General features: G+C 46.5%; 2 protein-coding genes across 2 annotated transcripts; both read left to right on the top strand.

The window, feature by feature from the left end:
• The first annotated feature begins 16,685 nt into the window (after positions 1-16,685).
• Positions 16,686-27,530, top strand: LOC146342950 (vomeronasal type-2 receptor 26-like). Its single transcript, XM_084808095.1, has 4 exons — positions 16,686-17,060; positions 17,538-17,768; positions 18,830-18,956; positions 26,357-27,530. The coding sequence occupies exons 1-4, from the start codon at positions 16,686-16,688 to the stop codon at positions 27,256-27,258; spliced, it is 1,635 nt and encodes a 544-aa protein (XP_084664221.1). The 3' UTR covers positions 27,259-27,530.
• A 17,573-nt stretch (positions 27,531-45,103) lies between these two features.
• On the top strand, positions 45,104-54,762 carry LOC146342949 (vomeronasal type-2 receptor 26-like). The gene is made up of 4 exons (XM_084808665.1): positions 45,104-45,904; positions 46,383-46,610; positions 49,735-49,861; positions 53,861-54,762. The coding sequence occupies exons 1-4, from the start codon at positions 45,104-45,106 to the stop codon at positions 54,760-54,762; spliced, it is 2,058 nt and encodes a 685-aa protein (XP_084664791.1).
• The last annotated feature ends 17,036 nt before the right edge of the window (positions 54,763-71,798 follow it).

Here is a 71,798-nt window from a genome sequence, read left to right as displayed (position 1 = left end):
CCGGCCGAAATTCAGGCCGGGGTGGAGGCTTCCCGCCTCGCCCGGCCGCGAACTCGAAAGTAAAAAAAAAACAAAAAACACGTCCCCTGATAGGCTACGTGACGATTCACGTAGCCTATCACGGCTAGATCTGGAAAGTCAGCCGTGATAGGCTACGTGAATCGTCACGTAGCCTATCACGGGTGACTTTAAAAAAAAAAAAAAAAGCACGTACGCGAATGGCGGCCCCCATAGGGAGCCGCCATTCGCGTTCCTTATTTAGTTGCTGTAGTCTACGTCAATGTTTACGTAGACTACGGTGAAAATAAGGGCAACGCAAATAGCGTTGCCCTTATTTTCGCCGTAGTCTATGTAAACATTGACGTAGACTACAGCGACCAAATAAGGAAGGGGAATGGCGGCTCCCTATGGGGGCCGCCATTATCCGTACACACTTTTTTTTTTTTTTTTAAGTCACCCGTGATAGGCTACGTGACGATTCACGTAGCCTATCACGGCTGACTTTGCAAATCTTGCCGTGATAGGCTACGTGAATCGTCACGTAGCCTATCAGGGGACGTGGTTTTTTTTTTTCTTTCATTGCAATGGCAGGGGCGGCAGCCGGTCGAAAGACCGGCTGCCGCTCCCGCCCCGCTCGAACACCAGACGAACCGCCGGCCGGACCCGCCGCCGGGAGGGACATTCAGGGAAGGTAAGTCCCGTCCCGGGGGGGGGGCGGGGGGCGGGGGGGCGGAGGATTTCTCCCCGAAACTTGTTCGGGGGGCCGAACACGTTGGCGCTCGGCCCCCCGAAGTTTCGGGGAGAAATTCTCCGCCATCCCTAGTAACATGAGAGTCAGGAGAGGTTGTGCACATTCTGAACCAGTGCATGGATGCAGTCATGTGCTGAATGAAGGGCAATACATTTAAACTGAATCCTGAAAAGACAGAGCCCCTTTGGGTGGGTGGTACCTAGGTATGGGAATTGGTTGCTTACCTCTTCTGGATAGAGTTGCAATCCATCTGAAGGAACAAGCCAATAATTTGGGGGCATTCCTAGATCCATCACTGTCACTGGAGGCCCAAATGATCTCAGTGGCTCAGGGTGCCTGTTACCAGATGCTGCTGCTGCACCAACAACACCTGCCTGTTCCTGGATAAAGATAGCCTAGGCACTGTGGTCCATGCACTGGTCTCTTCACAATTAGATTACTGTATTGCACTCTGTGTGGGGCGGCCCTTATACCTGGTTCGGAAGATGCAGCTAGTGCAGAATGCAGCTCAGTGGGGCACCCAGCCATGTTCACATCACACCTGTGCTGAAATAACTGCTCCGGATGCCTTGAGCCACATTCAAGGTTATGTTGTTGGCCTACAAGTCAGGATCAGGATGCCTAGCAGAATATATGCCCAGCTGTCCTTTAAGATCTTCAGAGGCATCTTTGCTGGCCATTCCATGAGCAATGGAACGTTGCCACATAACATCTAGGAAGTACATCTTCTCATTAGGGATGTACGAAAGTCACTTACCTTTCCACAGCTTGGATTCGCAGTGTGGGGGGGGGAGCTCCATCCCTCCCCCTGGAATCCTCCCTGGGCCGGGTCCACGGAGCCGCCAGCCAAGTATTTACATAGCCTATCACAGCAGGCCAACCCCCTCCCCAAAAAACCCCATGTACACAAATGGCGACTACGGCGGCCACCATTTGCGTTCCCTATTTTTCACCGTTTTAGCCTACATAAATATTTCCGTAGGCTATTATGGTGAAAAAAACGGGAACGCAAATACCGTAGTGGGGGCTATTTGCATTCCTTTCCCCCCCGCTGCCGTAATAGCTTATGTAGGGATGTATGAAAGTCACTTACCTTTTGCAAAATTTGATTCACGGTGGGGGGGAGGCGCTCTGTCCCTCCCCCTGAAATTCTGGCTGGGGGGGAGGTGCCCCATCCCTCCCACCGCGAATCCTGGAGGGCCGGGTCTGCAAATGGCGGCGACTATAGCCGCCGCCGTTTGGGTCCCTGCAGTCAGCTGTGATATGCTATGTAAATGTTTACGTAGCCTATCATGGCTGAGTAAAACAAAAAACAAAAAGAAGCGTGTATGCAAATGGCAGCGCCCATGGGCACCGCCATTTGTGTACGCGCGGTTTTTGGTTTTTTGTTTTACTCAGCCGTGATAGGCTACGTAAACATTTACATAGCCTATCACAGCTATGTAATACGTAAACATTTACATAGCCTATCACGGTATTTTTTTAAAATCTAGCCGTGATAGGCTATGTAAATCTTTACGTAGCCTATCATGTTTTTTTGGTTTTTTGTGTTTTTTTTACTGGAAATGGCGGCGGTGGCAGCCGGTCTGAAGACCAGCCGCCGCTGCCACCGCCGCCACCAGGGAGATTCACCCAAGGTAAGTCCCATCCCGGGGGGGGGCGGGGGGGCAGACCGTTTTGCCACCGATTTCGGGGGGCCGAATGCACTGGCATTCGGCCTCCCCGAGATTCATGGCAAAATTCTCTGACATCCCGAAGCTTACGCAAATATTTATGTAGGCTAATACGGCGGGGAAAAAAAGAAATGCAAATGGCTCCCACTACGCTATTTGCATTCCCCTTTTTTTCACCGTAATAGCCATTTTCGACGTAAAATGCTGAAAAATAGGGAACGCAAATGGCGGCTGCTGTAGCTGCCGCCATTTGCATACATGGGGTTTTTTTTTGGCTTCCCGTGATAGGCTACGTAAATACTTATGTAGCCTATCATGGCTATGATGAAGAAGTGAATGGCAGCTGCAGGGCGGCCGCCATTCGCAAGTCAGCATGGACGGCAGCAGGTAAGTGCTCCATTTCTTGCACCTTTTGCAGGGTTGCAGGGGCTTCGTTCCGCCACGGATTTTGGGGGGCCAAATGCACTGGCATTCAGCCTCACCAAGATCCATGGCAGAATTCCCTGACATCCCTACTTCTCAGTAGTGGTGCCCATCATCTAGAACACCCTCCCCTGTGCAGTTTGGGAGGCAGAAATTGTAGTATTTTTAAAACACCTCCTATCCTAAAACTGCACATATTTAGGGGTGTACGGATTACTTACCCAATTCCACTTGGGCCGTCCGCTGGGGGGGGACACGATCTGTCCCTCCCCCCCGAAATCCTCCCCGGGGAGCCTGCAGAGCTGCCGGCCAGGGCCACCCACAGCCATACTTCCATATGCTGCTGGGCTGTGGCCGCAAATGGCAGCTGCCAAAGCAGCCACCATTTGCGTCCCTGCGGTAGCCAAGATAGGCTATGTATATATTTATGTAGCCTATAACGGCAAAAGGCAGGAACGCAAATGGCGGCTGCTACGCCATTTGCGTCCCTGACTTTTGTCATGATAGGCTACGTAAATATATATGTAGCCTATCACGGCTACCGCAGGGACGCAAATGGTGGCCTCTACACCATTTGCATCCCTGCAGTAGCCGTGATGGGCTACGTAAATCCTTATGTAGCCTATCACGGCTAAAGTAGAGATGAAATGGTGGCCACAGACTGGGGCAGCCAATGGTGGGGCAGTGGACGGCCGACAAAGGTAGGCTCCATCCTAGGTAAATTTTGCGGGATGGCGGGTGGGATTGCTCCGTTCCGCCACGGACCCTGGGGGGGGGGCGGATTCTAAAGAATCCGGCCTCACTGGAGTCCGTGGTGGAATGCTCTAACATCCCTACTCATGTTCCAGCAGGCTTTCTCTGGCTTGTAATTAATCATAATTCATCGAGCTGCTGCTCCATTTTTTGTATTGCTTGTATTGTTTTTGCAGCTGAAACTGTGTATTTTACACTGAGATTTTAATAGTATATTTTAATGCTGTGATTTTAATACTTTTATATACAAACCACATATGGATTATATTATATTAAGCAGTACATAACCATCAATAATAAATAAATACATACATCTCATTAAACTTCTCAAATGCATCCAGAAGGCTGTTTCTAGAGAACTATATCCTGTGTGAAATAACGACCTGTGCAATCCCCTATTGTCATTTTGTCCAATGAGTGGGATGAGGAGATATGTGTCTTCTCCATAAGCTTGAGCCTTAACTTTGTTGCTTGAGTTGATATACACTTCTCAAAAGACCAAAGTGAGAGGCTGGATTCTATTGTTCCAATCTATTGTTTCTGTTGTTTACCTGTTATGGATGGAGTTCCTCTGAAGGAACAGGTCCATAATATGGGGGGACTCCTGGATCCATTACTGTTGCTCAAGACCCAGGTGACCTCCCATTCTATTCTATAATTCCCAGGTAGGGATATGGGAAAGGGGCAATTTTAATGCAAAATGTTAGTGCAAACTTACCTAATTTTGAACTTTCAAACCATTATGCAAATGGAAACTCACTTTTCTTTAGAAATTTGCACTGTTCTGAATTTTGTGATGAAGTCCTCTAATAATAAAAAAGCATGTGTACATTCCAAAAATGCATACATTTCAAATTGAGTACATTTCAAAACTGATTTGCACAATTGTGCTTTAATCATGGGAGAAGAATGTGTGCATTTCAAAAATGTTCACACTTGATGTGTATATTTGGAAAAAAATATGCAGGGAAATATGCATGGAAATCATAGAATCATAGAATAATAGGGTTGTAAGGGGCCTATATGACAACCAAGGCCAACCCCCTGCTCAATGCAGGAACCCATGTCAGAGCATCCCTGACAGATGGCTATCCAGCCTCATCTTGAATGTCTCCAGTGTGGGAGAGCCCACTACCTCCCTAGGTCATTGGTAGGGATGGTGGAGAATTTCTCCATGAATCTCCAGGAGGCTGAATGCCGAAATTGGTGGTGAAATTCTCCCCCCCCCCTCCCTGGGATGGGACTTACTTCTGTCGAATGTATCTCTTGGCGGCGTGTCCCGGCGGCATTTCGGCGGCGTTTCGGTGGGGGCAGGGGCGGCAGCCGGTCTTCCGACTGGCTGCCGCCGCCGCCATTTCTACATAAGGGTTTTTTTTTAAAAAAAAAAAACATGTGATAGGCTACGTAACGATTTACGTAGCCTGTCATGGCTAGATTTTCAAAGTCAGCTGTATAGGCTACGTAAATCGTTACGTAGCCTATCACGGGTGACTTTGGAAAAAAAAAAAAGCACGTACGCAAATGGCGGTGCCCATGGGCGCCGCCATTTGTGTTCCTTATTTGGGCACGGGTGATTGAGAATCTCTGGGGTGATTGAGAAGAGATCCTGGCCTTCTTCTCTGTGACAACCGTTCAAGTACTTGAAGAGTGCTATCATATCTCCCCCCAGTCTTCACTTCTCAAGGCTAAACATGCCCAGTTCTTTCAGTCTCTCATCACAGGGCATTGTTTCCAGTCCCCTGATCATCTTTGTTGCCCTCCTCTGAACCCTTTCCAGTTTGCCTGCATCCTTCTTCGAGTGTGGTGCCCAGAATTGGACACTGTCAGGAGCGCCCCTGTTGCCTTCTGAAATCCTCAAGTAGCCAGAAACAACACGCAGACACAAGGGCTCTTTTCCAAGGTTTTATTTCCATTCAACCTAATGACACTTACAGATGCTAATTGCCTGAGACTAAGTGGAAAACTCAAAGAAGCAGCCTACCAGGGGATTCTAAGCTTTAGGAAGTCAGAAGGTCTCCATTTGGTGAAAAGTGTGACAACTCTCTGAACTTAAAGAGTAGGAGGGGAGAGTCCCCCCCTCTCCCGTGGGGCATCGGGGCACAACTGTTGCTGCCGCACCAAGTGGGCTGAGTGCCTCCTCTCAGCGCCCGCAACGTCTCACTTGTATCTGTGCCTGCGCCTTGTGTCTAGAAGCTCAAGTTGTCCCTTCCTCTCCATGCCAGGGTCACTGTCGTGCCCAGGAAAGTGAGCAGGGGGGGCTCCCCCTCCAGCTGCGCCTTTGAAGTCTGAAAAATGAGTGGGTTCCTCTCCCATAGATTGTATCTCTTCCTCAGAATTAAAGCTGCTTTGGGACTCTATGGGCTCAGATCCAGCAGTACTCCAGATGAGGCCTAACCAATGCAGGGTAGAGAGGAACTAGTACTTCATGTGATTTGGAAGCTATACTACTATTAATGCAGCCCAAAAGAGCATTTGCCTTTTTGAAGCCACATCACATTGTTGGCTCATATTCAGCTTGTGATTGACAACAGTTCCAAGATACTTCTCGCTTGTAGTCCTGTTGAGCCATGTATCCCCCATCTTGTAACTGTGCATTTGGTTTCTTTTTCCTAGATGCAGAACTTGGCATTTATCCCTATTAAATGTCATTCTGTTGTTTTCTGCCCAGAGCTCCAGTTATTATATATTTATTTGCAGTATTTATACGCTGCCCTACAGGACTTGGAAACAGAGGAAGGCACTGTGGTTCTGCAACACCCAAAGACATGGCAGGGGCCAATGGTAGGGGCAATTACTGGCTAGCAGCTACCTTCATGAATACATGGTGGTGGGTTTAACAAAGACAACTTAAAATGCATACGTGAAGGGGTTCTGGAATTTAACAGACATTTACTCCGCATGACTCTATTCCTTTACTAACCACCATGCAGAAGGACTGCTCAATATTAGTTAAGCTCACTTTAAAGCCTCACAGCCTCAGTTTCCCCTTTTGGTGCAGTAACTTCCACCAGGAGCAGATAACCGGATTCAAGGGAGTTCTTTCGGTCAGAGACAACACCTCCGAACCTTTACTTTGCATCACAATATTTAAGTTCACTTGCATACTTCAGGTTTTTCCTCCCTTTTGCAGTGGATTCCTGAAGTGACACAGACCCCTTGGCTCCATTAAACATTACCTGCTCTGCCTTGTGCCCTACTAATCGCAGTGGGCACCAGCTGATAGTGGACACTCCCATACCTCTTACATTCTTCACCAGATTGCATAGAAAAGATTGTATAAGAATCAGGGAGAATTTGTGCAGAAAATATGACATGCCCTTCCTGTCAATGGGAGAGCAAAAAATACTTGAGTAATCCGAAAAGGAAAGGAAGTTCTGTTCAGGGCTCCTTTCCATTAAATGGTTTCTATCATCAAGTCATAGAGTTGCAAGGGACCTTGAGGTTCAACTCAAGATGAGCCATATTAGATTGTATTGAGCTAAACTGGGCATATTTCCAGTCGAATTCCTGGCTGGTTACTGATGGGAGAAGAATGCTTCAGTTAGGTTTCACCCCCTCCTGGGATGCAAAGCTCCTGGGTGAGTGAGGTGAATCAGTCTCATAGGCAATCCTTATCACCCCGCCAAGTGAAAAACCCCATTTGGGAGGTCTCAAGCATCACCTGTCACCATAACAGTGCCTCTGAACGTTCCCCATTTATACTCTTATCTGTTCTTAGAAGTTCATCTTCTTCAAATTAAATAAGACAATCATGTCAGACTTTCTGTGGGATTGACTACACATCTAAATATTTGATAGACTATGGGTCACTGGATGGGTAGATCCATTGGCTTAGGTTCATTATGGCAACTTTAAGTCCTAATGATTTGAATAGGTCTACTCTATGTGCTTCTAATGTCTGCTTACAGCAGGAGAGGGCAATCTGAAATGGGTGGGGGCAAAATTTCCTCCACCAAGCACTCTGTGGGCCAAATGCTATCAAGGGTGTATGGCTATGTCCCTTTATGTCCAAAGGCCAGGGCCCCTGATGTCATGGGGACTAAATATAATCCTCCAAACATGGACAAACAAAGAGATTAAAAGAGTGTGTATAATGAAAACTAGGCCCAGTATATCCAAATAGCATCCTAGTCACGATATCAACCAGAGCATCCTGCCCCATTTACTTGGGAGAGGCTTTCTAACTTTTTTTTAAATGAAGGAAAAACACTTCAGAAAAGCATTTGTGGTCAGATGGGCAAGGAAAGAGAAAGGGGTTGGGGTCATCTTAGGAACACCAGAGAGCCAGATTGGGATCCAGTTGGCCTGCATTTGGCTCATGGGGCCAAGATTCAACACCCCTACTCTTGATCACGCATCCAATTCAGCTGCTGACTTCATCTTTTGGCCAACATATTTGCTGCTTGTATTTTCCACACCATAGAGATCGAGGACACATCTGCTTCGTTCCTGACCAATGATCCCAGAAGACCTGTCATCAGAAAGGAAAACATGTTTGCAACCAACATTGCCACTCAGAGACTAGGAAGAATGCTCTTTCCTGTCATTCTCCAATTCACTGTAATTGTTGTTTTCTTCCCCTTGGGAAATGTCCAGTCGATTTTCACAAGGCTAACAAACAACTATGAAGCTAGTCTGAAAGTGGTTATATAAACCCCTCCACTTGTGCCATTCCGGGCAAGAGGCAGCAGGGCTCTGTCACTTGAGCTCTCACATGTCTCTCTTCCATTTTACATGCTCCATATCTGAGGGCATTGGCAGCCCAATCGTCTTTCTAAGGCATGCATTCATAACCTCACTGCCATTTGATAGGATTGGAAGAGGTCTCCATGAATGAAGTATATGGGCAAAATCGGGTGGCCAGCCAAAGTAGCCTCTGTAAGCAAAGCATAGAGAATAGATGGCTCCAGGAGGGTTTGCATGTAGAGAGAAGCTTTGCATCTTGAATGGTGGGCTACCAGTGTCCCAGCTGTTGCTTCTGCTTCTTCATTGGGTGCGTGAGGTCGAGACAATCTATTGCCCACCCCTTGATCCTGGTCCTGTTCCACATGAGTTGTATCAGACAGGGGACCTCATCATTGGTGGGATGGTTTTCCAGGTTTTATCCTATTTACATGATTTTTCTTACATGGAACATCCATTGCAAGAGTTCTCTGATTATATAATGTAAGGAATTATTTTTCTTCTCCCTGTATCATGTGAATATCACCCGACCATAAACCCTAAGTATTCTAAACATACCAGATTGCTGAAATAACATGAACCGTGTCCTTCCGGGGACAACTGTTTTCAGTCTTTGAGAACTGTATGGATTCTCCCCTGCTTATAAAACATAGCCTACTTCCCCCATCATGAGAGTTTGTCTTTCGGTGGATTTGTTTTTTCTTTACACCATATTTGGATACATTCAACTTGTATGTGGTGTAACAATTTGCAGTGTTTAAAGAGTATAACACATTGCTTTTCCACTTATTTTCATAGTGGTATCAACATTTGAAAACCGCATCTGACTCTTCTTACATTATCTTAATATTGACAATTATCTCTTTCTTTTAGTGTGATCTGGTTTCAAGTCTAAAGTAAAACTGGGGAAAATTGCACTGGGGTTATTTTTATTTAGCTTAGTGTACAGCTGCACAAATTTGATGATGGAGATTCAAAAACCTTGGTGAAGGAACTGTATCATTCCAGAAGTTCTTAAGCTCCAACTCCTATCAGCTCCAGCCAGCATAGCCCACTGTAGTGATGTAGTCCAACCATATCTAGAAGAAACATGTCATAACCGTCCATCCGGCTGAAAGCTTTCAGTCTTAGCTCTTAAATGTCTGGATTTGAATCCAAACATGTTAGTGCTTATTTCAGTTTATGTTTTCTCTCCTCTCCCTCTCTCTTTGTGTTGAGTCCTTATCTGTAATATGTATGTGCCTGGTGGGTCCCCCATGGTCCTCTCCTTGGTGAGAATGGCTGTACCTATTGAATTTGGTGGTGCACATAGGTGGGGATTTAGTTACGTTCATTGTTTGGTAAGAAGTTGCCAAAATCCAGAAAGTTCATAATTGGTTGATAGAGAAGTTGACATTTTTAGAAATCGAATGCGGGAGTAAACAAAATGGAGAGATTCACCCACTCCTACTCCAACCTTCTCTAGTTGTAGAAATGAAGGTCTGGGAGAAATAACTGAAGAGCATGAAGCTAAGAATTTCCACAGGGGTAGCCATGTACTGTGTTTCACCAAAAACAGCACAGAGGCTTAAGGTCCTGTAGCACCTCAATGACTAACAGATTCTCTTTTGTAACCAAGGGTTTCGGAGATACACTCCACTTCATGAGATGTGACTTCATATGCCAGAGGAATTGGGCAGTGGCCATAGATGTTTATTCTACAATAAGTGTGTTAGTCTTAAAGTTGCCACAAGACACCTTGATGAAGAAACTTTTGTTGTTGTTGTTGTTGTTGTTGTTCAGTCGTTCAGTCGTGTCCGTCTCTTCGTGACCCCATGGACCATAGCACGCCAGGCCTTCCTGTCCTGCGCTCTCTCCCTGAGCGTGCTCAAGTTCATATTCATTGCATCCGTGATGCTATCTAGCCATCTCATCCTCTGCCGTCCCCTTCTCCTTTTGCCTTCAGTCTTTCCCAGCATCAGGGTCTTTTCCAGGGAGTTTTCTCTTTGCATTAGGTGGCCAAAATATTGGAGCTTCAGCTTCAGTATCTGTCCTTCCAATGAGCACTCAGGGTTGATTTCCTTTAGGATGGACTGATTTGACCTCCTTGCAGTCCAGGGGACTCGTAAGAGTCTTCTCCAGCACCACAGTTCGAAAGCATCAATTCTTCGGCGCTCAGCCTTTCTTATAGTCCAGCTCTCACAGCCATACATTACAACTGGGAAAACCATAGCTTTGATTAGACGGACCTTTGTCGGCAAGGTGATGTCTCTGCTTCTTACTATGCTGTCTAGGTTGGCCATAGCTTTCCTCCCAAGGAGCAAGCGTCTTTTAATTTAATGGCTACAGTCACCATCTGTGGTGATCTTGGAGCCCAAGAAAGTAAAATCTGTCACTGCTTCCATTTCTTCCCCTTCTATATGCCAGGAAGTGATGGGGCCAGATGCCATGATCTTCGTTTTTTTAATGTTGAGTTTCAAACCAGCTTTTGCACTCTCCTCTTTCACCCTCAACAAGAGGCTCTTGAGATCCTCTTTGCTTTCTGCCATTAGGGTGGTATCGTCTGCATATCGGAGGTTGTTGATAATTCTCCCGGCAATCTTAATTCCGACCTCTGATTCATCCAACCCGGCATTTCTCATGATGTACTCTGCATATAAGTTAAATAAGCAGGGTGACAATATGCAGCCTTGTCGTACTCCTTTCCCAATTTTGAACCAATCAGTTGTTCCATGTCTGGTTCTTACTGTTGCTTCTTGACCCTTGTACAGGTTTCTCAGGAGACAGGTAAGGTGGTCTGGTACTCCCATCACTTTAAGAATTTGCCACAGTTTGTTGTGATCCACACAATCAAAGGCTTTAGCGTAGTCAATGAAGCAGAAATAGACGTTTTTCTGGAATTCTCTTGCTTTCTCCATGATCCAGCGAATTTTGGAGATTTGATCTCTAGTTCCTCTGCCTCTTCGAAACCCAGCTTGTACTTCCGGTAGTTCTCGGTTCGCATACTGCTGAAGCCTAGCTTGTAGGATTTTGAGCATCACCTTGCTGGCATGTGAAATGAGTGCAATTGTGCGGTAGTTTGAACACTCTTTGGTGTTGCCCTTCTTTGGAATTGGAATGTAAACTGACCTTTTCCAGTCTTGTGGCCACTGTTGAGTGTTCCAGATTTGTTGGCATATTGAATGCAGCACTTTAACAGCATCATCTTTTAGGATTTTAAATAGCTCGGCTGGAAGACTGTCATCTCCACTAGCTTTGTTGTTACTAATGCTTCCTAAGGCCCACTTGACCTCAGTCTCTAGGATGTCCGGCTCAAGTTCAGTGACCGCACTATCATGGCTATCAGGGACATTCAGATCTTTCCTGTATAGTTCTTCTGTGTATTCTTGCCACCTCTTCTTAATCTCATCTGCTTCTGTTAGGTCCCTGCCTTCTTTGTCCTTTACCATGCCCGTCTTTGCACAAAACGTTCCCTTGAGGTCTCGAATTTTCTTGAAGAGATCTCTAGTCTTTCCCATTCTGTTGTTTTCCTCGATTTCTTTGCATTCTTCATTTAAGAAGGCCTTCTTGTCTCTCCTTGCTATTCTCTGGAACTCTGCATTCAGTTGGGTATATCTTCCCCTTTCTCCCTTGCTTTTCGCTTCCCTTATTTCGTGAGCTACTTGTAAAGCCTCATCAGACAGCCACTTGGCTTTCTTGCATTTCTTTTTCTTTGGGATGGATTTCGTTGCTGCCTCCTGAACAATGTTACGGACCTCCGTCCATAGTTCCTCAGGCACTCTGTCTATCAGGTCTAATCCCTGAAATCTATTCCTCACCTCCACTGCATATTCATAAAGGATATGATTTAGGTCATACCTGAATGGTTTAATGGTTTTCCCTACGTTCTTCAATTGAAGCCAAAATTTTGCAAGAAGCAGCTCATGATCTGAGCCACAGTCAGCTCCAGGTCTTGTTTTTACTGACTGTATGGAGCTTCTCCATCTTTGGTTGCAAAGGACATAATCAATCTGATTTCGATATTGACCATCTGGTGACGTCCATGTGTAGAGTCGCCTCTTGTGCTGTTGGAAAAGAGTGTTTGCTATGATCAGCATGTTCTCTTGGCAAAACTCTATTAGCTTTTGTCCTGCTTCATTTTGTACACCAAGGCCATGCCTGCCTGTTATCCCGGTGATTTCTTGGCTTCCTACTTTAGCATTCCAATCCCCTATGATGAAGAGGACATCTTTTTTTGGTGTTAGTTCTAGAAGGTGTTGTAGGTCTTCATAGAACCGATCAACCTCAGCTTCTTCGGCCTCAGTGGTTGGGGCATAGACTTGAATTACTGTGATGTTGAATGGTTTGCCTTGGATTCGTACTGAGATCATTCTATCATTTTTAAGATTGTACCCCAGTACTGCTTTTCCCACCCTTTTGTTGACTATGAGTGCTACTCCATTTCTTCTAAGGGATTCTTGGCCACAATAGTAGATATGATGGTCACCGGAATTAAATTCGCCCATGCCTGTCCATTTGAGTTCGCTGATTCCCAAGATGTCGATGTTCAATCTTGCCATCTCATGTTTGACCACCTCCAGCTTACCTTGATTCATTGATCTGACATTCCAGGTTCCTAAACAATATTGTTCTTTACAGCATCGGATTTTCTTTTCACCACCAGACACATCCACAGCTGAGTGTCCTTTCGGGTTTGGCCCAGCCGCATTACTCTTTCTGGCGCTACTTGGAAATACCCTCTGCTCTTCCCCAGTAGCATATTGGACACCTTCCGACCTGAGGGGCTCATCTTCCGGCGTCATATCTTTTAGCCTTGTGATACGTTCCATGGGGTTTTCTTGGCAAGAATACTGGAGTGGGTTGCCATTTCCTTCTCCAGTGGACCACATTTTGTCAGAACTCTCTGCCATGACCTGTCCGTCTTGGGTGGCCCTGCACGGCATAGCTTATGGCTTCACTGAGTTACGCAAGCCCCTTCGCCACAACAAGGCAGTGATCCATGAAGGGGGATGAAGAAACTAGGAGTAAGTAAAAGTAAAGCATCTCCTGTATGTGTGTAGCTCGTTCTTCTTGTTGTAGATATTGTGATGCATCAGAAATCTACCCTGGTATCAATAAAAAGAGCGAAACAATATGTCAGAGTCAAAAGTAACAAGGAAAGAGACCATTCTTAACGTCAGGGAACTAGTTCAGTGCAGAATGGACCAATACTGTCACAAAACAACTCTATGTCTTTTACGATTCTCTGATGAAATAACATTGACCTGTATTTGCAGTATGGTGACAAAGTTCTACCAGCAAACCTTGTCCTTGGTTTTTGCCATAAATGAGATCAACAAGAATCCGGAAGACCTACTGAATATCACACTTGGATTCCACATCTATGACAGCTACAGAGATGCCCAGATGACTTATCGTACCACCCTGGATCTTCTCTTCAAATCCCATAGATTTGTTCCCAACTTTGCATGTGATGCCCACAAAAAGCTTATAGCCGTCATTGGATCCCTTTCCCCTGAAACCTCATTCCGCATGGCAAATATCCTAAGTCTCTACATGATTCCACAGGTAGGCCCAATACATCCATGCGGGTTCTCGAACTTTAACTGATGTTGTATATAATATGACCCTTCACTTGACTCTATGGTAATTTTTTTTTTTTAATGGAGAAAGATGGTTGAGATTTTAGAAATAGGATGAGTTTTTTCAGATGTCCAAGGAATAATTCCAAAGGATGAGTGGATAAAGCATGAATGTGGATGAAGAAGCAGGTAAAGGCAGTTCTACCAGATTCCTTCTCAGAAATTGCATTATCATGTCCCCACATTTCAGGCAAAGTAACTCTTAACACTTGTCCAATGTGTTAACTCAGCAAATATCCATGCTATTCTATTCTAGGATCTAACTCAGCAAATATGCATGCTATTCTATGACACACTGGCCCTGTTCAGGTGCACATTAGGGGAGGGTAGTTGGGCCAGTCATGGTGCATGGTGGTTACTGCTAACCACTGTGTGTGCCACACATTCAATTAACCAGGTTCAGCAACATGATCAGACTAACCTTCTCTAACCACTCCCCCTCTCACAGGAACCCGCCGTCCTCCGGATGGGCAGCCAGGCATCCCAGCAGCCCCTGCACTGTTGGCCTCTTTGGTGCTTGGTGCTGTCCCCCATTTTAGTGCTTGGAGGCTACTCCTTCTTTGGGGACTCAAGCCTCAGAACTCTATGGCAGCTCTCATTTCACACAGAGGTTGTTCAGACATCATGTTGTTCAGTCGTTCAGTCGTGTCCGACTCTTCATGACCCCATGGACCATAGCACGCCAGGCCTTCCTTTCCTGCGCTCCTTCCCGGAGCGTGCTCAAGTTCATATTCATTGCATCCGTGATGCTATCTAGCCATCTCATCCTCTGCCGTCCCCTTCTCCTTTTGCCTTCAGTCTTTCCCAGCATCAGGGTCTTTTCCAGGGAGTTTTCTCTTCTCATTAGGTGGCCAAAATATTTGAGCTTCAGCTTCAGTATCTGTCCTTCCAATGAGCACTCAGGGCTGATTTCCTTTAGGATGGACTGATTTGACCTCCTTGCTGTCCAGGGGACTCGTAAGAGTCTTCTCCAGCACCACAGTTCGAAAGCATCAATTCTTCAGCGCTCAGCCTTCCTTATAGTCCAGCTCTCACAGCCATACATTACAAAACCATAGCTTTGATTAGACGGACCTTTGTCGGCAAGGTGATGTCTCTGCTTCTTACTATGCTGTCTAGTTTTGCCATAGCTTTCCTCCCAAGGAGCAAGCGTCTTTTAATTTCATGGCTACAGTCACCGTCTGCGGTGATCTTGGAGCCCAAGAAAGTAAAATCTGTCACTGCTTCCATTTCTTCCCCTTCTATATGCCAGGAAGTGATAGGGCCAGATGACATGATCTTAGTTTTTTTAATGTTGAGTTTCAAACCAGCTTTTGCACTCTCCTCTTTCACCCTCAACAAGAGGCTCTTGAGATCCTCTTCGCTTTCTGCCATTAGGGTGGTATCGTCTGCATATCGGAGATTGTTGATAATTCTCCCGGCAATCTTAATTCCGACCTCTGATTCATCCAACCCGGCATTTCTCATGATGTACTCTGCATATAAGTTAAATAAGCAGGGTGACAATATGCAGCCTTGTCATACTCCTTTCCCAATTTTGAACCAATCGGTTGTTCCATCTCTGGTTCTTACTGTTGCTTCTTGACCCTCGTACAGGTTCAGACATCATGCTAAGCCATTATAGAGCCCACAAACCACCTTGCAGCAAGTGGTAAGTGAACATGGATAGTCTGTGGTTAATAAACCAGAATGGTTGGGACAGACCCCTGTATAGACATCATGCTAAGCTAACATGGTTAGCTGAAAACTCCAAACCATCATGGCTAGGCATGATGTCTGACCAGGGCCATACTCTGCAAAGCACAGCTCATAATGCAGGTCTACTGGATAGCACATTTTAGTTTCAATTGAATAATGACTGAAAAACAGCTGTTAATTATCACATAAATCGTGATACCTGGAAGTGTGGCAAGCAAATCAACATGTGCCAATGACAGCAATGGCCGAAGCTTGGAAGTAGGAAAACCTGGTGGTCAAGTGTCAGGACCTTGAAAGAAATTGTACATGCCTGCAGCACCCAATACTGAATGGAACAAGACTGATGCAATATTAACATTGTTTGGAAGAACACTTCTTGTTCAGGCAATACGGTCTGGCTGTAACTTTGGTTTTATGATCATGAGAACTTGGGGATGGGCAAATCAATATTTTGGAACAAACAAACTTGTTTCGATGTCGGTAACTGTTGCTGTGGGTGGATATGTGATTCTATATGAATTTGTTTCTCAGTGTGTATATTTCATAACCTATATATGCGCATTTATTAACCTTTATATTTTGCTGAAATTTCTTTTGCAATTGTTTCTCCGTTTTGTTTTCTTTCAGCTCCTTTGCCCCAGCAGAGAGTGAGTTGATGCAGTTCCCCTCCCTTTACCGCATGGTCCCAAACAAAGCCCATCAGTATATGGGGATTCTCAGGTTGCTCAAGCATTTTGGATGGACGTGGGTTGGGCTTTTTGTGGTGGATGATGATAGTGGAGAACGTTTCTTGAAGGCCATGGAGCCATGGCTTTCTCAATCTGGAAACTGTTCAGCCTTCACAGTACGAATCCCAAACCTACTAAACCTTCGTCCCAACAATGAAGTGAACCATACAGCCCATAATATTAATCCAGAATATTTGTCATCCATGGTGAAACTTTTACCATCATGTGGTTGAAGTATTTAATGGGTCTGGGTGCTCCAGGATATGAGGAAATGTCATTTGTTGGAAAGGTGTGGATTACAACAGCACAGATTGATTTTGTCTTAACAAGCTTGGGACGGGATAGAGATTTCGAAATGTTCCAAGGTGTCATTTCCTTCATGATTCACACCAATGAACTTCTAGGGTTCCAGAAATTCCTTCAGATCCTAAAACCTGATTGGACAGAAGCAGATGATTTCCTCAAGGAGTTCTGGGAGCAAGCATTTGGCTGTTCAGTTCCAGATCCCACCGTGCAATACCAAGTCTCCGGAACATGTACTGGGGAGGAGAGACTGGAGAGCCTTCATGGGCCTTTCTTTGAAATGCCCATGACAGGCCACAGCTACAGTGTTTATAATGCTGTCTATGCTGTGGCACATGCTTTCCACGCCTTCGACTTATCTAGATCCAAGTACAGAAAAATGGTGGGTGGCCAAACAGGTGAACCTCAAGATCTTCAGCCTCGGCAGGTAACATCTCCACAATGAGATGCCTATACTTGAATGAGTAGATTGCCTCAAATTTAGACAGGATTGAACTATCCTTTCCACAAAAAACTTGGTGAATGGTGTCACATGAATTATTCATTCACAAAGATTTATGGATTCACATTACCCTGTCCTTCGAACAACACGTTATGGAAAGCATTATGATTTCATCTCTCTGTCACTGAAAATCCATTCCATTTTGAGACTCGAAATGTGTTAAATGAAACTGCATCAAATAATTGATGATTATCCAGTCATAATCATCCTTAGCATATGCCTCCTGAAATCAGTGGGGCTTGAGTTAGTCCTGCCTACCTCATCCATTTGTTCTCAGTCTAGTTTCTGTGCGACTAAGCCTGGATCCACTTCCCAATTAACAAAGACAGATGTTTGGATTCAGTTTTGTCATGATGAGTTCAGTATATTTTCATCCCCTTTGTTTTTTTCTCTGCCAACTAGCTTCACCGTTTTCTTCAAGACATTTCATTTAACAACTCTGCTAGAGACACAGTGTCTTTTTTAAATGACAACAGGGAAATGGGAGATGGATTTGATATAATGAACTTGGTTACATTTCCAAACAAGTCCTTCCTCAAGGTGAAAGTTGGAAGGGTAGATCTCAATGCACATGAAGGAAAAATATTCATCATTAATGAGCACACAATCATTTGGCACAGGGGCTTTAACCAGGTGTGGGCTGTAGTCTCTTCTTGGTGAGCACACTGTAGAAATATGGGTGATCTGAGAGCTAGTAGAAGAAAGGAACTGCCAAAAAGGTCCCTGTTCTGGCTGATTATGTTCTCAAATGTAGACAGAGCTACATATCATATTCAAAAAACTGAGAAATGTAATACTAATGTATTACTAGTGGTAATAGTAGCAGTCCTAGTGATTCTGTTGGTGTACCACCCACCCCACTGTCCAACAGTCTCCCTGCCTAATCTGACTGAGGTGGTCTGGGCCATGATGTTGAGGACCCCAAAGCTTCTGGTCTTGGGGGACTTAAATATTCATGCTGAAACTACTTAGTCAGGAGCAGCTCAGGACTTCATGGCCACCATGTCAACCATGGACCTGCTTAAATAATATCTTTACCAACACATGTGGCAGGATGCCCTTTGGACCTGTCTTTTTGTGCTGGATTCAGAGAAAATTATCTGCAGGTGGTGGAGCCAGTCGTGACTCCTTTGGCATAGGCAGATCATTATGTGATCAATTTTGACCTTCAGGCCACCTGTAACCTCTGTAGCAGTGGGAGACCAAATTTCATGGTCACCTCCAGGATGCTGACAAATCCAGGTGGTTTTTGATGTCTGTTAAGTATTTTCCTGCTGGCTGAGCTGGTGGTGAGCCAAAGTCTTTGTCACCATTTGGAATGATGTGTTGACCTGGGCTATTGATATGATCACTCAGAAATGTGATTCCTCCTGGACACTGAGCTAACTGGGGAAGCCCAGAGAGAGTCAGCCTTCCCTTTTCTGTACCACCAAATATTCCTCAGCCACCCAAAACGTTGCAAAATTAATATTCCCCATGTGAAGAGATTTTTTGTGCAGCACAGTCAACTTTCTTCCCCATCAAATTATCACCTTTACTTACTTACTTACTTACTTACTTACTTACTTCTATACCGCCCAGTAGCTGAAGCTCTCTCACATGTTTATTTCTGCATCAGCTGATGATCAAGATGTTTCTGTTTGTGTTTGTTTTCTAATTCTCCTGTCCTGAACACTTTTCATCCTTATGGATAGGTCCTCCCCCTTTCTGTCTGTAGTGACTCCTGCCAACCTGGTTCTCAGAAGAGAAAGAGGGAAGGTGAGAAATTTTGCTGCTATGATTGTCGTCGGTGTCCAGATGGGGAGATTTCAAACCAAACAGGTAGGTGATGTGATGCGAGTCACAAAGGGATAAGCACTCCAGTGAGGTGCTAGGAAGTTTGCCCCAGACCATACCAGAGAGGAGAAATGGGAAATGGAGAAGACATCCTAGTACCCCTATTATGAGGGTTAGTCAGGAAGTCACAATATTGCTCTTCCTTTTTACTGGCTTCCTTTCCAGTGGCTATAAAAGGTAAAGGTGTCCCCAACCAGTCATGTCCGATTCTAGGGTGCGGTGCTCATCCCCGTTTCTAAGCCAAAGAGCCAGCGCTGTCTGAAGACACTTCCGTGGTCATGTGGCCGGCATGACTGAACACCGATGTGCACGGAACGCTGTTACCTTTCCCGCCGAGGCGGTACCTATGTATCTACTTGCAATTTCTTGCTTTCAAATTGCTAGGTTGGCAGAAACTGGGCTGAAGATGGGAGCTCACTCCGTCATGCAGTACTCGGGTCTTGAACTGCTGTCCTGCCGACCTTCCAGTCTGCAGTTCAGCATCTTAACCACTAAGCCACCGCGGCCAGTGGCTATAGGAACTGGGAAATCTCCAAGACCCACACAACAGAGCAGATTTCCCGCCTCCCAGCTGAGCAGAGCAGAGCAAGCTGCTCCAGCTGGTCCAGGGACTACAGAAGCAGGCAAGCTCCCAGAGAGCGAGCGAACAGAGCGAGCGAACAGGGGGAGCAAACAGGAGTTGGCCAGGGGAGTTGCAGTGGTTGAAGAGACAAAGGAGACAGAGGCTAAGAGGTAAGTGGGTTGCAGGAAGCCCAGGGCGCTGCCCTTTATCCTTCTGACTGGCTGTGAGCTCACCAGGAGCTTCTGAGAGCTCCAACTGAATTGGAGGGGTGTGGCCTGAGTACTCCCAGCAGCTGACTGGGCGGGAAGCTTCAGTCTGTTTCCCGCCTCCCAGCTGAGCAGAGCAGAGCAGAGCAAGCTGCTCCAGCTGGTCCAGGGACTACAGAAGCAGGCAAGCTCCCAGAGAGCGAGCGAACAGAGCGAGCGAACAGGGGGAGCAAACAGGAGTTGGCCAGGGGAGTTGCAGTGGTTGAAGAGACAAAGGAGACAAAGGAGACAGAGGCTAAGAGGTAAGTGGGTTGCAGGAAGCCCAGGGTGCTGCCCTTTATCCTTCTGACTGGCTGTGAGCTCACCAGGAGCTTCTGAGAGCTCCAACTGAATTGGAGGGGTGTGGCCTGAGTACTCCCAGCAGCTGACTGGGCGGGAAGCTTCAGTCTGTTTCCCGCCTCCCAGCTGAGCAGAGCAGAGCAGAGCAAGCTGCTCCAGCTGGTCCAGGGACTACAGAAGCAGGCAAGCTCCCAGAGAGCAAGCGAACAGAGCGAGCGAACAGGGGGAGCAAACAGGAGTTGGCCAGGGGAGTTGCAGTGGTTGAAGAGACAAAGGAGACAAAGGAGACAGAGGCTAAGAGGTAAGTGGGTTGCAGGAAGCCCAGGGCGCTGCCCTTTATCCTTCTGACTGGCTGTGAGCTCACCAGGAGCTTCTGAGAGCTCCAACTGAATTGGAGGGGTGTGGCCTGAGTACTCCCAGCAGCTGACTGGGCGGGAAGCTTCAGTCTGTTTCCCACCTCCCAGCTGAGCAGAGCAGAGCAGAGCAAGCTGCTCAAGCTGGTCCAGGGACTACAGAAGCAGGCAAGCTCCCAGAGAGCGAGCGAACAGAGCGAGCGAACAGGGGGAGCAAACAGGAGTTGGCCAGGGGAGTTGCAGTGGTTGAAGAGACAAAGGAGACAAAGGAGACAGAGGCTAAGAGGTAAGTGGGTTGCAGGAAGCCCAGGGCGCTGCCCTTTATCCTTCTGACTGGCTGTGAGCTCACCAGGAGCTTCTGAGAGCTCCAACTGAATTGGAGGGGTGTGGCCTGAGTACTCCCAGCAGCTGACTGGGCGGGAAGCTTCAGTCTGTTTCCCGCCTCCCAGCTGAGCAGAGCAGAGCAGAGCAAGCTGCTCAAGCTGGTCCAGGGACTACAGAAGCAAGCAAGCTCCCAGAGAGCCAGTGATCAGAGTGAGTGGACAGGGGGAGCAAACAGGAGTTGGCCAGGGGAGTTCGGCAGGGGAGGTCAAGGGGGAGGCCCCTAACATTTTTATTTATTTTTTTTACTAACTTTTTTTCATTTATTTGTCTTGTAACACACACTTCCACACCAGTGGGACTCTGCTTTTAACCTCTACTGAGTAGAGGAGCAGGCACAGGCTAGTCTTGAACAATCACAAAGCTAGACACAAAAAGGGAAAAGAGGCTATGGAAGGACAAGACTCTCCAGTGGTGGTGACCTGCAAGGTGTGTGCAATGTTTGTTTTCTTGCCTGAGAACAACATGGCCTACACCTGCAACAAGTGCAAGTTGATCACGCTGCTGGAGGAAAAAGTAAGTGGACTGGAGCGGCGACTGTCAACCCTCCGGGGAATAAGAGAACACGAAGAGTTCTTGGACAGAATGGGGGAACTACAGCAGCAAAGGGCAGACCAGAAGCTTGAAGAGCAACAGCAAGATGAGGCAGTGGGAAATGCTGAGGTGAAGAAAAATGGAGTAGAGGATACTCCTTGGAAAACGGTGACAGTTAGGAGAAGAAGAACTAGACGCCACTCTGCACCAGTGGAAGCGGTGGAGCTGTGGAACCGATTCCAGGTACTTGCAGATGAGACTGGAGGACAGCCTGCAGAGGAAGAATCACAGGGGAACCTGCATGAGAGTGAGCAAGAGGCTAAAGGTCAGTCAAACAGAGGCGATGAAACCCAGGCCTACAAGAAGAAGAAGAGAAGAGTGGTAGTACTGGGAGACTCCTTGCTGCGTGGGATCGAGACCCAAGTATGTCGCGAAGACCCGTGGACTCGCCAGGTATGTTGTCTCCCGGGAGGACAGATTAGAGACGTGACTGAAAGGTTGCCTGCACTCATAAAGCCCACTGACAGGTATCCCTTTCTTCTCATCCATGTGGGAACAAATGATACCACCAAGCGGAGCTACGAAGAGATCACGTCAGACTTTGAAGCTTTGGGAAGGAAACTCAAGAACTTTGGGGCCCAGATAGTTTTCTCATCCATCCTTCCAGTAGTTAGAAGAGGGATAGAAAGGGAACGAAAAATACTCCGGGTGAATGACTGGCTACGAAGGTGGTGCCGACGAGAGAGATTTGGATTCTGGGACCACGGGCTATACTTCCTGGAAGATGGGCTGTTGGCTAGGGATGGGTTGCACCTCACAAAGGCTGGGAAGAATGTGTTTGGCCACAGCATGAAGAACTTCATCAGGAGGGCTTTAAACTGAATCCTACGGGGAAGGGAGATGTAATGTTGGGGGTAACAATGGACGTAGGCGCATGCACTGCAATGGAGAGAACAGCGCTGATAGCGCCCAATAATAGTCTTCAGACACATGTAGGAAGAAAGCCAGACTATGAAGCACATGGTCTTCGATGTCTATATACTAATGCCCAGAGTATGGGAAACAAACAGAACAAACTTGAACTCTTAATACAGGAGGGAAATTATGACTTGATAGGTATAACTGAGACTTGGTGGGATGACTCTCATGACTGGAATACAGCAGTTGAAGGATATAACTTGTTCAAAAAGAACAGGAGGAACAGAAAGGGAGGCGGGGTTGCACTGTATGTGAAAAATACATATCTCTGCACAGAAATACAGGAGGAGGAGCTTGGTAGCCCCATCGAGAGCATCTGGGTTGAAATAAATGGAGCAAAGAATAAAAGGAACCTGGTGGTCGGAGTCTACTACCGGCCACCCAATCAAGGAGAAGCCAAGGATGAAACTTTTGAAAAGCAAATAGCCAATGTTTTAAGGAAGCATGATGTAGTAGTAATGGGGGACTTCAATTTCCCCGATATTTGTTGGGAGACAAATTCTGCAAAACATGGCCCCTCCAGGAAATTCCTGACTTGTGTGGCGGATAACTTCCTCCTACAGAAAGTAGAGGAAGGAACTAGAGGATCGGCTATCCTTGACTTGATCCTAACCAACAGAGATGACTTAGTGGATAAAGTAGCAGTTACAGGAACTCTGGGGGAAAGCGACCATGTTGTACTTGAGTTCTTGGTTCTAAGGGAAGCAAAAGCCGAGTGTACTCAAACGCGTACCCTGGATTTTAGGAAAGCTGATTTTAATAAACTCAGAACAATGATCAGTAAGGTCCCATGGCAAGCAATGCTAGCGAGAAAAGGAGTCCAAGATGGGTGGGAACTTTTAAAAAAGGAAATTCTCAAGGCACAATCACAAACAATTCCAACAAGAAGAAAAGGTGGAAGACAACAGAAGAAGCCAATGTGGCTTCACAAAAAGCTTAGGGATGACCTGAAAACAAAAAAGGACACATATAGGAAGTGGAAAGAAGGCCAAGTAACAAAGGAAGAGTACAGGCAGGTAGCACAGAATTGCAGGGATGGCGTCAGGAAGGCTAAAGCGGAGAACGAGGTGAGGTTAGCGAGGGATGCTAAAAACAACAAAAAGGCTTTCTTCAGCTACGTGCATAGTAAAAGGCAGAGGAAAGAAATGGTTGTTCAGCTATTAAATAAGGATGGCAAAATGATAACAGAGGACAAAGAAAAGGCAGAGGTGCTCAATTCCTACTTTGGCTCAGTCTTCTCCCAAAAGAGGGTCTATGACCCCCCTGGCAAAGGCGAAGTACAGGCTGAAGGGGCAGGATTGCAGCTTGAGATTGACAGGCATATGGTCAAGGAACACCTCATTACTTTGAATGAGTTCAAATCTCCAGGGCCAGATGAACTGCATCCTAGAGTCATAAAGGAACTGGCAGAAGAGCTCTCAGAACCGCTGTCTATTCTCTTTGAGAAATCATGGAGGACCGGGGAAGTGCCAGATGACTGGAGGAGGGCTAACGTTGTCCCTATCTTCAAAAAGGGTAAAAAGGAGGAACCTGGGAACTACAGACCAGTCAGTCTGACATCAATCCCTGGGAAAATTCTGGAGCAGATCATAAAGCAATCCATCTGGAAGCACCTTGACAACAATGCAGTGATTACTCGAAGCCAACATGGATTTGTCAAAAACAAGTCCTGCCAGACAAATCTGATCTCATTTTTTGATCAAGTCACCTCCCTTGTAGACCGTGGGAATGCTGTAGACATCATATACCTCGACTTCAGCAAAGCTTTCGACAAAGTGCCCCATGATATCCTGATGAGCAAACTAGCTCGAAGTGGGCTAGATGAAACAACGATCCAGTGGATCCACAGTTGGCTACAGAATCGGACTCAAAGAGTGCTTATCAATGGGACCTTCTCAAGCTGGGGAGAGGTAACGAGTGGGGTACCGCAGGGCTCAGTCCTGGGCCCAGTGCTCTTCAATATTTTTATTAATGACTTGGAGGAGGAGGTGCAGGGAATGCTGATCAAATTTGCAGATGACACAAAATTGGGAGGGATAGCTAATACTTTGGAAGACAGAAACAAAATTCAAAGTGATCTGGATAGACTGGAGTGCTGGGCAGAAAACAACAGAATGGCATTTAATAGGGACAAATGCCAAGTTCTGCACCTAGGAAAAAGAAACCAAATGCACAGTTACAAGATGGGGGATACGTGGCTCAACCACACTACGAGCGAGAAGGATCTTGGAATTGTCGTCGATCACAAGCTGAATATGAGCCAACAATGTGATGTGGCTGCAAAAAAGGCAAATGCTATTTTGGGCTGCATTCATAGAAGCATCGCTTCCAAATCCCGGGAAGTACTAGTTCCCCTCTACTCAGCACTGGTTAGGCCTCATCTGGAGTACTGTGTCCAGTTCTGGGCACCACACTTTAAGAAGGATGCAGACAAGCTGGAGAGGGTTCAAAGGAGGGCAACAAAGATGATCAGGGGACTGGAAACAAAGCCCTATGAAGAGAGACTGAAAGAACTGGGCATGTTTAGCCTTGAGAAGAGAAGACTGAGGGGAGATATGATAGCGCTCTTCAAGTACTTGAAAGGTTGTCACAGAGAAGAAGGCCAGGATCTCTTCTTGATCATCCCAGAGTGCAGGACACGGAATAATGGGCTCAAGTTACAGGAAGCCAGATTCCGACTGAACATCAGGAAAAACTTCCTGAGTGTCAGAGCAATACGGCAATGGAACCAATTACCTGGGGAGGTGGTGGGCTCTCCCACACTGGAGGCCTTCAAGACGAGGCTGGACAGCCATTTGTCAGGGATGCTCTGACTTGGATTCCTGCATTGAGCAGGGGGTTGGACTCGATGGCCTTGTAGGCCCCTTCCAACCCTACTATTCTATGATTCTATGATTCTATGATTCTTTTCGCTACTGGTTCTGGTATGGCTGTATCAGATTGCACTGGGATCCACCATCCTGTGCCAATTCTGGAGAAAGTTGTGTGCAGCCTCCTCGTGTTAACAAGGGCCATGCAACTGTGAGAGTACATAAAAAGCTGTGGTGTGCATCAGAGTTAGATGAATCCCGAATAGTATTACCCTGAGTCAGAAAGATTTCAGTGAGGCTTCTCTGAAGCAGACCAATTTGCCAGAAATTAGCCAGGCTTCATCCCCTCATACAGGGCCATTTTATCAGTAGATTGTATCCAATTCTGGCTAAGAATGACAAAAACATTATCACGTGTTACTGATCTGCAGTTATACTCAATGGGAGGCACAGACCATCAGATTTCCAGGTTGCATTTCAGGTTTGCCCCTTGTTATGATTCAGGTGCCATTAAATTAGTCTGAAGAGAATTGTGCTCTTTTCCAAATATCCAATTTGTCTCCAGTTTTTGTTGCTGTTTATGTTGTTTTTTATTGCTGTTCTTTATTTTTTTCATTGTCTTTTTATTGCTCTTAATACAATACTAGTTTTAGATATTTTATGGCTGTACGTTGTCTTGGGAGAGCTTCTGCAGCCAAGAATGAATGAATGAATGAATGAATGAATGAATGAATGAATACCCTTCCTTATGTGATAATGTACCACTCCCCAAAGCAACATACAATTATTCAGAGGAAGTGATATCAGCCATTTTGAAAGCCATGATTGCAATTCCTTGGAATTTTGGCTGTGGAGTTAGAATGGCAAAACACAACCCTGCTTGGGTGAACTTTGTGTTGCTGTTTGCAAGCCTAATATTTAGTCTTTTTGATCTAGCATCTTGGCAGCTGAATGCTAAAGATTCCTAGGGAGATAGAAATAGCAGAAAGATTAAGAAATGGGACAAGTTCTCAGAATTATCTCAGGAAACCATCTGTAACATGAATACATTGTGTGCAAACAGCTGCTGAAAATTCTCCACCATATTTGTGAGCAGAGAAATTGGGGAGGCCATTTTTCTGAATTTCTCCAGAGGGAGGAGAAATTCTCCAACAGTTTCTCCCATGTAGGGATAACAAGTTTGCAAGGCTTGTAGCTCTTTCTTTCTTTCTTTCTTTCTTAGACATGGAGGACTGTTTGAAATGCCACGAGGATCAGTATCCAAGCAAGGACCAGGACAGATGCATCCCGAAGATTATAACCTTTCTGAGTTATGAAGAACCCTTAGGGAAAGCTTTAGTTTCACTTGCTGTTTCATTTTCCCTGATCACTTTGTTGGTGCTTGGAACCTTTATTAAGCACAAAGATACACCAATCGTCAAAGCCAACAACCGAGACATCACCTACGCTCTCCTCCTCTCCCTCCTGCTCTGCTTCCTCTCATCGTTGATGTTTCTTGGACAACCGAGAAAGATGACCTGCCTTCTTCAACAACCCATGTTCTCTTTTGTTTTCTCAGTGGCTGTTTCTTGTGTATTGGCCAAGACCATCACTGTGGTTGTAGCTTTCATGGCCACCAAACCAGGGTCCCAAATGAGAGTCTGGGTGAGGAAGAGACCGGCCACCTCCATTGTCTTTTCTGGCTCCCTCATTCAAGCTGGCATTTGTGCCCTGTGGCTCGGAACCTCTCCCCCATTCCCAGATTTCGACATGCACTCCCTGATGGAGGTAATCATTGCACAATGTAATTCAGGCTCTGTCATTATGTTTTATCTCATCTTGGGCTACATGGGAATTCTGTCCATCATTACCTTCAGTGTGGCCTTTTTAGCGAGGAAGTTGCCAGATGCTTTTAATGAAGCCAAGTTTATCACTTTCAGCATGTCGATATTTTGCAGTGTGTGGTTGTCTTTTGTTCCCATCCACCTGAGCACCAAGGGGAAATACATGGTCAGTGTGGAGATCTTCTCTATCTTAGCCTCCAGTGCTGGGCTACTGGGCTGTATCTTGTTCCCCAAATGCTACGTCATTTTCCTAAGACCAGAGTTGAACAACAGGGAGCAGTTAATAAGAAGAAAGAATTAAGGAACCTAATTAAATCATATTACTCTCTCTCTCTTTTCCTATTCTATGTATTTCTCTTGTGGTGTCCATCAGAATGCAATTAATGAGTCTTCTGTAAGTGCCAGGTTTGGGCATCATAGACCCTTAGTCCTCAGTGGATAGTTTGGGGCTCACCGCTTAATCACAAAGCTGACCTAGGTTAGGCTGGAAGAGCAGCACTCTCATCAAATAAATACATGGAACAACAAGAACAACAACAAGAATAACCAAAAAACAAATAAACTTTGGATTGAATCCTCAAATGTATGTTTGGCTCACAGTGAGTTCCAAGTGTGAACAATTTCAAGGCTGTTGCCAAATAACCTTAGAACAGCTCAAATCTGCAGCCGAAGCTGCTTATCAGGAGCGCCCTTGCCGCCTTCCGAAGTCCTCAAGGAGCCAGTAGGGATGGTGTAAATATTTACGTAGCCTATCACAGCTACAGCAGCGACACAAATGGCATGCCCTACGCAGGACGACTTTTGCTTCTGCAGCAGCCTGGCTGCGGATCGGCCTGGCAAATGCCTCCGCGGAGACACCATGGAGCGGAGCTGCCCAGGGAGGATTCCGGGGGGGGGAGAAAGGATCGCCTCCCCCCCGTCGAGTATTTCGGGGGAAGGACCAGATCGCCTCCCCCCGCCCCCCCCACCGACCCAGCAGAGCGAGGTAAGTGGGATTTCGTACACCCCTAGTAGCCAGAATCAACACAGAGACTGTAGGGGTCTTTTCCAAGGCTTAATTTCCATTCAACCTAATGAGCTTACGGATGCTAATTGCATGAGCCGAATGATGGCAACTTGAGAGAGCTGCCTACCTGAGGTTTCTAGCCTTAGAGAAATCAGTTGATCTCCGTTTGGAGGACAGAGGCGGGAAACCATTTGTGCTGCCATTTGTGGCCACAGCAGCCGGCCGAGACACCAGCCACCACCACCGGAGCCGCCGCCACCTCCGCATCCGCCCCAGGTAAGCTTCGACCCAGGGGGATTCCGCAGGGTGGCAGGGGGTGAGAGGCCGTTCCACCACGGGTTTCAGCGGGCCGAATGCCCGTGCATTCAGCCTCACTGAAATCCGTGGCAGAGTTCCCCGCCATCCCTAGAGGAGAACCAACTCTGTGCATGTCTACTCAGAAGTAAGTCTCACTGAGTTCAATGCGACTTACTCCTACACATGTCAGCACCCCACTTGCCCCCAGCTCAGCTTTGTATTTCCACATCCAGCTCATTAGCAAATGTCCTGTTAGTTATCTCACTGGGTAACTCTGGGCTAGACTCTAACCACTAGGGATGTACGAATTGTGCTCATACCATCCCGCTTCACTTCCGCAGTTTGTGTCCTCTGTCCCATTCCGCTGGCCGCAAGCCCCCGAAATCCTCTGTTGTTTTTTTCGCCTCGGAAGTTACGTAAATAAATCCGCACCAGCCGTTGAAAAATCCTCCGCGCCCAACAGCCACCCACCCCATTCCGCCATTCCGCGAAACACTATTCTTTGTAAATATTTACGTAGTTTCCATTGGCCGGAATTGACCCTATGCAACTTCCACCGCACTCACCATTGTTTGTTGTGATTGCGTACATATTTTCTCCCTAGGGGGGAATCCCCCCGTAACTTCTGCTGCACTCAACATTGTTGTGATTGCCTTGGCCGGAACTTTCCCGCTATTTTCGTAATTGTTTACTTTTTTTTTTTTATTCCCGCCTGGACTTTTTCCTGCCCTCTGTGCACTCCCCTGCTGCCTTGTTTTCGCCGACAGGGACAGGGACTGTGATTTTATTAATTTCTGTGTATTTGTGCTTGATGTTCCTCGCGTTTACTGGTCTTTTTGACCTCAGAAAACCCAGTGTCTCTCAAATAATAATAATAAAAAAACGGGGCTGCAGCTCTGCTTCCGCAAAATCTGTCATCAACTTCCTGCTAACATCCTGAATGTTGTCTGCATCTGTGTTTGCGTCTGCGTGGTGCTTGGCAGGAGGTGGGACCATGAGGAGACCAAGGCCCTACTTATTAACATTAGGAGCAGCAAGGTGGTGCAGCCCTGTTTGGCGGCTGCTCCTGCCGCGATGAAGTTTATTGGGGGCGGATAAAGAGGAAGATGGAGCGAGAGGGCCACCATCGCACGACGGGAAAATTGCGGTCCAAATGGAAGGCGTTGAAGCAGTCCTTCATCAGGGAGGGGATGGCTGCTGCTGAAAGGAGGGCACTGCTGTCCAACCCCCTCTGCCTACTACTGACGCATCCATAGAGTGTGGGACAAGGCAGGCCAGCCCCCATTTTTTCAGAGGCAGATGCCTGGTGAGTTATATTTATCTCATCCCATCATCAAGCTTAACTGATTATGAAAACAATGATGTGTACCGAAAATAAAGGTATCTCTTTGTGGTCTCATGTGGAAACAAACCAATCCTGACATTTAGCCTGCAATCCTGTGCTTGTTGAACTTGGACAAAAAAAGGTCCCATCATCTTCCATCCACTTTGGCTGGTTGAAGAAGGGATGCTGGGAACTGTGTTGCTTTTTCCTGGACAACCACATGCGTAGGATTATGCGGGCCTGGCTACAACTGATACTACACACTGACACACTGTCCATTTCCAGGGAAATGCTGCTTCCGGTCTCTGCACAGTGCACACAGGGGGACTGGCACCAGCCCAGCAGCAACAGGACCAGCCTCTTGGTGTGTGCACATCATCCTTCTTCATGTAGTGATTGCTGAAGTTTTGCACCCCGCCACCCCACCTTTCTACTAGGGATGGCACATTATTCCTCCACGGATCTCAGGGAGGCCGAATGCCAGTGTATTCGGCCCCCCAAAATCTGTGGCAGAATGGCATGCCGCCCCCTGCCCCTCCTCTCCTACAGAGAGGGAGAGGAGAGAGGAGGAGACAGGAGGAGGAGGAAGAGGAGGAGGAAGAGGAAGAGGAGGAGGAGGAGACCCAGGAGGAGATCCAAGAGCCCCAACTGCAGCCAGAGCCAGCAGCAAGAGGAGCAGCATCTGTGGAGGAAGGCCACCCTTCTTCCACAGATGAAGCCCCTCCTCTTGTGCTCCTGAGGCATCTCTTGATACATGTCCAGATGCTCAGTAGGACCTGTAAGTAGTACTACAGAATGGCACCTGAGCTAACAACTCTGCCTGCAAGATGCATATTACCAGTTTGCTTAATTCTTCTCTTTCTACATTAGTGATGTACGAAAGGGACTTACCTGGTCCCGCAGCTTGCTTCGTAGTGGGGGGGAGGCGCTTCGGTAATCCCCCTGAAATTCAGGCTAGGGGGGGAGGCACCCCGCCTCACCCGGCTGAAATTCAGGCCGGGGGGGCACCCCGCCTCGCCCGGCCGAAATTCAGGCCAGGGAGAAGTGCCTCGTCTTACCGGCCGCGAAATACAAAGTAAAAAAAAAACAAAAACCCCGTGATAGGCTACGTAACGATTTATGCAGCCTATCACGGCTAGATTTCCAAAGTCAGCCATGATAGGCTACGTTAATTGCTACGTAGCCTATCATGGGTGACTTTGGGGGGAAAAAAGCGCGTATGCAAATGGTGGCGCCCATCGGTGCCGCCATTTGTGCTCCTTATTTGGTCCCTGCTAGTCTACATAAAAATTTATGTAGACTATGGCGAAAATAAGAGCAACGCTATTTGCATTCCCTTATTTTCACCATAGTCTACGTAAATCTTTACGTAGACTACCGGGACCAAATAAGGAATGCAAATGGTGGCACCCATGGGCGCCGCCATTTGCATACGCACTTTTTTTTTTTCCAAAGTCACCCATGATAGGCTACGTAACGATTAATGTAGCCTATCAGAGCTGACTTTGGAAATCTAGCCGTGATAGGCTACGTTAATCGTTACGTAGCCTATCATGGTTTTTTTTTTACTTTAATTTGTAATGGCGGCGGTGGCAGCTGGTCGGAAGACCGGCCGCCGCCCCCGCCCCCTCCAAAACGCCGCCGAAACGCCACCGGGACCCACCACCAAAGGTAAGTCCAAAGGTAAGTCCCATCCCGGGGGGGTGGCGGAGAATTTCACCGCCAATTTCAGGTGGCCGAATGCATTGCCATTCGGCCTCCCCAAGATTCGGGGAGAAATTCACAGCCATCCCTATTATACACACAGGTGATGACCTTCAAAGAAGGGTAGAGGCCATAGAGCAGGAACTGCATCCTCCTGCGAACTGAGGCCTGCAGCCAGCCAGTGCCCAGCCCAATGTTACAATTGTTTCTGTGTTTTGTTTTGATTTGTTCTGTTTGCATATAAAGTTCTTTCTAAAAAAAAGTTAACAATTCCTGGGTTCATGTCCACAGATATAATTTTTTAAATCTAGATCTTTTTACACAATGATCTCTGTGTTTGCTTACTGTGAACTGCAACAAGAATGCTTTCCAAGACAAACAAGCCCAGCTGCTGTAAGCTTCCGTGATAGGGAGATGGTCAGTCTGCATCCCTGATGTTAGGAAGTATGCTTTATTTTATGTGGAGGTGCATATCACATCCATGTTAACTAAACACATACCAGAGGGGTATTTTCAGATAGAACTCTCAGTGCTTAGGAAAACTCAAAAGCTGAGGGAGTCAAGACAGAGACCACAACAAGGTCTTTGAAAGCAATTCCTGGATTTATGAAAGAAGAATTTAAAATGAATTAAAAGCACACATGAAGAGAATTAGAACTAGGGATGTACGAAAGTCACTTACCTTTCATGGATTATGTTGATGGTGAGGGGGACGCATTCCGTCCCTCCCCCCGGAATCCTCGACGGGGGGGAGGCGATCCGTTCCTCCCCTCCGGAATCCTCCACGGCCGGCTGTCCTCCATGGCAGCTCCACAGAGCAGCCGGCCAGGCCCAGCCAGGCCAGAGCCGTCCACAGCCAGATTTCCGGTGCGGAGGGCTCTGGGGAAAACAAAACAAAAAAAACGCGTACGCAAATGGTGGCGGATATGGCCGCCGCCATTTGCGTTCCTTATTTTGGTCAATCTTAGTCTACGTAAATATTTACGTACACTAAGACTGCCCAAAATAAGGAACACAAATGGTGGTGGCCGTGGCCGTCGCCATTTGCGCACGACTTTTTTTTTTTCCCAGTTGTTTTAGGCTACGTAAGTTTTTATGTACCCTAAAACATCTTGGTAAAAAAAAAAAATGTAAGAAAATGGCAGTGGCCGTAGCTGTTGCCATTTGCGTACGCCTTTTTTTTTGTTTACCCAGACATTTTAGGCTATGTAAAAACCTATGTAGCCTATCACGTTTGTGTAAATTAATAAATAAATAATGCAAATGGCGGCGGCGGCCGCCGGTCGGAAGACCAACCACCGGAGCCGCTGCCGCCGAAGCCACCACCGGAGCCGCCGCCGCCCGGAAGATCCGCCCCAGGTAAGTCTCATACCGGGGGGGATCCGTGGGGGGGGCATGCCATTCCACCACAGATTTCAGAGGGCCGAATGCACTGGCATTCGTCCTCACTGAGATCCGTGGCGGAATTCTCTGCATCCCTAATTAGAACTATACATATATTTGGGGACTCAGAATCATGCCAACATTCAGAGGGGTAAAGATACACATATACAGTCAATAGCAAAGTACACTGGGGTTCATAGAAAATTGGGCGTGTGTGTAGTAGGGATGTATGCTGTTGCATAGTCCGCCACACACAGTCGGGCAGCGCAACTGGACTCTGCATGTGTGTTATAAAGCTCCGCCACATATCGCCAGTGCTTTGGGCTCTGCCCAGGCCAGACAGGGACTGCTTGTTTGGACAAAAGAAGACCAAGATGGCTACGTGCGGTGTGGAATATGTGCGCTGCTGGTACAACTACCACTCTGTGCATTGCAGGCTCTTCTACATGCACATTTGGAAATGGTGTTTTCTATACCAACTGAAAACGTGCATGCACTTGGGGTCACACTCACAATTACATTATTCTGCTAGGGATGGCGGAGAATTTCTCTTCGAATCTCCGGGAGGCCAAATGCCAACGCATTCAGGCTCCCGAAATGGGTGGTGAAATTCTCCGCCCCCCCGGGATGGGACTTACCTCCTTCGAATGTCCCTCTCGGCGGCGGGTCCCGGTGGCATTTCGGCGGTGTTTCGGCGGGGGCAGGGGCGGTGGCCGGTCTTCCGACCGGCTGCCGCCACCACCATTACAAAGTAAAGTTAAAGAACAGAAACAAAATACATGATAGGCTACATAACGATTTACGTAGCCTATCATGGCTAGATTTTCAAAGTCAGCTGTGATAGGCTACATAAATCTTTACGTAGCCTATCACGGCTGACTAAAACAAAAGCACGTACGCAAATGGCGGCGCCCATGGGCGCTGCCATTTGTGATCCTTATTTGGGCAGGGGTAGTCTACGTAAATCTTTACGTAGACTACCCGTGCCCAAACAAGGAACGCAAATGGCGGCGCCCATGGGCGCCGCCATTTGCGTACGTGCTTTTTTTTTTTTTCAAAGTCAGCCATGATAGGCGACGTGGCCAACAGTGCAAAGACTGCTGGGAAGCATGGCTGCCCGTCTGGAGGACTTCTGGTTCCTCTGAGAGGGGAAGTGGTTAGAGAATGGTTAGTGTGACCTTGTTCCTGAACATGGTTAACTTCACGTGTGGTCGTAGCACCTACAGTGGTTAGCAGTAACCACCATGAACCATGATTGGCCTAACTACCCTCCCCCAGTCTGCACCTGAAGAGGGCCAGTATGTGATATAATGGCATAGATATTTGCTGGAGTAGGTCCTGGTTTCAATTTACACTTTGGGCAAGTGTTAAGGATTACTTTGTGTGAAATGTGGGAACATGATCATGCAGTTTCTGAGAAGGAACTCAGAACAACTGCCTCTCCTTGCTTCTTCTTCCACATTCAGGCTTTATCCACTCATCCTTTGGAATTCTTCCTTAATCATATATAAAAAAAGTCATCCTCTTTCTAAAATCTTCCCTTTTCTCCATTAAAAAATAATTACCATGGAGCGAAGTGATGGGGTCCATTATATACACAATCATTTAAAGTTCCAGAACCCTCATGTCTTGGGCCTACCTGTGGAATCTAGGGATGGCGGAGAATTTCTCCCCGAAACTTCGGGGGGCCGAGAGCCAACGTGTTCGGCCCCCCGAACAAGTTTCGGGGAGAAATTCTCCGCACCCCCCCACACCCCACACCCCCCCGGGACGGGACTTAACTTTGGCGAATGTCCCTCCCGGCGGCAGGTCCGGCCGGCGGTTCGGCGGGTCTTCGTCCGGGGCGGGAGCGGCAGCCGGTCTTTTGACCGGCTGCCACCGCCGCCATTCCAATAAAAGAAAAAAAAAAACACCCCCGTGATAGGCTACGTGACTATTAACGTAGCCTGTCATGGCTGACTTTGCAAATCTAGCCTCTGCACTGTTGGCCACCGTGGTGCTTGGTGCTGTCACCCATTGTAGTGCTTGTAGGTGACTCCTTCTGTGGGGACTCTGGCCTCAGAATTCTATGGCAGCTCTCATTCACCACAGAAGTTGTTCAGACATCATGCCAGGCCATGGTGGACCCATTAACCATCTTGCAGCCAGTGCTAAGTGAACATGGTTAGTCTGTGGGTAATAAACCAGCACGGCTGGGGCAGACACCTGTATAGACATCACACTATAAATATTTACGTAAGATAAATCGGCAAAAAATAGGGAACAGAAATGGCGTCCGGCATAGCCGCCGTCATTTGCGTACGCTGTGTTTTTTTCACTTCCAGACGGAAGTTGCCCAGCGGCCGGATTTCTGGCTGCGGGCAGCCCCGGCCAGTGGCTCTGTGGTATCTCCGCAGAGCGGAGGCAGCTGGAGAAGGATTTTGGGGGGAGGTGCAGAGTGCCTACCCCCCACCATGAATCTCCTCATTGAAAAGGCAAGTGACTTTGGTACATCACTACCCAATACTGAATGGAGCAAGAATGATATAATATTAACATTTTTTGTTGGCCAGAACAGCTATCAGTTTGGTTTTATGATCATGAGAACCTTGGTCATGGGCAAAGCAATAGTGTGGAACAAACAAACTTGTTTTGATGGAGGTACCTGCTACTGTAGCTCGATATGCGATTCTATCTTAATTTATTTCTCATTGTGTATATTTCATAACCATATATATGCTGCATTTATTAAACTTTATATTTTGCAGAAATTTATTTTGCAGTTGTTTCTCTGTTTTGTTTTCTTTCAGATCACGTATGGCTCCTTTGCCCCAGCAGAGAGTGAGTTCATGCAGTTCCCCTCCCTTTACCGCATGGCCCCAAGTGAAGCCCATCAGTATTTGGGGATTAGCAGGTTGCTCAAGCAATTTGGATGGACGTGGGTTGGACTCTTTGTGGTGGATGATGATAGTGGAGAACGTTTCTTGAAGGCCATGGAGCCATGGCTTTCTCGATCTGGAATCTGTTCAGCATTCACAGTACGAATCCCAAACCAAGAAAATCTTTGTCCCGACAATGATGTGAATCATGTAGCCCGTACTTTTAATCTCTTTTTCAAACATAGGAAATCTAGAATATTTGTCACCCATGGTGAAACTATTACCATCATATGATTGAAGTATTTAATGAGTCAGTGTGGTCCAGGATATGAGGAAATGTCATTTGTTGGAAAGGTGTGGATTACAACAGCACAGATTGATTTTGTCTTAACAAGCATGGGACGGGATGTAGATTTCGAAATGTTCCAAGGGTCCATTTCCTTCATGATTCACACCAATGAACTTCTAGGGTTCCAGAAATTCCTTCAGATCCTAAAACCTGATTGGACAGAAGCAGATGATTTCCTCAAGGAGTTCTGGGAGCAAGCATTTGACTGTTCAGTTCCAGATCCCACCGTGCGATACCAAGTCTCCGTAACATGTACTGGGGAGGAGAGACTGGAGAGCCTTCCTGGGCCTTTCTTTGAAATGCCCATGACTGGCCACAGCTACAGTGTTTATAATGCTGTCTATGCTGTGGCACATGCTTTACACGCCTTTGACTTATCTAGATCCAAGTACAGAAAAATGGTGGGTGGCCAAACCGGTGAACTTCAAGATCTTCAGCCTTGGCAGGTAACATCTCCACAATGAAATGCCTGTACTTGAATGAGTAGATCAGCCCAAATTTAGACAAGATCAAACTATCCCTTCCACAAAACACTTGGTGAATGGTGTCACATGAATTATTCATTCACAAAGATTTATGGATTCAAATTACCCTTTCCTTCGAACAACACAATGGAAGCATTACAATTTCATTGCTCTGTCACTGAAAACCCATTCATAATGATGGATTCCAGTCATAATAATTCTTAGAAAATACCTACTGAAATCAATGGGGCTTGAGTTAGCCGTGCAGCCTCCTCCATTTGTTCTCAATAGACTTTACATGCGACTAAGCTTCCCAATTAACAAAGACAGATGTTTGGATTCAGTTTTTTCATGACGATTTCAGGATATTTTCATCCTCTTTTTTTGTTTTTTCTCTTTCAACTAGCTTCACCGTTTTATTCAAGACATTTCATTTAACCACTCTGCTGGAGACACAGTGTCTTTGAATGACAAAATGGGAGGTGGATTTGACATAATGAACTTGGTTATATTTCCGAACAAGTCCTTCCTCAAGGTGAAAGTTGGAAGGGTAGATCCCAATGCACGTGACGGAAAAATATTCATCATTAATGAGGACAAGATTATTTGGCACAGGAGCATTAACCAGGTGTGGGTTGCAGTGTATTCTTGGTGAGCACACTAGTAGAAATGTGGGCGATCTGAGAGCCAGTAGAAGAAAGGATCTGCCAAAAAGGACACTGTTCTGGCCGATTAAGTTCCCAAATGTAGACAGAGCTATGTATCATATTCAAAAACCTGAGAAATGTATAGGAATGTACAAATTGTGTGCCTTCCGTGCCGCTTGACTTCCGCAGTTTGCAGCCAGTGCTCCGTACCGTCATTTGCGAGCCCCCAGAATACCCCTCTTTTTTTTCTGCTCCAAGAATTATGAAGATAAATCCGCACCGAGAGCCGTAATTATGCATAACTTCTGTAAGAAAGGCTATTTTTGTAGAAATTTATGTATTTTGTCCCCTGCCCTGAGATGTGCAGTCATTAGGTTCAGCCAAAACACTTCCTCCTCCTAGTGGCTTCCCAAAACAAGGCTGCCTTAGGTGTTCCTGAGCGATGCACTCTTTGCTTAAAGCAACGCTGTTTGAAAGAAAGAAAAAACCTTTTAAAAGGGCCATGCGGGTCTGGAGCTCTGCACGAGGTATTATTCGCCCTGCTAGGCTTTCTATTTCCACATCCAGCCTTGTTGGTGACCTTGTGAGGCTAAAATGGAGAGGAGAACCAACTCTGTGCATGTCTACTCAGAAGTAAGTCTTACTGAGTTCAATGCAACTAACTCCTACACATGTCAGCACCCCACTTGCCCCCAGCTCAGCTTTGTATTTCCACAACCAGCTCATTATCAGACTTCCTTTTAGTAATCTCAGAAGACCCTTGGGTGAATGGGGGGGTGGGTTTCCAGGGAACAACTGGATTGAGGGAGATTTCCCCCACACAATTACACATAATGGAAGACTATAGTTCGTCATATTCGCTGGTATGTTTATTCCTCATTTTGTCCATTCCCTGAGCATGTGCAGAGTGTGCTTTTTATTCAAACAAAGAGAAGGTTGCTGATCTTTCCCTTCATGCTGCATTTGGACAAGTGAAGTGTGACTGCTTCAGAAAGAACTTTCCATTATACTGTCTCTTTTTCTTCATGAGTTTCATAACAGAAGTAAGATGTAGTGGTTAGAGTCCAGCCCAAAGTCACCCAGTGAGATAACTAACAGGAGGTTTGCTAATGAGCTGGATGTGGAAATACAAAGCTGAGCTGGGGCAAGTATAGGGATGTACGAAAGTGACTTACCTTTCGTGGATTATGTTGATGGGGGGGGGAGGTGTTCCATCCCTCTCCCCGGAATCCTGGCCGGGGGGTGAGGCGCTCCGTTCCTTCCCGCGAAATCCTTGAATGGCCGGCTGTGCTCCGTGGCAGCTCCGCGGAGAAGCCAGCCAGGCCTGGCCCGGCCAGGCCAGAGCTGTCCGCAGCTGGATTTCCGGCCAAGGAGGGCTCTGGGTAAAAAAAACCCAAACAACTGTGTACGCAAATGGCGGCAACTACGGCCGCCACCATTTGTGTTCCTTCTTTTTGGCTGTCTTAATCTACGTAAATATTTACGTAGTCTATGACGGCAAAAATCGAGGGGAACCAAATAGCGTAGTGGGCGCTATTTGCGTCCCTTTTTCATTCACTGTTTTAGCCTACGTAAATCTTTACGTAGGCTAAAATGCCGAATCAAAAGGGGATGCAAATAGCGCGCGCTACGCTATTTGCGTTCCCCTTGATTTTCACTGACATAGTCTACGTAAATAGTTACGTAGATTAAGACGGTAAAAAGAAGGAACGCAAATGGCGGTGGCCATAGCCACCGCCATTTGCGTACACTTTTTTTTTTTAAACCCACCCCCAGCCATGATAGGCTACATAGGGATGTCAGAGAATTCTGCCATGGAACTCGGGGAAGCCGAATGCCAGCGCATTTGGCCCCCCAAAATCAGTGGCGGAACGGTCTGCTCCCCCGGGACGGGACTTACCTGGGGCGGATCTTCCTGGTGGCAGCGGCTACGGCGGCGGTTCAGCAGCGGCGCATGCAGTGGCCAGTCTTCCAACCGGCTGCCGCCACCGCCATTTCCAGTTAAAAAAAAAAAAAGTGATAGGCTACGTAAAGATTTACATAGCCTATCATGGCTAGATTTTTAAAAAACACCGTGATAGGATAGGTTAATGCTCACGTAGCCTATCACGGCTGATTAAAAAAAACAACAACGTGCGTTTACTCCGCATGACTCCATTCCTTTACTAACCACCATGCAGAAGGACTGCTCAATATTAGTTAAGCTCACTTTAAAGCCTCACAGCCTCAGTTTCCCATTTTGGTGCAGTTACTTCCACCAGGAGCAGATAACTGGATTCAAGGGAGTTCTTTCGGCCAGAGACAACACCTCCGAACCTTTGCTATGCATAACAATATTTAAGTTCACTTGCATACTTCAGGTTTTTCCTCCCTTTTGCAGTGGATTCCTGAAGTGACACAGACTCCTTGGCTCCACTAAATGTTACCTACTCTGCCTTGTGCCCTACTAATCACAGTGGGCACCTGCTGATAGTGGACACTCACATACCTCTTACATTCTTCACCAGATTGCATAGGAAAGATTGTATAAGAATCTGGGTGAATTTGTGCAGAAAATATGACATGCCCTTCCTGTCAATGGGAGAGCAAAAAATACTTGAGTAATCCGAAAAGGAAAGAAAGTTCAGTTCAGGGCTCCTTTCTATTCAATGGTTTCTATCATCAAGTCGAAGAGTTGCAAGGGACCTTGAGGTTCAACTCAAGATGAGCCATGTTAGATTGTGTTGAGCTAAACTGGGCATATTTCCAGTCAAATTCCTGGCTGGTTACTGATGGAAGAAGAATGCTTCGGTTAGGTTTCACCCCCTCCTGGGATGCAAAGCTCTGGGTGGGTGAGGTGAATCAGTCTCACAGGCAATCCTTATCACCCCGCCAAGTGAAAAAACCCATTTGGGAGCTCTCAGGCATCACCTGTCACCATAACAGTGCCTCTGAATGTTCACCATTTATACTCTTATCCATCCTGAGAAGTTCATCATCTTCAAATTAAATAAGACAATAATGTCAGACTTTCTGTGGGATTGGCTACACATCTAAATATTTGATAGACTATTGGTCACTGGATGGGTAGATCCATTGGCTTAGGTTCATTATGGCAACCTTCAGTCCTAGTGATTTCAATAGGTCTACTCTATGTGTTTCTAATCTTTGCTTACAACAGGAGAGGGCAATCCGAAATGGGTGGGGGCAAAATTTCCTCCACCAAGCACTCTGTGGGCCAAATGCTATCAAGGGTGTGTGGCTATGTCCCTTTATGTCCAAAGGCCAGGGCCCCTGATGTTATGGGGCTAAATATAATCCTCCAAACATGGACAAACAAAGAGATTACAAGAGTGTGGATAACGAAAACTAAGGCCCAATATATCCAAATAGCATCCTAGTCACGATATCAACCAGAGCATCCTGCCCCATTTACTTGGGAGAGGCTCTCTGACTTTTTTATGAATGGAGGAAAAACACTTCAGAAAAGCATTTGTGGTCAGATGGGCAAGGAAAGAGAAAGGGGTTGGTGCCATCTTGGGAACACCAGAGAGCTAGATTGGGATCCAGGTGAGCTGCATTTGTCTCATGGGCCTTAGGTTCAACACCCCTACTCTTGATCATGCATCCAATCCAGCTGCAGACTTGATCTTCTGGCCAACATATTTGCTGCTCGTACTTTCCACACCATAGAGATCGAGGACACATCTGCTTCGTTCTGACCAATGATCCCAGAAATCCTGTTATCAGAGAGGAAAACATGTTTGCAACCAACATTGCCACTCAGAGACTAGGAAGAATGCTCTTTCCTGTCATTGTCCAATTCACTGTAATTGTTGTTTTCTTCCCCTTGAGAAATGTCCAGACAATTTTCAGAAGGCTAAGAAACAACAATGAAGCAAGTCTGTAAGTGGTTACATAAACCCCTCCATTTGTGCCATTCAGAGCAAGAGGCAGCAGGGCTCTGTCACGTGAGCTCTGACATTTCTCTCTTCCATTTTACATGCTCAATATTTGAGGGCATTGGCAGCCCAATTGTCTTTCTAAGGCATGCATTCATAACCTCACTGCCATTAGATAGGATTGGAATAGATCTCCTTGAATGAAGTATATGGGCAAAATCAGGTGCCCAGGCAAGGTAGCCTCTGTAAGCAAAGCATAGGGAATAGATGGCTGCAGGAGGGTTTGCATGTAGAGAGAAGCTTTGCATCTTGAATGGTGGGCTACCAGTGTCACAGCTGTTGCTTCTGCTTCTTCATTGGGTGCGTGAGGTCGAGACAATCTATTGCCCACCACTTGATCCTGATCCTGTTCCACATCAGTTGTATCAGACAGGGGACCTCATCATTGGTGGGATGGTTTTCCAGGTTTTATCCTATTTACATGATTTTTCTTACATAGAACATCCTTTGCAAGAGTTTTCTGATTATATAATGTAAGGAATTATTTTTCTTCTCCCTGTATCATGTGAATATCACCCGACCATAAACCCTAAGTATTCTAAACATAACAGATTGCTGAAATAACATGAACCATGTCCTTCTTGGGGCAACTGTTCTCAGTCTTTGAAAACTGTATGTATTCTCCCCTGCTTATAAAACATAGCCTACTTCTCCCTCCAGGAGAGTTTGTCTTTTGGTGGATTAGTTTTTTTTTTTCTTTTCTTTACCCCATATATGGATACATGCAACTTGTATGAGGTGTAACAATGTGCAGGGTTTAAAGAGTATAACACATTGCTTTCCCAATTATTTTCATAGTGGTATCAACATTTGAAAATTGCATCTGGCTCTCCTTACATTATCTTAATATTGACAATTATCTCTTCCTTTTAGTGCAATCTGGTTTCAAGTCTAAAGTAAAATTGGGGACAATAGCATGGGGGTTATTTTTATTTAGCTTAGTGTACAGCTGCACAGATTTGATGATGGAGATTCAAAAACCATGTTGAAGAAACTGCCATGTCCTTGACATTTGGAGCAAAAGGAACTTTACATGAACAAATGTGGGATGTTTACAGAAGAAGAGAGAAACATGTCATATCCATCCATCCAGGCTCAGAGCTTTCAGTCCTTAGCTCTTAAATGTCTGGATCTGAATCCAAACATGTCATTGCTTAATGCAGTTTGTCATCTCTCTCTCCCTCTCTCTTTGGGTAGAGTCCTTATCTTTCATAGATATGTGCCTGGCGGGTCCCCCATGGTCCTCTCCATGCTGAGAATAGCTGGACCTCCTGAATTTGGTGGTGCAGATAGGTGGGGATTTATTTGCGATCATGGTTTGGTAAGAAGTTGCCAAAATCCAGAAAGTTCATATTTGGTCGACAGAGAAGTTGACAATTTTAGAAATCGAATGCAAGAGTAAACAAAACAGAGAGATTCACTCATTCCAACTCCAACCTTCACTAGTTTTAGAAATGAAGGTCTGGGAGAATTGACTGAAGAGCATGAAGCTAAGAATTTCCACAGGGGTAGCCATGTCTTGTGTTGCAGCACAAACAGCAAAGAGGCTTAAGGTGCTGTAGCACCTCAAAGACTAACAGATTTTCTTTGGCACCAAGGCTTTTGGAGACACTCTCCATTTCATGAGATGTGACTTCATACGCCAGAGCAATTGGGTGGTGGCCATAGATGTTTATTCTACAATAGGTGTGTTAGGGTTTAAGTTGCCACAAGACACTTTGATGAAGAAACTTTGAGTAAGTAAAAGTAAAGCATCTCTTGTGTGTGTGTAGCTCATTCTCCTTGTTGTAGATATTGTGATGCATCAGAAATCTACCCTGGTATCAATAAAAAGAGCGAAACAATAGGTCAGAGTAACAAGGAAAGAGAACATTCTTAAAGTCAGGCAACTAGTTCAGTGCAGAATGGACCAATACTCTCACAATAAAACTCAGTATCTTATAGAATTCCCTGATGAAAGAACATATAACTTTGTTTGCAGTATGGTGACAAAGTTCTACCAGCAAACCTTGTCCTTGGTTTATGCCGTAAATGAGATTAACAAGAATCCTGAAGACCTACTGAATATCACACTTGGATTCCACATCTATGACAGCTACAGTGATGCCCAGATGACTTATCGAACCACCCTGGATCTTCTCTTCAAATCCCATAGATTTGTTCCCAACTTTGCATGTGATGCCCACAAAAAGCTAATAGCCGTCATTGGAGCCCTTTCCCCTGAAACTTCATTCCGCATGGCAAATTTGTTAAGTCTCTACAAGATTCCACAGGTAGGCCCAATACAAGTGGATTCTTGAACTTTAAGTGATCGTGTACATAATGTTGTTGTTGTTTATTCATTCAGTCACTTCCAACTTTTCATGACTTCATAGACCAGCCCACCCCAGAGCTTCCTGTTGGCCGTCACCACCCCCAGCTCCCCCAAGGTCGCGTCTGTCACCTCCACAATATCCATCCATCTTGCCCTTGGTCGGCCCCTCTTCCTTTTGCCTTCCACTTTCTCTTGTACTTAATGTACCCTTTCAATTACCTCTATGTTATTTTTTTTAGTGGAGAAAAGGGGAGATTTTAGAAAAAGGGTGACTTTTTTTCAGATGATTAAGGAAGAAGGAGTGGGTAATGCATGAATGTGGATGAAGAAGCAGGGTGAGGCAGTTCTACCAGATTCCTTCTCAGAAATTGCATGATCATGTTTATTTGTTTATTTATTTATTTACTGCATTTATACCCCACCTTTTTTCCTCTTGCAAGGAACCCAAGGCAGCTTACATTAGCCACCTCACACAAAGTAATCCTTAACACTTGCCCAAAGTGGAAATTGAAACTGGACCTACTCCAGCAATATCCATGCCATTATATTACATACTGGACCTCTTCAGATGCAGATTGCGGGAGGGTAGTTAGGCTAATCATGGTGCATGATTACCTTCACAACCACACGTGAAGTTAACCATGTTCAGGAACAAGGTCACACTTACCATTCTGTAACCACTTCCCCTCTCAGAGGAACCTGCAGTCCTCCAGATAGGCAGCCATGCAACCCAGCTGCCTCTACACTGTTGGCCGCTTTGGTGCTTGGTGCTGTCACCCATTGTAGTGCTTGGAGGCAACTCCTTCTTTGGGGACTCTAGCCTTAGAATTCTATGGCAGCTGTCAATTAACCACAGAGGATGTTCACACATCAGGCCAGACCACGGTGAACCCACTACCCATCTTGCAGCAAGTGGGAAGTGAACTTGGTTGTTGTTGTTCAGTCGTTCAGTCGTGTCTGACTCTTCATGACCCCATGGACCATAGCACGCCAGGCCTTCCTGTCCTGCACTCTCTCCCGGAGTGTGCTCAAGTTCATATTCATTGCATCGGTGATGCTATCTAGCCATCTCATCCTCTGCCGTCCCCTTCTCCTTTTGCCTTCAGTCTTTCCCAGCATCAGGGTCTTTTCTAGTCTGCGGTTAATAAACCACCATGGTTCGGACAGACACCTGTATTGGCAACACGCTAAGCCAACATGGTTAGCTCAAAACTCTTAACCATCATGGCTTAGCAGGATGTCTGAACAGGGCCATACTCTCCAAGGCACAGCTCCTAATGCAAGTCTACAGTGATAGCACATTTTAGTTCCAACTGCATAACAACTGAAAAATTGCTGTTAATTATCACAGAAATGGGATACATCAAAGTGTGGCAAGCAAACCAACATCTGCCAATGAGAGCAATGGCAGTAGCTGGGAAGTAGGAAGACCTGGTGATCAAGTGTCAGGACCCTGAAAGACATTCCACAAGCCTGCAGAACCCAATACTAATGGGAGGAAGATGGATACAATATTAACATTGTTTGTTTGGCAGAACAGTTAATGTTCAGGCAATACGGTCTGGCTATAATGTTGGTTTTATGATCATGAGAACCTTGGGGTGGACAAATCAATATTGTGGAACAAAAAAAACATATTTTGATGTTGGTACCTGTTGCCGTGAGTAGATATGTGATTCTATTGTAATTTATTTCTCAGTATGTATATTTAATAACCTATATAGGCTGCATTTATTAAACTTTATATTTTGATGAAATTTCTTTTGCAATTGTTTCTCCATTTTGTTTTTATTCAGCTCACGTATGGCTCTTTTGCCCGAGCAGAGAGTGAGCTGATGCAGTTCCCCTCCTTTTACCGCATGGTCCCAAATGAAGCCCATCAGCATATGGGGATTATCATGTTGCTCAAGCATTTTGGATGGACGTGGGTTGGGCTTTTTGTGGTTGATGATGATAGCGGAGAACAGTTCTTGAAGGCCATGGAGCCATGGCTTTCTCAATCTGGAATCTGTTCAGCATTCACAGTACGAATCCCAAACAAACATAACCTTAGTCCCTACAATGAAATGATTCATATAGTCCACAATATTAATCTCTTGTTCAAACAGAAGAAATCCAGAATATTTGTCATCCATGGTGAAACATTTACCATCATGTGGTTGAAGTATTTAATAGGTCTGGGTGGTCCAGGATATGAGGAAATGTCATTTGTTGGAAAGGTGTGGATTACAACAGCACAGATTGATTTTGTCTTAACAAGCATGGGACGGGATGCAGATTTCGAAATGTTCCAAGGTGCCATTTCCTTCATGATTCACACCAATGAACTTCTAGGGTTCCAGAAATTCCTTCAGATCCTAAAACCTGATTGGACAGAAGCAGATGATTTCCTCAAGGAGTTCTGGGAGCAAGCATTTGACTGTTCAGTTCCAGATCCCACCGTGCGATACCAAGTCTCCGGAACATGTACTGGGGAGGAGAGACTGGAGAGCCTTCGTGGACCTTTCTTTGAAATGCCCATGACTGGCCAAAGCTACAGTGTTTATAATGCTGTCTATGCTGTGGCACATGCTTTACATGCCTTTGATTTATCTAGATCCAAGTACAGAAAAATGGTGGGTGGCCAAACCGGTGAACTTCAAGATCTTCAGCCTTGGCAGGTAACATCTCCACAATGAAATGCCTGTACTTGAATGAGTAGATTGGCCCAAATTTAGACAGCATCGAACTATCACTCCCACAAAAAAATTGGTGAATGGTGACACAAGAATTCTTCATTCACAAAGATGTATGGCTTCACTTTACCCTGTCCTTCGAACAACACAATGGAAAGCATTATGATTTCATCACTCTGTCACTGAAAATCCATTCTATTTTCAGACTTGTAAGTTGTTAAATGAAACTGCATCAAATACATGGTGGAATCTGGTCATAATCATTCTTAGAATATACCTACTGAAATCTATGGGGCTTCAGTTAGTCATGCCTATCTCCTCCATTTGTTTTCAGTCGACTTTACGTGCGACTAAGCCTGGATCCACTTCCCAATTAAAAAAGACATAAGTTTGGATTCAGTTTCATCACGATGATTTCAATATATTTTCATCCTCTTTGTTTTGTTTGTTCTCTTTCAACTAGCTTCACCGTTTCCTTCAAGACATTTCATTTAACAACTCTGCTGGAGACACAGTGTCTTTGAATGAAAACAGGGAAATGGGAGGTGGATTTGACATAATGAATTTGGTTACATTTCCAAACAAGTCCTTCCTCAAGGTGAAAGTTGGAAGGCTAGATCCCAATGCACATGGAGGAAAAATATTCATCATTAACAATGACACGATTATGTGGCACAGGAGCTTCAACCAGGTGGGGGTTGTAGTGTCTTCTTGGTGAGCACACTAGCAGAAATATGGGCGATCTGAAACCTGGTAGAAGAAAGGATCTGCCAAACAGGACCCTGTTCTGGCTGATTAAGTTGTCAAATGTAGACAGAGCTACATATCATACTCAAATACCTGAAAAATGTATATTAATGTCCCATATATCTGAATTCCACTTAACATGTTAAAATAATTAGAAAGATATGTTTAGTTCCTGAGCTGATAGCTGAAGAACATGCCGACCTGGCCTGGGTTACGTTAACCAGGTTGGATGAATGGGGAGGAGACAGTCTCTCCCAAATGTGTTCCACAGGCTTTCTTGTACAGCAGCCAGCTCGCCTATAATGGCGGGGTGGGTGGTGGCCTTGGTCTACAGGAATTCTATCCCCCTTGTTAGATAACCCATCCAACAGTCAGCCAGTTTTGAGAGTCTGTACCTGCTGTTGAGCACTTGAGAATGGATAGTGATTCTGTTGGTGTACCGCCCACCCCACTGTCCAACAATGTCCCTGCCTAAGCTGACTAGGGATGTATGAAAGTCACTTACCTTTTTGTGGATTGTGTTCGCGGTGGGGGTGGAAGTGCTCCATTCCTCCCCCTGGAATCCTGCCCAGATGGCTCTGCTCCGCGGTGGATCAGCGGAGCAGCCGGCCACGGCCGTCCGCATCTGGAGTTCCGGCCTCAGACTGGCTGGTGCGGACACAAATGTCAGCTGCCGTAGCGGCCGCCATTTGCGTCCAGCCAGGCTGCCTTGATAGGCTACGTAAGTATTTATGTAGCCTATCATGGCAAGCCAATAATTAAAAAAAATGGCGTACACAAGTGGCGGCGGCTGCAGCGGCCACCATTTGCATTCCCCTTTTTTCGCCATTTTAGTCTATGTAATTATTTAACTAGGCCACTACGCTATTTGCATTCCCCTTTTTTTCGCCTTAATAGCCTAAATAAATATTTATGAAGACTAAAACGGCAAAAAATAGGGAACGCAATTGGTGGCCGCTGCAGCCGCCGCCACTTGCGTACGCCATTTTTATTATTATTATTATTGGCGTGCCATGATAGGCTACATAAATACTTACGTAGCCTATCATCACAAAGACCAGGATGCAAATGGTGGCCGCGGCAGCCGGTTGAAAGACCAGCCGCCACTGCTGAACCCACCGCCGGAGCCACCGCCGGAACCACCGCTGGAGCCACTGCCATCCAGAATATCCCCCCAGATAAGCCTCATCCTGGGTGGAATCCGCTGGTGTGGGGTGGGGTGTGGCAGGCTGTTCCGACACGGATTTCGGGGGGCCAAATGCCAGTGCATTCGGACTCACTGAAATCCGTGGCGGAATTCTCCGCCATCCTTAGACTTGACCTAGGTAGTTTGGTGCGTGATTGTGAGGACCCCAGAGTTTCTGGTCTTGGGGAACTTAAATATTCATGCCGAAGCTACTTTGTCAGCAGCGGCTCAGGAGTTCTTAGCTGCCATGTCCACCACAGGCCTGCCCCAAATATTATCTTTCCCAAACCATGTGGCCAGATGCACTTTGGACCTGGCTTTTTGTTCTGGATTCAGAGAATATGATCTGCAGGTGGGGGATCCAGTAGGGGCTCCTTTGGCATGGGCAGATCATTATCTGAGCAGTTTTGACCTTCAGGCCACCTATAACCTCTGGAGCAGTGGACGACCAAATTTGATGGTCCACTCCAGGGGACTGATGAATCCAGATGGTTTTTGATGTCTGTTGGCTATTTTTCTACTGGCTGAGCTGGCAGAGAGCCCAAGTCTTTGTCACCATTTGGAACAATGAGTTGACCCCGGCTATTGATATGATCACTCAGAAACGTGAGTCCTCCTGGACTCTGAGGTAAATCGGGAAGCCCAGATGACTGCTGTATTCAGGAGTGCCTTTTTACCAGCTTAGGCTGGTACGATGGCTGCAACGCTATCAGGAGAGGATGGACCTTGCCTCAGTTATCCACACACGAGTGATCTCCAGGTTGGACTAGTGTAATGTGCTGTACATGGAGCTGACTTTAAAAATGGTTCTGAAACTTCAGCTGTTACAGGATTATTCTGTCCACTCATAGGTGCAGATGAAGCAATTTGATCACATAATACCTCTACCACACCAGCCAGACTAGTTGCCAGTGTGTTTCCAACCCAATTTCAAGGGCTGGTTTTGAACTTTAGAGATGTAAATGGCTTGTGACCAAGTTACTTGAAGGGCTGCCTTCACCTGTATCAGCCTGCCTCCATTTCAAGATCAGAAAGAGAGGCCCTTCTCATTTGCCCACCCTCGAGAGCACTCAGGTGGTTGACCACACATGAGAGAGACATCTCTGAAGTGGCCCCACACCTTTGGAACAAGTTGCCATTGGAGGTCTGTGATTCTCTATCATTGCAGGCTTTTAAGAAGTCCATAAAAAGATATTATTTTACCTCTGCCTTCTCATGATATGATTACAGTTGCTGCTGCTGTTAGCATTGTTGTCGATGGCAGTTTTATTGTTGCCTTTTCTATTTGTTTTTATTTCTATTCTATTGTGTTTATGTTCCTATCACTTTTAATATTTCAATTGTTTTTTATGTGTTTTTATTGCTGTAAGCCAGCTTGGAATGGCTTCTGCCCTGAAAGATAGCCAATACATTTTTAAAGAAATACACAGTTGGGAACCGTGTTAGAAATTTGATATGCCTTGATGAAACTTTAGTTAGGCAGAGAGCAACCCAGAGGAACACAGAAAACATAGTCCACCTGCGTTGGCCACACCAGGACAGTGGTCCACCAGTACGCCATCACTGCTTCCATGGGATGAGTCTCTCAACAGAGTCAGCCTTCTCTTTTCTTTATCACCAAATATTCCTCAGCCACACAACAGGTTGCAAAATTAATATTCCCTATGTGAAGATATTTTTTGTGCAGCACAGTCAACTTTCTTCCCCATCAAATTATCACCTTTACTTACTTACTTACTTACTTACTTACTTATTTCTATACCACCCAGTAGCTGAAGCTCTATCACATGTTTATTTCTGCATCAGCTGATGATCAAGAAGTTTCTGTTTGTGTTTGTTTTCTAATTCTCCCATCCTAAACACTTTTCATCTTTATGGATAGGTCCTCCCTCTTTCTGTCTGTAGTGACTCCTGCCAACCTGGTTCTCAGAAGAGAAAGAGGGAAGGAGAGAAATTTTGCTGCTATGATTGTTGTCAGTGTCCAGATGGGAAGATTTCAAACCAAACAGGTAGGTGATGTGATGCGAGTCACAAAGTGAGGTGCACGCAGGGGTGCCCCAGACCATACCAGAGAAGAGAAATGGGAAATGGAGACGACCGCATATTGCTCTCAGTATGAGGCTTAGTCAGTGAGTCACCGTATTGCTCATCCATTCTATTGGCTTCCTTTCCAGTGGCTATAGGAACTGGGAGATCTCCAAGACCCGCACAACAGAGCAGATTCTTTTCTCTACTGGTTCTGGGATGGGTGTAACAGATTGCACTGAGGTCCACCATCCTGTGCCAATTCTGGAGGAAGTTAGGTGCAGCCTCCTCATGTCAACATGTGCCAGGCGACTCTGAGAGTATATAGAAAGCTGTGGTGTGCATCAGAGCTGGATGAATCCTGAATATTATTAGCCTGATTCAGAAAGATTTCAGTGAGGTTTCTCTGAAGCAGTCCAATTCGCCTGAAAATAGCCAGGCTTCATCCCTTCATAATGGGCCACTTTACCTGTCGATTTCATCCAGTTCTGACTAACAACAACAACAAAATTATCATGTGTTACTGATCTCCAGTTATACTCAATGGGAGACACAGAGCATCAGATTTCCAAACTGCATTTCAGGTTTGCCCCTGGTTATGATTCAGGGGGCCTCTAAATTAGTCTGAAGAGAATTGTGCTCTTTTCCAAATATCCAGTTTGTATCCTGTGGCCAGTGAACACCCCTACCAAAAGCCAATCTTGCCAATAGTGTAGAAAAATAAGTAATTCAAGTTCATAGAATCATAGAATAGTACCGTTGCAAGGGGCCTTCAGGACCATCGAATCCAACCCTCTGCTCCATGCAGGGAACCAAGTCAAAGCATCCCAGACAAATGGCTGTCCAGCCTCATCTTGAATGTCTCCAGTGTTGGAGAGCCCACCACCTTCCTAGGGAACTGGTTCCATTGTTGTATTGCTCTAACAGTAAGGAAGTTTCTCCTGATGTTAGCCAGAATCTGGCTTCCTGTAACTTGAGCCCATTCTTCTGCATCCTGGACTCTGGGATGATCGAGAAGAGATCCTGGCCTTCCTCTCTGTGACAACCTTTCCACTACTTGAAGAGCGCTGTCCTATCTCCCCTCAGTCTTCTCTTCTCAACAATGAAGAATGCTCACTTCTTTCAGTCTGGCCTCATAGGGCTTTGTTTCCAGTCCCCTGAACATCTCCGTTGCCCTCCCCTGAACCCATTCCAGTTTGTCTACATCTTTCTTAAAGTGTGGTGCCCAGGACTTCACACAGAACTTAAGATGAGACCTAATCAGTACTGAGTAGAGGGGAACTAGTACTTCATGTGATTTGGACACTATACTTCTATTAATGCAGCCCCAAATAGCATTTGCCCTTTTTTACAGCCACATCAGATTGTTGGCTCATCTTCAACGTGCATTCAACTAGAGATGTATGAATCCCTTACCTTGTTCCTGTCCGGGGCTTCCGTGGTGGTGGGGGAGGCTATCCGTCCCTCCCCCTGGAATCCTCCCCGGCTGGCTCTGCTCTGTGGCAAGTCAGCAGAGGCGCCAGTTGGGGCTGGACCTCTGTATGCTGCCGGTCTTCCGCCACAAATGGCGGCAGACATAGCAGCTGCATTTTGTGTCCTGCGTTAGCTGTGATAGGCTAAGTGACTATTTATGTTGCCTATCATGGCAAAGAGCAGGGACGCAAATGCTTCCATTAGCGTAGCTGCTCTTTTTGCAGACCTGGGGCAGCAGATGGACCGGACGGCCAACACAAGGTAAGATCCATCCAGGGGGAGTTTCGTGGGGTGGCGGGCAGATTGCTCTGTTCTGCCATGGACTCCAGAAGGCCGGATTGGAGTCCGTGGCAGAATTCTCTAACATCCCTAAATCGACAGTAATTCCAAGATCCTCTCACTTGTACTATTGTTGAGCCAAGTATCCCCCATCTTGTAACTCTGAATTTGGTTTCTTTTACCTACATGCACAACTTGGCTTTGTATCCTCCATTTAACACAAGACGAGGGCTCCTGTTTTTCATACCTCTGTTGCACACAACTGTGGCCATAAAGGGCAATTTCCCCAACAACAGACCTCCAAAAAACAAGTGCCCCCCTCCTGCATTAAAATGGTGGCTCAAAAGGAGGACAGGCAGAGGAATGACGCATGCGAGCCGATGGGCCTGGTCAGTCCTCCTCCCTGCCAGTGCCGCTGCCACCACAGTTGCCCGGAGGGGGAGAGGAGGAGGAGGGAGCGCCGCTCATGTCTCCTCTCCTCCCCGCTCCTGCTACCACTGTGGCACTGGCGGGGAGGAGGAGGAGAGGGAAGGCCTTTGTGCTCCTTCTGTCACACCAGCACTGTTGCCACTGTGGGGGCCAAGATAAGATGGCCAGAAGGAAGCAGCGCTGCCAGTGGGGAGTAGGAGAAACTGTCCCCACTGGCTGTCCAGCACTCATGTCCTCCTTCCGTGCAAGGGAAGGTAGAGGTCTAACTCCCATTTTGGTGATGCTGACCCCTGGGCACTTGGGGGCCGGGTCCAATGATGCCACATTGCTTGGTGAGCAGAGTCCAGTAGCCTGAGTGCAGGGGACTCTGCTGGCCTCCTGGTCCCTGGTGACCAGACCCAGTTGGGAGCTCACAGCAACCCGAAGTATTTGGGGGAAATTTCCTGTTCAAGCTTTTCTATGTTCTGGTCTGCTACTAATCTATTAATTTCTGGTAACTTGAACTAGAACCATTTGATTCTACACACTCTGCTCCCCACTCTCCACTCCCAGGGTCTATTCTGATGTTTATTGCTGACCATCAACCAGGAACTTGTTGGGTACTATATAGTTAATATTTCTGATGGGTGCTAAAGGAGAGGAGCTTTTTTTTCCAGTTTTTGTTGCTGGTTATCTTATTCTTTCGTTGCTGTTTTTATTGTTTTTATTGTGTTTTTATTCCTCTTAATACAACAGTAGTTTTAGGTATTGTATGGCTCTATGTAGGGATGTCAGAGAATTCTGCCATGGATCTCAGTGAGGCCAAATGCCAGTGCATTCGGCCCCCCAAAATCTGTGGCGGAACAAAGCCCCCACCCCCCTAGCCACAAAAGGTGCACAAAACAGAGCACTTACCTGCTGCCATCTGTGCTGACTTGCAAATGGCGGCCGCCCTCCGGCTGCCATTCGCTTCTTCATCATAGCCGTGATAGGCTCGGTAAATACTTACATAGCCTATCACGGCTAATGCAGGGACGCCTATTGTGTCCCTGCAGAGGCCGTGATAGGCTACGTAAGTATTTACATAGCCTATCACGGCAAGCCAACAACAACAACAACAACAGCGTAAGCAAATGGCGGAGGCTACGGCGGCCGCCATTTGCATTCCGTATTTTTAGCCGTTTTAGCCTACATAAATATTTATGTAGGCTAATACGGCGAAAAACAAGGGGAACACAAATAGTGTAATGGGCACTATTTGCGTTGCATTTTTTTCGTCGTAATAGCCTATGTAAATATTTACGTAGGCTAAAACGGGTGGGGGTGGAAGGAACGCAAATTGCGCCCACTGTCCAGCCAGGCAGCCGTGATAGGCTATGTAAGTATTTACATAGCCTATCATGGCTGGGCAAAAAAAAAAAATAATGGCATACGCAAATGGCAGCGGCTACGGCGGCTGCCATTTGAGTATGCCATTTTTGTTTTTGTTTTGCTTGGCTTGCCGTGATAGGCTACGTAAATACTTACTTACATGAGGCCGAAGGCCAGTATGCACTGGCCTTCGGCCTCACTGAAATCCGTGGCGGAATTCTCCGCCATCCCTAGTGTGATGACGTACCATTCCCAAAAGCACCATACAACTGTTCAGAGGTAGTGATATCAGCCATTATGAAAGTCATGATTACAATTCCTGGGAATTAAGGCTGTGGAGTTGGAATGGCAAAACACAACACCAGTAAACATTTGCCTTGCATTTGTGATGGCCCATCTCTTTCTTTCTTTCTTTCTTTCTTTCTTTCTTTCTTTCTTTCTTTCTTTCTTAGACATGGATGACTGTTTGAAATGCTACGAGGATCAGTATCCAAGCAAGGACCAGGACAGATGCATCCCTAAAACTATAACCTTTCTGAGTTATGAAGAACCCTTCGGGAAAGTTTTAGCTTCACTTGCTCTTTCTTTCTCCCTGATCACTGTGTCGGTGCTTGGAACCTTTGTTAAGCACAGAGATACACCAATCGTCAAAGCCAACAACCGGGACCTCACCTACGCTCTCCTCATCTCCCTCCTGCTCTGCTTCCTCTCATCTTTCCTGTTTCTTGGACAACCGAGAAAGATGACCTGCCTTCTTCAACAACCCATGTTTTGTTTTGTTTTCTCAATGGCTGTTTCTTGTGTCTTGGCCAAGACCATCACTGTGGTTGTAGCTTTCATGGCCACCAGACCAGGGTCCCAAATGAGGGTTTGGGTGAGGAAGAGACTGGCCACCTCCATTGTCCTTTCTGGCTCCCTCATTCAAGCTGGCATTTGTGCCCTGTGGCTCGGAACCTCTCCCCCATTCCCAGATTTTGACATGCACTCCCTGATGGAGGAAATTATTGCACAATGCAATTCAGGCTCTATCGTTATGTTTTATCTCGTCTTAGGCTACATGGGAATTCTGTCCATCATTACCTTCAGTGTGGCCTTTTTGGCTAGGAATTTGCCAGATGCTTTTAATGAAGCAAAGTTTATCACTTTCAGCATGTTGATATTTTGCAGCGTGTGGTTGTCTTTTGTTCCCATCTACCTGAGCACCAAGGGGAAATACATGGTCAGTGTGGAGATCTTCTCTATCTTAGCCTCCAGCGCTGGGTTACTGGGCTGTATCTTGTTCCCCAAATGCTACATTATTGTCATAAGGCCAGAGCTGAACAACAGGGAGCACTTAATAAGAAGAAAGAATTAAGGAACCTAATTACATCATATTACTGTATCTCTTTCCCTATTCTATGTATCTCTCTTGTGGTGTCCATCAGACTTGAGATAATGCATCTTTTGTATGAGTCACCTTTGGGCATCATACGTCCTTGGTCCACAGTGGATCGTTTTGGGCTCACTGCTGAATCACAAAGATGACCTAATTTAAGCTGGGAGAGCAGCACTCTCACCAAACAAATGCTTGGTAAAACAAAACAAAACAAAACAAAAATGACAATGCAGCAACAGCAAGTGAATATACTTGGCAATGAATCTTCAAATGTATGTTTGGGCTCACAGTGAGTTCCAGGTGTGAGAAATCTGAAGAAATATGCTGATTTACTCCACTTTCACCACTCAGATGTCTCATGGAAATGTATGTGAAAATAAACTTATGATTAAAAAAAAAGGCATATGATTATGTACAACTGACTATATTTCAGTGACATGTTTTTTAGTTCAAGTTGTCTATTTGCATACAATATTTCAAGCCATCATCCTGCACTTTACTCCACTGCTCCAGATTCCAGTGGCAGGGCAATCTGTTTGGCTCTGAAGCAGAGATGCCCATCAGAGCCACTCACCCTAACATAGACTTCCCAGTCCTGATGACAGGCACGAAGGGACTTCCGTCATCAGCAGCCTTTCTCGAGGAAGACTGTCATTCTCCACCTGGTGCCTCGATGTCCCTCAACATGTCTTGGTTTTCCTCTCCTCTGGTAGCCATCCTTCGATGCAGTCATCCAGCCTTCCAGCCTTCCACTGGAAGCAGGATGCTTTGATAACTGAAGTCATCTCTGCACTTGCAGTTGCTAGATGTTTGCTGCCTCACTATGTTTCATAAAATGATGTTTAAAGTTGCTAATCCTGGAATCAATCAGGCCTATATTACACCATACCATTTCCCATTATGAATATGTTCCATTAACTACAAAAACAAATATTTAAATAGAAACCATTACAGTGTAAAGCCTTCTTTGAATGCCTTTCCCTGTTTAAATTAGGGATGGCGGAGAATTCCGCTACGGATCCCAGTGAAGCTGGTTTCTTTACAATCTGCCCCCCCAGAATCCGTGGCGGTACGTCCTCCTGCCCCCCACCTCCCCGCGGAATCCCCCCAGCATGGCACTTACATGGGGCGGATTCGGCGGCGGCTCCTGCAGCAGCGGCTGGTAACCTGGCCGGCAACGGCAGGGCTGCTGCCGCCGCATTCCTGTCCTTGGACCATGATAGGCTACGTAAGGATTTACGTAGCCTATCACAGTTAATGTAAAAAAAACCACCCCCACACACTGCGTATACAAATGGTGGCGGCTATGGCGGCCGCCATTTGCGTTCCCTATTTTTTGCCGACTTATCTTATGTAAATATTTACGTAAGATAAAATGGCGAAAAAAAAGGGGAAATCAAATAGCGTAGTGGACACTATTTGCGTTCCTTTATTTCTTGCTGTTCTGGTCTACATAAATATTTATGTAAGATAAGTCGGCAAAAAATAGGGAACGCAAATGGTGGCCGCTGTCGCGGCCACCATTTTCGTACGCTATGTGTTTTGGGGTTTTTTTTACGTTAGCCATGATAGGCTACGGAAATTCTTACATAGCCTATCATGGCTGTCTATGTGGACACAAATGGCGGCCGCTACGGTGGCCACCATTTGCATCCGCACCAGGCCATCTGCAGCCAGAAATCTGGCTGCTGACGGCCCTGGCCGGCTGCTCTGCAGCCTGGCCGTGGAGTGGAGCCGACCGTCGAGAATTCCGGGGGGGAGAACTGGATTGCCTCCCCCCCCTGTTGAGGATTCCACAGGGAGGGACCGAGCAAAGGTAAGTGAGTTTCCTACATCCCTAGTTTAAATGCCAGGAAACTGGAGCTGTTATGAACCATACACTCAATGGAAGCATTATTTAGACATTATGGACATGGCATGGTATCCTTTGCTGTGGCTAGTTCCAGCTCACTGCTACCTTGGAGCTGAATGGCTGTCAGTAGGGACATATGGGAAAGTCATTTCTGTCCATTTTTTATCAGGCGTTTACCCAGTTTCCACCTTCTGGAACATACGGAAATTCGGACGCCATTCACAGTTGGACTTCGTGCATTTCCAAGCTTGTCCTAGTAATTTCCACTATCGGTTGAAGCTGGCTTAGAGAAGATAACCGTTATCCCCATATAGGTTCATCAGGAGCAATACTTGCGTTGAAAGTCATTTTCTTACCTGAGCACAGTTACAGCACAATACTGGTCACTTTGAGAGTGCAGCCTTATGCTTTGATCAACAAATCAATCTGAAAGTGGTGAGATCGCAGCCTGATCTGAAGCATAATTTCTGGACAGCACAGTACTAGTTATGCTAACTTTAATTTCTCACAGCTTCAGGTCCCCTTTTTGTGCAATGTCTTCCTCTGGCAGCTGATAAATGGGGGTTCATAGGAGTTCTTGGGGTCAGAGATCACACCTCCAAAACTTTGCTTTGCCCCATGAGATTTCAGTTCACTTGCATACTTCAGTCCCCCATGGAGGCGGCTACGGTGGACGCCATTTGCGTTCCCTATTTTTTGCCATTCTAGCCTATCTAAATATTTATGTAGACTATTATGATGAAAAAAAAGGGAACGCAAATAGCATAGTAGGTGCTATTTCCATTCCTTTTTTTTCTTCCTCCATAATAGCTGACGTAAATATTTGCATAGGCTAAAACGGTGGAAGGAAAAAGGAACGCAAATACCGCCCACTACGGTCTTTGCATTTCCCGTTTTTTTCGCCGTAATAGGCTACATAATTATTTACATAGGCTAGAATAATGAAAAGTAGGGTACGCAAATGGTGGCCACAGTAGCCACCTCCATTTGCATACGCTGATTTTTTGGCAGGGGGAGGTTAGCTGTGATAGGCTACATAAATACATATGTAGCCTATCATGGCAGCCTGTCTGGACACAAATGGCAACCACTACAGCGGCCGCCATTTGCATCCGCAGCAGCCCATCCGTGGCCGGAACTCCGGCAGCAGATGGCCCTGGCCGGCTGCTCCACGGAGCCGCTGAGGAGCGGAGTCAGCCGGGCAGGATTCCAGGGGGGAGTACCAGATCACCTCCCCCCTATCGAGGATTCTGGGGGGAAGGATGGAGCGCCTCCCCCCCCCATGAATCACATCCGTAAACAGGTGAAATTCATACATCCCTAGGACCACCTAGCTGTGAGCACGGCAGGTCCATGACCTTGTTTCTCTGCCTGGCTTTCTGGTGGCCTAAGAACATACCTGGGAGGGAGGACTAAGTGGGGGGACTAAGTGGACTAAGTGGGGGGACCTGAGGCTGGGGGTGGGGAGGAATAAGTGTAGTGACAGGTAGAGGGAGATATGACATTGTGAGGAGGACTGGCCAGGTAATGGGAATGTGGCCCCGACACTTAATGGTTGTGCCGTGTTCCGGTCCTCCCTGCACCACAGATTTGGTAGTTGCCCTATCAGCCTGCCCTTGGGTCTCCTGATGCAACCTTTAAATGCCAGACTGGTTTGGAAAAAGGGCCACCTTATCCATGACTTAATCACTATTATGAGGTACCCAATCTAGCATCTATAACCGAGACCACGGTGGTTGAGTAGGGAGAAGTTGGTCTCTCCCAGTTATGCCCACCGGGGTACTCAGACCAGCATCAGGGAAGGCTTGATGGCTGGAGGGGGTAGTCATTGTGGTCTATAGAAATTCCATTTTGCTCTGCAGGCCTCTCTCCATGTGACCACTAGTCTGGAGTGTTTGCACTTTTGGGGGGGTCAGCAGGGCATATTAGAGATTCTGTTGGTGTACCGCACATCCTGCTGCTCAACAGAGTCCCTAGATGAGCTGACGGAGGTGGACTTGGGTGTTCTGCTGAGAGCTCCCAGACTATTGGTTCTGGGGGATGTCAACATTCATGCGGAGGGCACCTTGTCTGCAGTGGCTCAGGATTTCATGTTCTCCAGGACAGCCATGGAACTGTCCAATATATCATCAGCCCAACACATGTAGTGGAGCAAACTGTGGAGCTGGTGTTCTCAACTGGATGTGGAGATGGGGATCTAAAGGCAGGGGACTTGGCATCTTTCCCTTCCCCGTGGTCAGATCACTGCCTGCTGAGGTTTGGACTTACAGTGGCTTTTCCCCTTAGCAAGGATGGGGGACCTATTAAGGTGGTCCGCCCCCAGAGGCTAATGGATCCGGATGGTTTCCAGAGGGCTCTGGGGGTTTTCCAGCTGGTATGGCTGGTGCTTCTGTCAAAAACCTGGTTGAACTGTGGAATGCAGAAATGACCCAGGTGGTTGACATGATCACTCCTGAGCACCCTCTCCAGAGGAGAGCTCCAACAGCTCTGTGGTATACCCTGGAGCTGAGAATGATGAAACAAAACAGGAGACGGCTTGAGTGCAGGTGGAGAAAAGCTTGTAGTGGATGCCATTGAATCCTCGTGTGTGCCTATGGCCAGGCATGCCCCAAGGCAGTGAGAATGGCAAGGAAAACTATTTCACTGCCTTTATTCAATCATCCACATGCTGCCCACTGGAGTTTTTTAGGGGGGTCTGAGGCCTTCTACATTCTGGCCCTAAGGACACTGTGGAACCATCTGAGGTTCGCGGTACTGCACTGGCTAGGCACTTCCAGAATAAAACCTCTTGCATGTGCCAGGACTGACACTCCAGTATTCCTGTGGATGAATCTGGTAAGGTATGCAGAGCACAGACTTGTCCAGTTTTCTTGGATGAGTTTCAGGTGGTACAGCTTGAGTTTGTGGAGAAGGTGTGTGGACAGGTTCATGCAACCACTTTCATACTGGATCCTTACCCCTCTTGGCTAAGAAAAACTAGCAGGGAGGGAACAGTCAGCTGGGCTAGGGAGATGTTTAATGCCTCCTTGCAAGAGGGAGTGGTTCTGGATCGCTTGAAAGAGCTGGTGGTGAAACCACTCCCGAAGAAATCCTAGGGATGTACGAATCCCTTACCTTGTTCTGTTGTGGGGCTTCCACAGTGGGGGGGAGGCACTCTGTCCCTCCCCCCGGAATCTGTGGACTTCTGGCCGCAGCCAGGCTGCTGTGGCTGCAAATGGCAGCCACTACGCCGGCCGTCATTTGCGTCCCTGACAAGCCATGACAGGCTACGTAAGTATTTACATAGCCTATCAGGGCAAAAGGGAGGGATGCAAGTGGCGGTCACTATGCCATTTGCGCCACTGCTCTTTGCCATGACAGGCTATGTAAGAATTCACGTAGCCTATCATGGCCTAATGCAGCCACACAAATTGCGGATCCTAAGACAGCTGCCATTTGTGGCCGCAGGAGCCCGGCAGCAGCTGGAAGAGGAACCGCTGCTACCGCCACATCTGCTGCATCTGCCACCAAGTAGGCTCCATCCTGGAGGGTTTCCACGGGGTGGGGGGGAGGCTGTTTCACCACGGACTCCCGGGGTCTGGATTCCACAGAATCCAGCCTCACTGGAGTCCGTGGTGGAATTCTCCGCCTTCCCTAAGAAATCCTCCCTAGTCCTGGAAAACCCTAATATTTATAGGCCAGTAGCAAATGTTCCATTCCTGGGCAAGGTCCTGGAGCGAGTGGTTGCCAGCCAGCTCCAGACACTCTTGGATGAGCTCAATTATCTGGATCCATTTGAATCTGGGGTCGGGGTGGGTTTTGGCATAGAAACAGCCTCGGTCACCCTGTATGATGACCAATGTCAGGAGAAAGACAGAGGGAGTGTGACTCCGCTGATTTTCCTTGATCTCTTTTGATACCATCGACCATAGTATCCTTCGGGGAGGGCTCTCTGAGTTGGGAGTGGGAGGCTCTGCTTTGCAGTGGTTGTGCTCCTACTCGGAGGGTCAGCTCCAGAAGGTGGTGCTTGGGGAGCACTGCTTAACCCCATGCATTCTCCAATGTGGGGTTCCAGAGGCATCAGTTTTGTCCCCTATCCTGTTCAACGTCTACATGAAACTGTTGAGCACAGTCATCTGGACTCTGGAGTGCGCTGTCATCGGGATGCTGATGACGTGCAGCTCTATTTCTCCTATTCATCATCTTCAGGTGAGGCTGCGAGTGTGCTGAATCAGTGCCTGGCTGGAACAGTGGACTGGATGAAGGTCAATACACTGAAGCTCAATCCAGACAAGACTCAGACATGCTGTTAGTGGGTGGTTCTGCTGACTAGGGACATAAAGACTCCGTACAATCTGCTCCATCTGCATTTCACGGATTGTCAGGCATCATTTGTACCATCCTCCGCCCAGAGACTAAGGATGTTAGAGAATTCCGCCATGGATTCCAGGGAAGCTGAATTCCAGTTAATTTGTCCCCCCCCAGAATCCATGGCGGAACGAAGCAACCCCCTCTGCCACCCTGCGAAATGGTCCCAGAATGGAGCCTACCTGGTGTCAGCCGTCCAGTGCTCCACGAATGGCGTGATAGGCTACGTAAGTATTTGTGTCCCTGCGGACGCCATGATAGGCTACGTAAATCCTTACGTAGCCTATTGCGGCAAAAGGCAGGAACACAAATGGTAGCCGCTACGCCATTTGCGTCCCTGTCTTTTCTTTTGCCGTGATAGGCTATGTATATATTTACGCAGCCAATCACAGCAAAAGACAGGGACGCAAATGGCATAGTGGCTGCCGTTTGCATCCCCGCTTTTGCCGTGATAGGCTAAGTAAATATTTATGTAGCCTATCACGGCTCAGCGAAGGGACGCCAATTTGCGTCCGCAGACCTGCCGCAGCCGGATGTCCTGCTGCGGACGCACTCGCTCAGCGGGTCCGCAGAGTCGCCGTGGAGCGGAACCAGCCGTGGAGGATTTCGGGGGGAGGGACGGAGCGCCTCCCCCCCCACTGTGGATGCCACTTACGAAACAGGGAAGTGGTTTCATACATCCCTACCACAGACAGATGAGTACATATTTTTCATCATGCGGAAAAATATAGAAATATTTTTTAAAATATTTACATGAATATTTATGTAAGCGTTTACATAATTTACCTCAGAAAAACATTTAGTGTATTGTCCCCCATTCCACTCAACATTTCCTCACGAGTAACTTACATATTCTTTCTACGGATTTATATGTGTAAATTTCGGGAAAGTAAAAAAAAAAAAAAAAATCATCTGAAAGTCCACGGACTCCACACAGCCTGAGGGGGGTGCTTTGCAGTAGATTCCACAGATCAGATCCTTAGAAACCAGAGCTCGTTTTCATCTGTCTTGAATATCTTTTAAAAGTAAAAGCCTTTTAAACATTTTATATTGTATTTAGCATTTTACCTTCTGTAAATTGCCCAGACAGCTTCGGTTATGAGGTGGTATAGAAATGATGATTATGATGATGACGATGCTCTTGGAGAATAAAGAAGGCGAGCCTCTAACCTTTGGTGATGACAGCATCCCCCATTATTTTCTAAGGACTCCACTTTGCCTACTTCAGTTTTCACTGGTTAAGAATCAGGGGAAGTCTCTGTCAAAATGTTTCCATGCCCCATGTGTGAATGGGATAGGAAAATTCCTTGAGAAATCTGCATAGAAAAGAATGACATTCAGCTCCGCTTACATGTCTCTGGCTGTGTTGGAGACGGTTGACCACTGGGTTAATTCCTTAAGGGTGGAATCCTATGCATGCTAAGAAAGATAAAGTCCTGTTGCTCCCAGCATTCCCAGCCATGCTACCTGGGGAATGCTGGGAGGAGTAGGCCCCTTTTTGTGTAAACATTGATAGTATTGTGCCTTAAATGGCTCAGTCTGTGAAGGCACTAGGCAGCTGGAGATTGCAGAGCTGACCTGGCAACAAAAGCACTGGTGGAGGAAAGGGGGCTCAGTTGCTTTGCAGAAGTTCCACACACTCTTAACCCCCCCCCCCTTCGCCAGGCCTTTTATTTCACTGGAGTTGTTTGGCTAAAACACAAGAAAGAAGGGGGACCTGGAGGTTTCTCTCCCACATAGTCTAACATTTTGGGGAGAAAGCCACAACATAATTTTAGATGGCTTCCAAACATCCCCCCCCCCCACACACACACACTTGGTCCTCCCATGTGTGAAGATGCCAATAGTCCATCTGTGGTTGAGCTTCGTGCAAGGGCGCAATAAGGTGAGCATCGAACCTTTTGTGTTATCAATATGCATCAGCGTCAGGATTAGTATTATTAAGATTATGATTATTATTCGGTCTCATCTTAGAGCAAGGATAGGTGACCTTATTGGGCCTATGGGAACATTTGGCAATTTGAGACACTTTGCCGGGGATCACCACAAAGGAGCTGCTAATGGTGTCGGAGAGTTTCTCCACAAATCTCTGGGAGGCCGAATGCCAATGCATTCGGCCCCCCCGAAATTGGTGGGGAAATTCTCCGACGGCCCCCCCCCGGGATGGGACTTACCGTGGCCGAATGTCCCTCGTGGCAGCGGGTCCCAGTGGCGGTTCGGCGGCGGTTCGGCAGGGGTGCGGGGCGGGGGGCGGCCCTCCGAACAGCTGCCGCTGCTGCCATTACAAAGTAAAGTAAAAAAAAAAAAAAAACACGTGATAGTCTACATAACGATTTATGTAGCCTATCACGGCTAGATTTTCAAAGTCAACCACGATAGGCTATGTAAATCTTTACGTAGCCTATCACGGCTGACTTTGGGGGAAAAAAAAGCGCATACGCAAATGGTGGGGCCCATGGGCCGTGATAGGCTCTATCACGCTGAAATCTAGCCGTGATAGGCTACGTAAATCTTTACGTAGCCTATCATGTTTGGGTTTTTTTACACTTTTTTTTTCTTTCGCGGCCGGGGAGACGGGGCGCTTCCCCCCGGCCAGAACTTCGGCGGGGAGGGATGGGGTGCCTCCCCCCCGGCCAGAATTTCGGAGGTAGGGGCAGGGCACCGCCCCACCCGCCAAGAATTTTCAGGGGGAGAAATGAAGTGCCTCCCCCCCACCCCGAAAAAAGCTGCGGGACGAGGTAAGGGACTTTCGTCCATCCCTAAGGCATGGCTATTCACAAAGGACAAGTAACCTGCTGAAAAGACTGGGTCTGATCCCCAACTGATGTAGACACATTGATTTCAAGTTCAACAGAAATCTATCTATTTATTTATTTAATTTATCAATTGCCCATCTGGCTGGTCACCCAGCCACTCTGGGCAATGTACAATAGTAGAAACTGTTTAAAACAATAAAATTCTACATTAAAAACATCATATTTCTAAAAAAATAGAATTTTTTTAGAATCCACCCCAAATGCCTGCCTGAACAGCCATGTTTTTAATGCGTGGCGGAAGCTCATTGAAGAGGGGGCATGGTGGGGTTCCCTAGAGAGGGAGTTCCACAGAGTGGGGTCCACCACAGAGAAGGCCCTCTCCCTCGTCCTCACCAGTCTAGCTGTCCTGGCTGATGGGACAGAGAGAAGGCCATCCGAGGCTGATCTTGCTAGGCATCCTGTTTGGTGTTGCTGGAGGTCCTGCTTAACCACATAGGGTTTTAAAGGTCAAAACCAACACCTGGAATTTGGCCGGGAAAACAACTGGTAGCCAGTGCAACTCCTTCAGCACTGGAGTGATGTGATCTCGCTGGCGGCTGCCTTTAATCAGGTGAGTCGCTGTGTTCTGTACCAGCTGCAGCTTCTGAACTGTTTTCAAGGGTAACCCCATGTAAAGCACATGACAGTAATCTAGTCGAGAGGAGACCAAGGAATGTAATACCGATGGAAGTAGATGGTCGGGAAGGTAGGTGAGCAGCCGCTGTATCAGATGGAGTTGGTACAGCGCTGTCCAGTTGACAGCTGACACCTGAGCCTCCAGGGACAGCTGGGAGTCTAAGATGACCCCCAAGCTGCAGACCTGGTCTTCCAATGGTAGCCGTACCCCATTCAACACCAGGTCAACATCCCCCAACCTCCTCTTGTCTCCCACCAATAGTACCTCGGTCTTGTCAGGTTTCAGCTTCAGCTTATTCCTCCCCATCCAGCCACTCACCGTCTCCAGACATTTGGACAGGGATTCTACGGCCAACCTTGGGGAAGATTTGAACAAGAGGTCAAGCTGCGTGTCATCCACATACTGATGACACCGCACAAAAACCTCCTGAGGATAGCCCCCAGCAGCTTCACAAAGATGTATCAGTTTCACAGAAGGCAAACTCTGATTCCCTCCCCAACCACTGCCAGCCCAGCACACTATTTTCCCCTGCCTTGTATGCTGGCTCGTTGCCCATAAACACTTTGCCCTCTGTCTGTGTGTGCTTCTCTAGCTGTCGAGTTGACCCTTCATCCTCTAATTCATAATCTTATCAGTTCTGAGAAATTCATCTTCTTCAAATTAAAAAAGACAATCATGTCAGACTTTCTGAGTCATTGACCACGCATATACCGATTCATTAGACTATTGGTCACTGGATGGGTAGGTTCGTCATGACTACCTTAAGTCCGAATGATTGCAATAGGTCTCCTCTCTGTGTTTCTAATCTTTGCTTTCAACAGGAGAGGGCAATCAGAAATGGGTGGGGGCAAAACTTCCTCCACCAAGCACTCAGTGGGCCAAATGCTTTCAAGGGTGTCTGGCTATGTCCCTTTATGTCAAGAGGCCAGGGCCCCTGATGTCCTTGGGACTAAATATAATCCTCCAAATATGGACAAACCAAGAGGTTGCCTGAGTGAGGATAATTAAAACAAGGCCTGACATGTCTAAACAGCATCCTAGTCACTATATCAACTGAGCATCCTGCCTTTTTTAGTTTTGAGACTTTTGGACTTGTTTTAAAATGGAGGAAAAACACTTCAGAAAAGCATTTGTGGTCAGATGGGCAAGAAATTGAAGGGGTGGGGTCATCTGGGAAACACCAGGGAGCCAATTTTGGATCCAGGCGGGCTGCATTTGGCTCATGGGCCTGAGGTTCAACACCCCTACACTTGATCACATGCCCAATCCAGGTGCTGATGCCATCTTTTGGCCAACAATTTGCTGCTGGTATTTTCCTCACCGTAGACATCGAAAACACATCGCTTTGTCCTGACTAATGATCTCAGAAGACCTGTCATCAGAAATAGAAAACAGGTTTGCAACCAACATTTCCACTCAGAGAAGAATGCTCTTCCCTGTCATTCTCCAACTCGCTGTAATTGTTGTTTTCTTCCCCTTGGGAAATGTCCAGTCGATTTTCAGAAGGCTAAGAAACAACTATGAAGCTAGTCTGAAAGTGGTTACATAAACCCCTCCACTTGGGCCATTCAGGGCAAGAGGCAGCAGGGGTCTATCCCTTGAGCTCTGACATTTCTCTCTTCCATTTTACATGCTCCATATCTGGGGGCATTGGCACCCCAATCGGTTTTCTAAGGCATGCATTCATAACCTCACTGCCATTAGAAAGAATTGGAGTAGGTCTTCATTAAAGAATTATATTGGCAAAAATCAGGTGCCCAGGCAAGGTAGCCTCTGTAAGCAAAGCATAGGGAGGAGATGGCTGTAGGAGGGTTTGCATGAAGAGAGAAGCTTTGCATCTTGAATGATGGGCTACCAATGTCACAGCTGTTGCTTCTGCTTCTTCATTGGGTGTGTGAAGTCGATACAATCTATTGCCCACCACTTGATCCTGGTCCTGTTCCACATGAGTTGTATCAGACAGGTGACCTCATCATTGGTGGGATGATTTTCCAGGTTTTATTCTAGTCACTTGATTTTTCTTACATAGAACATCCTTTGCAAGAGTTGTCTGATTATATAATGTAAGGAGATATTTTTTCTCCTCCCTGTATCATGTGAATATCACCAGAGTATTCTATACACAACAGAATGCTGAAATAACATAAACCATATCCTTCCAGGGACGAGAGTTTTCAGTAGGGATGTACGAAAGTTCAGCCATGGATCTTGGGGAGGCTGAATGCCAGCGCATTCGGCCCCCCGAAATCGGTGGCAGAACTGCCTCCAGCTCCCCCACCCCCTTACCTGGGGCTGATCTTCCTGGCAGCGGTGGCTCCGGTGGTGGCGCGGCAGTGGCAACAGCCGGTCTTCCGACCGGCTGCCACCGCCGCCATTTCCAAGTTTTTTAAAAAAACAAAACCATGATAGGCTACATAAAGATTTACGTAGCCTATCATGGCTAAATTTTAAAAAATACTGTGATAGGCTACGTAAATGTTTATGTAGCCTATCACGGCTGATCAAAAAACAACAACAACCGTGCGTACGCAAATGGAGGCGCCCATGGGTGCCGCCATTTGCATTCCTTATTTTGGCACGTCTTTGTCTATGTAAACATTTACGTAGCCTACAGCAAAAATAAGGGGAACGTAAATAGCGTAGATGCTACGCTATTTGCGTTCCCCTTAATTTCGCTGTAGTCTACGTAAACGTTTACGTAGACTAAGACGTGCTAAAATATGGAATGCAAATGGCGGCGCCCATGGGTGCCGCCATTTGTGTACGCGCATTTTTTGTTTTAATCAGCTGTGATAGGCTACGTAAACATTTACGTAGCCTATCACAGCTGACTGCAGGGACGCAAACGGCGGCGGCTATGGCCACCGCCATTTGCGTCCTGGCTAGCCAGTGGCTGGATGTCCAGCCGCTGGCAGAGCTGGCTGGCGGCTCCGCAGAATCCCTGCACAGCAGAGCCAGCCAGCCAGGATTCGGGGGGGGGGAGGGATGGAGTGCCTCCCCCCCCAGCCAGAATTTTGGGGGGAGGGACGGAGTGCCTCCCCCCCAGCATCAGCATAATCCGCGAACAGGTAAGTGACTTTCGTACATCCCTAGTTTTCAGCCTTTGAGACGTATATGTATTCTCCCCTGCTTATAAAACATGGCTTACTTCTCCCATCATGAGTTTGTCTTTTGGTGGATTAGTGTTGTTGTTGTTGTTGTTGTTTTTCTTTACCCCCTATATGGATACATGCAACTTGTATGTGGTGTAACAATTTGCAGGGTTTAAAGAGTATAACACATTGCTTTCCCATTTACTGTCATGCTGGTTTCATAATTTGAAAACTGCATCTGGCTCTCCTTACGTTATCTTAATATTGACAATTATCTCTTCCTTTTAGTGCGATCTGGTTTCACGTCTAAGGAAAATTGGGGACAATGGCATGGGGGTTATTTTTATTTAGCTTAGTGTACAGTTGCACAAATTTGATGATGGATATTCCAACACCATGGTGAGGAACCTGTATCCTTCCAGTGGTGCTTGGGCTCCAACTCCTACCTGCTCCAGCCTGCATAGTCCAGTGTAGGGATGTAGGGATATGGTCCACCATATCTAGAGGACAACCAGTTCTCCACTCCTGTCCTAAAGTTAGAATGAATTGTTACGAAGTAAAAGCCATTTCAAGAATGGGGGGAAGTGGGTATTGACTTCTGGGACTCCATGAAAACTGTGTGTCACAGCTGAGGTTGCAGACCTAATAATGACCTAGCAACACGGCAAGGTCCTGTCCTGGTTAATTCTCCCCCAAAATAGAGAGGAGTGAGAATTCTGTTTCACTTCGGATTTGATAAGAATTGTTCAACATGTGCAGTGTTCTTCACCTTTGTGACAAAAGGAACTTGACACAAACAAATTTGGAATGTTAACAGAAGAAACATGTCGTATCCGTCCATGCAGGCTGAGAGCTTCCAGTCCTTCGCTCTTAAATGTCCGGATTTGAATCCAAACATGTTAGTGCTTAATTCAGTTTGTGATCGCTCTCCTTTCCCTCTCTCTTTGGGTAGAGTCCTTATCTGTAATATATATGTGCTTGGCAGGTCTGCCATGGTCCTTTCCATGCTGAGAATAGCTGTACCTATTGAATTTGGTGAGATCGAATTTACGAGTAAACAAAACTGGCAGCTTCACCCACTCCAACTCCCACCTTCACTAGTTGTAGAATTGAGGGTCTGGGAGAAATAACTGAAGAACATGAAGGTAAGAATTTCCACAGGGGCAGCCATGCTATTGTGTTGCAGCACAAACAGCAAAGAGTCTTGAGGTCCCGTAGCACCTTAAAGATTAACAGATTCTCTTTTGGCACTGAGGCTTTTGGAGACAATACCCACTTCATGAGATGTGACTTCATATGCCACATGAATTGGGCGGTGGCCATTAATGTTTATTCTACAGTAAATGTGTTAGTCAAAAGACACTTTGATGAAGAAATTAGGAGTAAAAGTAAAGCATCCCCTGTATGTGTGTAGCTCGTTCTTCTTGTTGTAGATATTCTGATGCATCAGAAATCTACCTGGTATCAATAAAAACAAAACAATAGATCAGAGTCAAGAGTAACAAGGAAAGAGAACATTCTTAAAGTCAGGAAACTAGTTCAGTGCAGAATGGACCGATGCTGTCACAAAACAGCTCTATGTCTTGTAGAATTCTCTGATGAAAGAACATTTAACTTTGTTTGCAGTATGGTGACAAAGTTCTACCAGCAAACCTTGTCCTTGGTTTTTGCCGTAAATGAGATTAACAAGAATCCTAAAGACCTACTGAATATCACACTTGGATTCCACATCTATGACAGCTACAGTAATGCCCAGATGATGTCTGAACAGGGCCATACTCTCCAAAGCACAGCTCCTAATGCAAGTCTACCGGGATAGCACATTTTAGTTCCAACTGCAGCTGTTAATTATCACAGAAATGCTGATACGTGGAAGTGTGGCAAGCAAGCAACATCTGCCAATGAGAGCAATGGCAGTAGCTAGAAAGTAGGAAAACCTGGTGATCAAGGGTCAGGACCCTGAAAGAAATTCCACATGCCTGCAGCACCCAGTACTGATTGGAGCAAGATGGATACAATATTAACATTGTTTGTTTGGCAGAACAGTGATTGTTCAGGCAATACAGTCTGGCTATAACTTTGGTTTTAAGCTCATGAGAACCTTGGGGTGGGCAAATCAATATTGTGGAACAAACAAACATTTTGTGATGTTGGTACCTGTTGCCGTGGGTAGATATGTGATTCTATCGTAATTAATTTCTCAGTATGTATATTTAATAACCTATATAGGCTGCATTTATTAACCTTTATATTTTGATGAAATTTCTTTTGCAATTGTTTCTCCATTTTGTTTTCTTTCAGCTCACACATGGCTCTTTTGCCCCAGCAGAGAGTGAGTTGAGGATTCCAGGGGGGAGGACCAGATCGCCACCCCCATCCCCCCACCATGAAAGATTCCGCGAAAAGGTAAGTGGGTTTTGTACATCCCTAGTTGCCCTAGTCTTCCAGGGTATTAGCTATCCTGCCCAATTTTGTGTCATCACAACACGGATCTTCATACAAAATGAAGAAAACAAAGCTCTCAATCTGATTTGGACTCGACTTAGAATGAGCTTCAAGGGGGAATTCAGAACACTTCAGCGAGCTCGGGTTTGGCTGATTTGGAAACCCATAGACCTACATTGCAGATTTGTCTGTTCACTGGAAATGAGACATAGAGTCCAGGTAATTTTAGCCATCAGTTGAATCTGACTAATAGAAGATAACCTTTATCTCCAAATGAGTGCAGGTGTAATATTTGCTTTGAAAATGGCATCCTTCCCTGAGCAGGACAGCACTACATGTTGAGACTGCAGCCTTATACTTTGATCATCAAAGCAATCTGAAAGTAGTGAGCCTGTTGTTGTTGTTCAGTCGTTCAGTCGTGTCCGACTCTTCGTGACCCCATGGACCATAGCACGCCAGGCCTTCTTGTCCTGCGCTCTCTCCCGGAGCGTGCTCAAGTTCATATTCATTGCATCCGTGATGCTATCTAGCCATCTCATCCTCTGCCGTCCCCTTCTCCTTTTGCCTTCAGTCTTTCCCAGCATCAGGGTCTTTTCCAGGGAGTTTTCTCTTCGCATTAGGTGGCCAAAATATTGGAGCTTCAGCATCATTATCTGTCCTTCCAATGAGCACTCAGGGTTGATTTCCTTTAGGATGGACTGATTTGACCTCCTTGCAGTCCAGGGGACTCGTAAGAGTCTTCTCCAGCACCACAGTTCGAAAGCATCAATTCTTCAGCGCTCAGCCTTCCTTATAGTCCAGCTCTCACAGCCATACATTACTACTGGGAAAACCATAGCTTTGATTAGACGGACCTTTGTCGGCAAGGTGATGTCTCTGCTTCTTACTATGCTGTCTAGGTTTGAGCCTGTCCCGCAGCATAATTTCTTGAAAAGTCCCATTGTTCCAAGGAGGATTTAGTTAACAGTAGGAATGCAGGCTACGATCCATGTCTCACATCGAGGTCTTTGGGAACCTTTATTAAGCACAAAGATACACCAATCGTCAAAGCCAACAACCGAGACATCACCTACGCTCTCCTCATCTCCCTCCTGCTCTGCTTCCTCTCATCGTTGATGTTTCTTGGACAACCGAGAAAGATGACCTGCCTTCTTCAACAACCCATGTTCTCTTTTGTTTTCTCAGTGGCTGTTTCTTGTGTATTGGCCAAGACCATCACTGTGGTTGTAGCTTTCATGGCCACCAAACCAGGGTCCCAAATGAGAGTCTGGGTGAGGAAGAGACCGGCCACCTCCATTGTCTTTTCTGGCTCCCTCATTCAAGCTGGCATTTGTGCCCTGTGGCTCGGAACCTCTCCCCCATTCCCAGATTTCGACATGCACTCCCTGATGGAGGTAATCATTGCACAATGTAATTCAGGCTCTGTCATTATGTTTTATCTCATCTTGGGCTACATGGGAATTCTGTCCATCATTACCTTCAGTGTGGCCTTTTTAGCGAGGAAGTTGCCAGATGCTTTTAATGAAGCCAAGTTTATCACTTTCAGCATGTCGATATTTTGCAGTGTGTGGTTGTCTTTTGTTCCCATCCACCTGAGCACCAAGGGGAAATACATGGTCAGTGTGGAGATCTTCTCTATCTTAGCCTCCAGTGCTGGGCTACTGGGCTGTATCTTGTTCCCCAAATGCTACGTCATTTTCCTAAGACCAGAGTTGAACAACAGGGAGCAGTTAATAAGAAGAAAGAATTAAGGAACCTAATTAAATCATATTACTCTCTCTCTTTTCCTATTCTATGTATTTCTCTTGTGGTGTCCATCAGAATGCAATTAATGAGTCTTCTGTAAG

The sequence above is a fragment of the Heloderma suspectum genome, chromosome 6 (assembly GCF_057233095.1).
Source record: "Heloderma suspectum isolate Gila_16-S chromosome 6, 16-S_ref, whole genome shotgun sequence".
NCBI lineage: Eukaryota > Metazoa > Chordata > Lepidosauria > Squamata > Helodermatidae > Heloderma > Heloderma suspectum.
This window is presented reverse-complemented; position numbering and strand designations above follow the sequence as displayed.

Bases quoted from the DNA above. Each gene is read 5' to 3' on its own strand.
- LOC146342950 (XM_084808095.1), top strand. From the start codon at position 16,686: ATGTTCCAAGGTGTCATTTCCTTCATGATTCACACCAATGAACTTCTA. The intron at 17,061-17,537 runs GTAACATCTCCA...TCTGCCAACTAG, and splicing joins AAGATCTTCAGCCTCGGCAG to CTTCACCGTTTTCTTCAAGA. The intron at 18,957-26,356 runs GTAGGTGATGTG...TTTCTTTCTTAG, and splicing joins GGAGATTTCAAACCAAACAG to ACATGGAGGACTGTTTGAAA.
- LOC146342949 (XM_084808665.1), top strand. From the start codon at position 45,104: ATGGTCCCAAATGAAGCCCATCAGCATATGGGGATTATCATGTTGCTC. The intron at 46,611-49,734 runs GTGGGGGTTGTA...CTTTATGGATAG, and splicing joins GGCACAGGAGCTTCAACCAG to GTCCTCCCTCTTTCTGTCTG. The intron at 49,862-53,860 runs GTAGGTGATGTG...TTTCTTTCTTAG, and splicing joins GAAGATTTCAAACCAAACAG to ACATGGATGACTGTTTGAAA.